This window comes from Spea bombifrons, chromosome 3 (genome assembly GCF_027358695.1).
Source record: "Spea bombifrons isolate aSpeBom1 chromosome 3, aSpeBom1.2.pri, whole genome shotgun sequence".
In the NCBI taxonomy this organism is placed as follows: domain Eukaryota; kingdom Metazoa; phylum Chordata; class Amphibia; order Anura; family Pelobatidae; genus Spea; species Spea bombifrons.
This window is the reverse complement of record NC_071089.1, coordinates 57,502,933-57,555,766: the sequence shown is the minus strand read 5'-3', so window position 1 is coordinate 57,555,766 and position 52,834 is coordinate 57,502,933. Positions and strand designations below refer to the sequence as shown.

The 52,834-nt window shown below is 39.7% G+C and overlaps 2 protein-coding genes across 2 annotated transcripts; one reads left to right on the top strand and one right to left on the bottom strand.

The window, feature by feature from the left end:
• Positions 1-23,400: 23,400 nt before the first annotated feature.
• MCM9 (minichromosome maintenance 9 homologous recombination repair factor) lies at positions 23,401-51,525 on the bottom strand. The gene is made up of 13 exons (XM_053458929.1): positions 51,458-51,525; positions 49,750-50,076; positions 48,052-48,365; positions 45,277-45,358; positions 44,726-44,926; positions 43,253-43,378; positions 42,245-42,364; positions 31,415-31,589; positions 27,781-27,983; positions 26,739-26,942; positions 26,165-26,247; positions 25,946-26,091; positions 23,401-25,461 (listed from the first exon to the last, which is right to left on the bottom strand). The coding sequence occupies exons 2-13, from the start codon at positions 50,057-50,059 to the stop codon at positions 23,973-23,975; spliced, it is 3,453 nt and encodes a 1,150-aa protein (XP_053314904.1). The 5' UTR covers positions 50,060-50,076; positions 51,458-51,525; the 3' UTR covers positions 23,401-23,972.
• On the top strand, positions 32,990-40,377 carry ASF1A (anti-silencing function 1A histone chaperone). The gene is made up of 4 exons (XM_053458936.1): positions 32,990-33,410; positions 36,509-36,624; positions 36,805-36,981; positions 39,591-40,377. The coding sequence occupies exons 1-4, from the start codon at positions 33,302-33,304 to the stop codon at positions 39,801-39,803; spliced, it is 615 nt and encodes a 204-aa protein (XP_053314911.1). The 5' UTR covers positions 32,990-33,301; the 3' UTR covers positions 39,804-40,377.
• Positions 51,526-52,834: the final 1,309 nt, after the last annotated feature.

The window sequence follows — 52,834 nt, the reverse complement described above, 5'->3', positions numbered from 1 at the left end:
ATAAGCTCCTGTGTTTCCCCAATAAAGTGTGTCATTTCCCTGGACATTAGTCTCGTCTAATGCTTCCAGGGGCTCGCTGGATCACTCATTGTCCTTTTCAGGACAATCACAGCACCGTATCCGGCTACGCCTCGGCGAGCTGCGGTGCCGCGAAGCTACAGACACCGGACCGGTTCCTGAGTTTTCCCCGCTAGTGTCGGCTAGCGCTGGAAGTGATTAACCATTTCGGTCCCGGCAGGAAGCGTCATAGAACCAACGGGTGTACCCAGTCTGGGTACAAGGCGTTCCCTTCACATTAACCAACACAGGTTAATGCGAGAACAAAAAGATTCCCAAAATTGGAAAATATGTGCTCTGTTATGTTGACAAAGCAGGGAATTAACAGGCTTTAAAAATGTATGAATGGAGTGATGCTTAGGTGTATGACTATGTAGGAATATATATTGGTACATTTGATTCATTGTAACGTGTTGCATTTAATTCATCTGGTACATATCTGAAAATGACCTACTCCAGTCAGTGAGGTCCAGGGATAGCTCGAGCATTGTAGGAGCCATCAGTAAAAGGAATTATAGGGGCCCTCACTGGGGGCTGCAAGCAGCTGCTTAATCTTCTTAATGTGGTGGCGCCACCTCTGGCAGGATCAGTTTATTACTATAAAATGAAATGTAATGTGATAATGTGGAAATAAATATTGCCTTCATTGTCTTACATGATGAAAGCAAAATAGCCCTGGATTTAATTAATACTTTATTGTTATTTATAGGTTTACTTCTTCCCTTTGCAACTGTATTAATCTAACACACCATCAAAATTTTAGTTAATTAAGATTATGCAAATAAGTTTAATTTGTTGCATGCCTTTCATTGTGTAATTAATTATCACGGGATCAACAAATTGTTTTAAAATCAAGCTTCATTCACAGCCTTGCAGAAATTCCCATGGTCTCTACAGAACTAACATTTTTGGTATATAAAATTAGTTAAAATGAATAATTCAGCTGCAGTATTAGAGGCTGAGAAAAGGTATCAATGCGTAAAACAAAATGGCTGATCCTTTTATGTGAACATTTTTTTAAATAAATAAATTAAAAAATATATAGCTGTGAAAGAAGTGGTAGTCCTGATGGCCATGTTGGGATGAGGCTTCCCATCATTGGCATCAGGCTAAAGACACCTGGTTCCCCTGACATTGGTGGCAGATGTGGATAACATGACAGGAACTAAGGGTCTTTGGCTGACATTCTTGGTCCCTGTGCTGATGTCCTTCTTAGGTCCTATGGGAATGGTTCTACAAAGCTCCCAGGCAGTAACACACAGTCTAAATAAGTAAAAAGCTGCATTCTGGGAAGTTTAAAGCAATTTAGCTCTCTGCAGAGACTTATTAACTTTGTCCCACCCAATAAAGCAGACAACGAATGGTACTGAAAAATCTGAGTCTCCTATACACAATGGGGAAGCGCAAAAAAGATTTGGGCAATGAATGCAATAGACCTGAAGTAAACCATTGCCCTCAAGGGTGACAACATTATGTTCTAGAAATCTAAACTTATACTTGTCTCAGTAACTCAGCCTTAAGGATTGAACGAGTGAATAGATATATTTTACTTGCTTTGACTGCGTTTTTGGATTTTTCTGCCTTTACTCCCACGTTGTAGCAGAAACAACTGCCTAGCAACCGTCTTATTCCCATGGCATATAGCTGTTTTTTCACATCCCACATTTGTCCTAGTTCTGGAGTTCACGTCACTTGCCATAATGCTCAGGGTAATACTATGGTTTCATGTGTATGCAATGAATCCAACATCCAAAATTTTTAGTGAGGAAGCTACAGAAACTATAGGGCATGTTACACAGTGACATAAATATTATTAGGGACACATTTTAAAGAGAAACCTTTTAGTTACCTGAATAATTTTTACAGCACATGTTGGTTTGGCGCTCAATACAATAACCTATGTGGTACCCACAATACCAGGTACAAGCAGGAAGCACAGGAAGGGTCAATAGCATTACTAAAACATCCGGATCAAGGGTTGACCAACAACATAGGCATCAGCTGACTTTTGCCCCATCCCATGTTTGCTCAGTCACTGTGAAGGAGGCAAATATAAGGAATTAAGCGGTGTAAATTGAAGGAAGCTTTTAAATGCAGAGAAAGAGGAGTGAAAACAATGGAAGCTATAGAAGGCTATAGAAAGATGTAACAGTTTGATTTTGGCTTTGTGATGTGCCCTGGTGAAGCCTAGTGCAGCAAGCCCCATACATATGTCACTATAGATGACTACTGAAGCTGAGTGCTGGGTTATGATGTCATATCTGGGGCTCAGCATGGAAGTGCTGAAGCAGAGGTCTGAAGAAACAGACCACACGCTCCCACCACAGCCTGTGGCACAACGACTTTAAGAAAAACAAAGCAGAGGAAGAAAGGTAAGTTTACTAGTGGGTGAAGCTATGTAATCATGCTTTTAAAATGTTATCTATATGTTGTTCTAGGTACCCTCTAAACCCATATGTGAAAGTAAAAGATAAAGAAATTGTTTACTGGCCAACTTATCCCTGACTGAGACTGAGGTAAATAATAAAAAAAATCTTTTTGCACTAGCACTGCGCTACTCCTACACCTTTGATGTCACAGACTAAAGTTACATTTCTTTAAATTTAAAGAAAACAAAAAAAAATAATACAGAGGTTATAACACATGATTTCGCTCTCTGTGAACTCATTTGTCAACACAACTGGTCTTTACACGGTAGAGCTTATTACTTAGCCCATTTAAATTAAATTATTGTTTGGCCGTAGAGTGAAACACAGCATTCTGTCTGCACAATCAGCACAAAATGTGTAAACCCTTTTACATAGCTACATTCTGTGGTTTCCTGTATGATTGTGAAAAGGAAATGCAAGAGTAGTAGTAGCTTCTTAAACACCTCAAACGCCACTCGCTGCTTCATAGCAATAAAAAAAAAATAGATCCATTACATGGTTGCAGAGGGTGCGCTAAAAAAATATAGATTGTTTATCAGAAAGCATAGGGTTGTAGTAACACCTTTTTTTAAACTATAAAATGGTTGCCGAGACTCCACCTACAACTGAGTCCCCAGTCACAAGGAGTCAGGAAGTGCACTTCACTTCCTATGATCCTTTTTCTGAGATGTAGTTATTATTAGTATTATTTTTTTTTTTTGCAGGTTGCTAGGGTTTTCAAGGAGTGCTGGGTTATGACAGTGCAGTGCTGTCTGCGGAGATGTATTTATCTTTTGCTCTGCCGTAGACCCGACCTAGGGCAGCTCCACCAGCCGACCACTGTGCGGTTTGCATCTTCTATTCATTGAAATGCGCAATGTGCTTATAAGACACGCCGGGATATGTCACCTCCTGGCACTGTGTCTTAAAGGCTGCAGACCTTTCACAAATGGAGCACCAGGAGATGATATACAGTCTATGTAGACTGTTCTGAGTCAAAGATCTCCCCTGTAAACAGCTCATTGAGCAGTGGGACACCAAGAGGGTGATTTGCCTCTTGTTTTGCAGCAGCAAGACTCCCACCCCTTGCACCTGCAGCCCTATGCCTGGGCCTAGTTAGCCTAGGCTAGGATATATCACTATGTCTGTGTCTCTTCAGAGGCTGACCAATGGAGGCATACACACTCTCTGCTACATTTATATAGATACTTAATCCCTAGATGCCATACCCAGCTAGGACAAGGGTGTAAATAATATTTTTTATAGGACAGGTGCTCAAGCCATTTTGTTAGAACCCTCCTTCTCTCAGGAAGTCATGTGAGATGCTACTGTACTTAGTGAACCCACCTGTATATTATTTGGCCACAAAAGGTCCAACACAAAACAATTTTTACTCATTTTTACTATCACAACCTTAAGGCGACTCCATGTCTGTTCAATGTTTTACTTAAGGTAGACATGTGAACAGAGAGGCTTACCAATTCCAATGGTTCCTTCAAGCCATTAGCTGTTACTCTAGGGTTCTTTTTTTACCTCATTGAGCATTCTGCGTTGTGCCCTTGAAATCATCTTTGCTGAGTGCCCACTTCTAAGGAAAATAGCCACAGTACCAAAGTGCAAACAGTTATTGTCTAACTGTGGAGTGATGTATATGTAAGCTCTTTGAGATTGCTTTGTAACCCTTTCCTTCTTCAGAGATTTATTTTTAGTGAGGCATGGTTCACACGAACAGATGCTTATTGAGCAAACCCAAAATGTTTGAGTGTTTTTTTTATGTTAAAGCAATTCTAAAACACACATCCCGTCTTGTTTTATTGATTGGACCAGATTGGACCAGATTTCGGGTGTCCTGTGCACGTAGGTGCACTCAGGTGTGAACTATGTTTTTTAATATTGAAGTAAAATAAAAGCTGGAAGTTTTTTTATTCAAGTGCTGGATCGACCCCTTCTTTTTCTTTGTATTTATTCCACGCATCAAGTCCGTGCGGATCCGTGCAGACGAATATATAGGGAGGTGAGCTGGCTTTTGCATTTATTTAATTATTGATTGGACTACAAGTTTAGCCTAAAGGTTCATATACATTTTCCAGTCTACACTGTGAATGATGTTTTTACTATGGACAAGAACAATACAATACTTTGTGTGTTATTGGTTGTGCTTGTTTATTATTGTAACTTAGATGAAGATGATATATTTTAAGAAAAAAATATATTTAAATGCTAGTCATTCCAGAGGGTTCACTTTTCAGGATAGAGTAAGTCTTGTCAAGGGGCAGGAAGCACAGGAACAGTAAAGTTTAAATTGATCTAGTGAAAAAGAGCAAAACAAAATCTCTAGTGGTGATTGTGATATGGGTAAAGTTGCTCTGAATCTGAATTTTTGATTCATTTAGAAATATGCTGTTTGATAACCGTGGGCACAGAGCTGACAATGGTCCCTTTCTTTGCTGCTCCTTATTGGCTCACAAAAACATTCCACAGTAGAGTTATTGTTGGTCTTCCCCAGTGACTCGGTGATGAAAGCTGGCGAGATATGACTCCAGACAAAACAAGTAGAGTGTATTGAAAGTGCTAAATGTAAAATTAATGTAGTATTAAGAACATGGGACTGATGTATACCTAAACCTTATACCGAAAATATTTTTTTCATCAAGTTTATTCACAGTTTTGCCAAGAATACTTAACTGTTATATGGCACAAAAGCAGGAATTTTATTAAAATGTATAAAATTAAATTACATAATCTTGCTAAAGAACCAAGATATGGGTAAAAAATACACATTTACAAGTATGCCAGCCCCAGCTGCACCTGTTTTGAGGGCTACAACTTCCATGACTCTAATCTTTCTGGTTGATAATAATGGAAGTTATAGTAAACAAAAACCCCTTTTTTAATTTAAAAAATATAAAAAAGACATTAATTGAAATTGAAACCACTTTTTTATTGAGTGGTTTTTATTTATTTTTTTGGAGTGTTGTGATGTCAAAGTTAACAATTGCTGCATGTTAGCACAATTGATCAAGGGGCAGCATACTGGCACTTTATTTTTGTACCTCAATGGGCTTCAATAGTAGCAAGCTGCATTTTGGAGTGAGCTTTCTATATGACAGAAGTACATGACATTATCTTGTCAATACATCATCAAGCCCACCAAAGAGTAGATGATCACTTTACTGCCAATACATATTACTGCCACTTGTTGCAAGGGCTAAATAATAAGGCAGTTTTAAAGGGGGGATATATGCCCACACATGAGCAGATAGCTTAGCCAATTAACATTTGGACCATGTGTAACACCTGTTTTAAGTTTGCAGGTGGATATTTCATAAAACACACATATCCAACTTTTTCAGCTTATCACACATAGGAAAACTTTCAAAACAGTTATACTAAAAATAACCTCTCAAACCTTGCTTCTACACCTGCTCAGAAATACATAGGCACTTTATATGACATCACTGTTAAAATCAGAACGGTGTATTTGCCTACACATGAAACAGACAAAATGTTTAGTGTCCATACGCACAAACACCCCATGGTAAAAGGGACCTTTGCTGGACAACCATAACACAAAATACCATGGAGAATCAGTGTGTAAATAAGTCTTAATGCTTACATTTTTGTAGGACTTTGAAACACAACCTTAACATTCAAATAATTTTGATCTTTGAAGTTACTCAACTAGTTTTCATACATCAGACAGTGTATCAGACATCAATCAAACTTGTGTGCTTGATCCATGATAAGGGTAGGAATTGCATTAAAAGAAAGGTCAGATCTCTTAACTTAGTACTTGGATATTAAATATGGATCGTACACTCAGATAAGCCAGTCTCTGCAAAGTCAATAAAGTTGGAATGGGCTCTATTTTTCAACCATGTTATGGGGTTGATCTATTAGGTAAATAAGCAAAAATATAAACGCAGAACTCTTATTATAATATATAATGCATATAAATTAGTAACATATATATATATATATATATATATATATATATATATAAAACATACAGAAACAGGGAGCAGAAATGATTGGAACTGCAGGTCTTCACTGTTTCATGCTACCTGTACATCAATTGGTTGATACAAGCAATAGATCTGCTTGTTTGTTGACGAAACATATAGCTGATGAAGTCACTGCACATAGCGTGTCTGCAGCCAAGACATCTGCCATATGTTAAACACAATGATTAAATACATAACATTTTCATGGCCAGAGGGGTGTAAGCCATGGTAAAGCCTTGCACACCTGTATATCAATGAAACGGCCAAAAGCCATCCCACACTGTGATCCATCACAACAGCATTGAAATATGTAAAATCTTACTTGAGTTCTTCATTCTTCTCATCAATGTTTGCTTTCTTAAAAGTGACCGTGGCAGGAAATGTTCATGGCAGAGGTAACGACTAAAGCTTTTAGAGAGGGAAACCCACACAGACTGAAAATAGTGTCAGCTTTTTTTCCCCCCCCTCTCAGTCCGCCTGACAGCTTCTGGGCTGCGCTGAAATGACTTTGAGAACAGATCCATGCTCTGACAACTGTTCTGCATGAAACTGCCAGCAGGGAAACCACACTGACATGTTACCGTCTATGCAAATTGTATTAGTATTCGTTACACTCTTCGCCCTTTTCGACTTTTGAAAGAGAAAAAAAGAAAAAGAAACAAAGAGAAAAGAGAAAATTCTAATTCTTCCTGGTTTTGTATTTGAAAATGATAAGCATTGTTTTCCCCAAATTGTATTTTAGCACATAAAGGTTGTAAATGTTTAGGACTTTGTTTGCATATCTCAGGACAGGTGATGAAAGTTGTAACCACCGTTTCTGGTGGCTTGTGTAAACTTCTTATTGGCCTATGAAGGACACTCACTACTGAATTCAGCAATTCTATGTGTTCAACCAGGACCTCCAAATACACTGAACCAATACAAAAGTATACTAAAGCATAACTTTTATTATGTTGCTAATAAAAACATGCATTTTATGGTAACTATTTGGTAATGAAGCTAAAAATTCAAATTAGACAGGTCAAATTATTCTAATTAGAAAATAAGATTCCTCAATTCAATTACAACTAACAATCTAAATCACATCTTGGGAAGTCATACACCCTAGATGAGAGCACTTAGTAGAGGGTGAATAAAGTTTATATTTGGCTTCCATTGCTCCCAAAAGAAAAGCAAACCCAACACCTTTCTGACATGCGTCAACTACGTACAGATTTAATGATACAAAGCCGATGCTCTGAGGTCCCAAAAGCTTTACATCGTTTTTTCCGTGTTGGCCCAATAACATGTATCATCTTCAAATAAAGACTCCATCCAGCGGAACATCTAACTACGAGCCAAGTAGCTTGCAGATTTGTAAATTTCAAAGAGGTGATAGTGGCAAGTGCTACATTCTTACACACTTTTGCATAAATGGCATGAAAACACGCAGCATAAATGGAGAAAGTTCTGGAATGTGTTGGCTGTCACAGAAGTCCTTTTCTGCCACAGTGGAAAAAGCCTGACTAGAATTGCAGAGGCGCTATTTTTACCTGATGTGTGTGAAGTAAAGCGAGGGTTGGACAAGGTGAAGATCTGTTTTCATCCTAGCTTAGTATGTAATTTTGTAACTTGATCATAGAGCAGGATTAATGGTACTTCAATATTCCAGAACAGCAATTTACAGAGCACTAGCCAGTACTAAATAATATTATAATTGAATATCTCTAGCATCAACATTAAGTGAAATATTTGAAAGCATATTAAAAGCATGGGTCTTGTATTACTGGGTCATGATCTTTTGCACCGGAGTGTTTAAATCCTATCATGTGACAATGATGTAGGTTATCATAGTGAATAATAAAATTATATATGTGAAACAATCAGCAAGGATTGTCAATTGGTTACCACTTTCAATATATACTGTTTGTGCCAATAACCTGGTCTCAACCACTCTAAATGAGCTCCCGGATGTAATATTTTTGCTTGTACACACACATTTTCTCTGCTGCCATTGTAGGTTATTGTTACATCACACTATGTGACCCCACTTGTGAAGAATTAGAAATGATGGGGATTGAATTCTATGGTCCTAAACGTGTTGTTCCTTATCCATTATGCTAAACGTTTACTAGGAGACTGCAGTCCAAATAGTGTCTCACCCTTTTGAGATCTAGAGTAGTATGGGGTCCTGCTTCCTGATGCAGGAAGGAGGGCTATGTGAAGTAAGGAATTAAAGCCTTTGCATGGAGAGTCATCCCTAGAAGTGTACCTGAAGATTCCAACATTAACACGTCCCATTAAAAGGATGCAAGAGCTTCAAGTCTGTACAAAATCGGAAACAGTCATAAAGATTTCAATATAGGGAATCGGGAAGGTGGGCAAATTCTATACAAGAACTATCCTAAAACAAGTACTTGTAACATAAGATACCATGATTGGCAAGGGATTTAAAACTATGGAGTCAAAATCCAGGGGCAAAAAGGTATTTTTGCTAGTAAAATGACAAGAGAGAGCAGGTGTTCTCAAGGAATGTTTTTTTAGGTAATAAACGGGCTATGGATTTCAATTTACAAGTTGGACTATATAAGAATTACCATGATGTCGGCTCACACTGTCTGCACACAACACATCCCTCACTCACACATTACACCCATGAGATCTATCACACAAAACATCTAACTCCCACATACCCATCACACACAAAACAACTAAATCACACATCGTAATCCTTCATAACCCATCATCATAACCTTTAATGTTTCATGTGCACGATCGTTAAATGGCAGGTAGGAGTGGTTGTAGGTGTTTAGACTGCTGTCATGCAATACATAGAGGAGGGCTTTTGAGGAATGACATGACTCTGTTTCTAGACAACTGTAGTTTTAAGTAATAGGGAGCATTAAGGGAACAAAACCTAAAAAATGTTTTAATCCCTTCTTCTTTGAAAACTATTTCTTTAAAGCATTGGAGGGAAATATATGCTGTCTGTTAACAGAGCTGTATGACTAGATAGTAGTCCCTCAGCTGCTGTGTAGCCTTTGCGAGGATGCATTTGCCTTTATGTGCAAGGAGGAATTTCAGGTAATTTGTGCTTTTTTAAAACAGATATTCATTACATCTTCACTCATTTTCTATTTCCTGGGCAATAGCAAGACATGAAGAGTAGCCAAATTTAAAAACAAAGAAGAACAAACTATCGGCACTCAAATCCAAACCTACAAGTTCAGGCTTTTAATAAACATGAGGCTTTATTACTGTATTTTGGCTGAAGCACATAAGCTCATAATCATTGGGTTATTCATATTCTGGCCCAAGTCTTTAAAGCACTTATCACCAGAAGGTCAAATTGTCCCTGCTCAGATCTCTCTGGGAGGAGCCCAAAGTACCGCAGTTCTATAGCTGAAGCTAAAGCATGAATGCATTTAAGCCATTCAGTAATGTACATCAGCCATGCCTCAAAATGTGCTGCAAACTGTGCTAGATGTATATTCTAAATCACTTCTGCTGATACCTAGGAACTTTGCAGGGTTGACTACACAGAGTCCTCCACGCTCAGAGATGTGACCTAAATCCTGGGACCAGGCGAGCCACAGATGTAGTTTCTGAGCAAGCCCCAGTTACACTTTAGAGGCGGGACTAAGAGTAGGTGGGAATGGGCAGGAAGTGGGTGTGATCAACACGGCACAACTGCTTTGAGATTGTCTTCTTTCACCCAGGGCTTTGGGTAAGAAATTTCAAACATATGATATAAAAAACTTCTGATCTCCTTTTGTTTGACAGGCCATATAAGACTTTGCGTCTTTCCTGAGCCTTTCATTTGGCACCAGTGTGTGTGGGGTGGTAGGTGGGTTGGTAATATGTAGTTCTTTCCAGTTCAAGTTTTTTGTACAGTATGTACAAGTTAAACATGGCAATCTGGGTCAGGTAAATGGCAACCTTTTGTACGACATTTTGGTTTTACCCAACACCAGGTATGGCTGTACACACGGATTGAAATGGTCTACTCCCCCCATGTTTCTATTGTAGTCAATGATACACTGCGGTTTTAGGACCAGTGCATCCCCTCTCCTCTCACATTGACAGGCACCACACATCCACCAGTATGGATTCTGTGACCACAGGCAAGGGTGCCAAAAGACATACAAATTAAATAATTCAGAGCTTGTATAGTAGCGCTCTACCCAGACGTAAAGGCAAAAGGAAGACCCACACTATTTTTCCACTTGTGCCAACTGAGTCTAGACAGCCAGGGGGATATAGGTGACTGTTATTTCCTTTGTTATATCTAGACCACTGTGTGGGGATATACTGCCTGAAATGCAGTGAGCCCTTGAACAAGGAACTCATCAATGCAGACATTCTGTTTGGGGGTTTAAATTTCAGGAAACGTATTACAAAATAAATTCATAATGGGCCTTAATTTTATACAGTCTGTCAACTTGTGGGTCACCTTGTGGGGGACATCGATTATTAAATCGGGGAATATCAGTCTCCAACATTTTTGGGGCTACCCAACAGGTCAGACACAGGATCCATACATCTCATTTTAAGACGTGGACCCTGGGCACCAGTAACATCTTACAACTCAGATGGAGGAGAGAGCATCTGGTTTATCAGTCATGGGATCGCTGTAATTGGTCATCACAGCAATCACAAGACTCTACTGGTCGCTGATTGGTTCTCACGGGACTGCCTCAGATGTGAGGCCGACCCCTGAAGCAAGAACTAGCCAGATATGGTAAGCATCAGAGCTCACTGCTGTAATTTCTTTTGGATAAACCAGTGTATCCATATGGACATCTTGTGTTGCCTTTTGTTGACTTACAGATATGTCCATACGCTAGCAAAGGGGTTAAATACTTGTTTGCATCATGTATAGTTCATCAGCGTAATCTGTCAAGAACCCATTTACAATACATTGTACAGGGCCAACCAAACTCTTCTTCTTGGAGGGATTTGGTGGAGCCGACCATTTGTAAGTCACAGGACTATCAGAGACTTGTTACAACACAATACAAATACAAACCCAATCAAGTATACTATGGGGTGGTTTTAAATATAGTATATTATATATATATATATATATATATATATATATTACGTTTTGATCACAGAGCTACACTTTACAAAACATTGCTCTGTAGTTTTCATATAAAGTGTAGCCCTGCGAGCACATTTCACATCAACCATGTACTCTGGCTGTATTTTGAAGGTTTTTGCTGCTGGTTTATGTTTGCAAAATTCCTTTTGCCTTGTGTAACTGAGCTGCTTGATTTTATAGATTGTCTGTATTGTCTTGCTTGTTTCCATATCCTGATTGTTCAAGGCTGCTCACAATCTTCTAATTCCAGAAATATTCTGAAATATAATTCACTGCTATTGGCTTATTTCATCAAACTTTACTAACCCTTTTGTTTGTTAACTCTTATATTCAGTGCCTCAGTGGAACTCAATTTCTTCTGTCTCTTTGTGGTACGTATCAGTATTAAGCATATGATAATTTGTACTTTCTTCGTTTTCATCTCCTGGGATCTTTGTCTAACCACTTACAGCCAAACCGGCACCGTGTTTGTGGGGAAATTGTCTTATTCATAAGGAACACAAGCCAAACTCCTGCTGTTAGATTTAAACCTTTAGTATTCCAGCATTATGACAATACCCAGTTACTTACACACAGATTGTACAGTATTACAGAGTAATGATGGTAAGGGCACTTGCTCACCTAATCCTGCTGCCTTCACTTGCAAAATATCTCTTAAATGTGCCCTTTTCTTATACTACTAAAGTATCACTTCACCTTACACTCACTGGCCACTTTATTAGGTACACCTTTCTAGTACCAGGTTGGACCCCCTTTTGCCTTCATAACTGCCTTAATTCTTTGTGGCATACTTTCTACAAGGTGCTGGAAACATTCCTCAGAGACTTTGGTCCATATGGACATGATGGCATCACGCAGTTGCTACAGATTTGTCAGCTGCACATCCATGATGTGAATCTCCTGTCATAAAGGGATGGACAAGGCCAGCGACAATACTTAGGTAGGCTGTCGTGTTTAAACAATGTTCAATTTGTACTAAGGGGCCCAAAGTGTGCCAAGTGAATGTCCCCCACACCATTACACCACCCTGAACTGTTGATACAAGGCAGGATCGATCCATACTTTCATGTTTTTTACACCAAAGTCTGACCCTGCCATCTGAATGACACACCTGGAATCGAGACTCATCAGACCAGGCAATGTTCTTTCAGTCTTCTATTGTACAATTTTGGTGAGCCTGTGCGAATTGTAGCCTCGGTTTCATGTACTTAGCTGACAGGAGTGGCACCTGGTGTGGTCTTCTGCTGCTGTAGCCCATCTGCTTCAAGGTTTGACATGTTGTGCGTTCAGAAATGGTATTCTGCTTACCTTGGTTGTAATGAGTAGTTATTTGAGTTACTGTTGGCTTTCTATCATCTTGAACCAGTCTGCCCATTCTCCTCTGACATCCTCAAAGCATTTTCGTCCACATACCTGCTGCTCACTGGATATTTTCTCTTTTTCAGACCATTCTCTGTAAACCCTAGAGATGGTTGTGCATGAAAATCCCAGTAGATCAGCAGTTTATAAAATTCTTAGACCAGCCCTTCTGGCACCAACAACCATGCCACGTTCAAAGTCTCTTAAATCACTTTCTTCCCCATTCTTCAGGAAGTTGTCTTGACCACGTCTATATGCCTAAATGCATTGAGTTGCTGCCATGTGATTGGCTGATTAGCTATTTGTGTTAACAAGCAATTAAACAGGTGTTCCTAATAAAGTGGCCAGTGATTGGATAATATCCCATTGCAACACCTTACTAATCATTCCCCCTCTCCCACCTTTCACCTTTAAAATTCCCTTGGAACACTGATGCCAAACTACGTTCTCAGCTATGCAAGTCCCTCTTTTGGCTCCCCATAATATCCGGAATTCAATCTAAACTTCAGATCTCGACCTACAGCATCCTAAGCAACCGTGCCCTCTATGCCCGCATTCTTATGCCCTTATACTCTCCTAACTGATCTCCTCGCCCCTCCCATGATTTGCATCTCTTTTTTTTTACCATTATCACATCTTCCTGCTTGTGTATCAAGGATTTTACTTGCACTGTACCTATATTTTGGAATTCCTTACCCAGTTCTGTAAGCTGATAAGAGCACGGGCCTCTTCAGTTTTAATGTAACCGTTAGTTTTCACTCTACCCTGTTTGCAAAAGCTAGCCAGAATCTATTGGTGCTCTGTAAATGTAACGCCCTTTGTCTGTGCTTCACAAGTGATTAGAATCCCAAACTTTCTTTTAATTCATACGTGTTGACCTAGCTTGTTGCATAAACATAAAATATTTGTCCCTTTTAAATGAAAATTTGCAAACTTTTATAATGAAATGTTAAATCAAAGGATTAATATTGAATAGCGTTGAACATTAGTGCAGGCTATAAAAACTGCAAAGCTTTCATGACCCTATTTGTTTATTTGTTGTAATGATCTATATTTTGGGCTGAATGCGTTTACAGACTGTTTCATCAAGAAACCTCTGAAAAACCAAGCCAAATATCTTCTGAAACTGCACCTTTTAATTGTGACTGATTGACTGATTTAAGTGGCCTAGATGTGTATCCTTGTTTGTATTATCAATAAACCTTGTTAGTAATCATCAATAAATACATATTCTTACTTGTTACTAATTCAGTAAATTCAGCAAACTTGTTTCCTAAACTAGTTTCTTCTATTACAGATTTTGATGTCTGCAGGTATCTAACATTCTTCATTCATACTGTAAACATTGTTTATTTGGCCAGGGGATAACAAAAAAGAGTGGTAATAAATTCGAATAGAACAACAGTTGTTTTTATTAGAACATGCTCTAATGCTAATCTGGGATTGTGTGAGAGAATCTAATTCCAGTATGAATACACCAACACACATAAACTTCTTTAAGTGCCAGATCCGTGGTCTAGTGGAAAGTAACTAATGTTAATCCGAACACGGCACAATATTTCACCATAAATGCCATTGTATGAGTAAAGCTGCTTGCAGCTAGATTGTTTGTGTATGTATTCAGTCTCCAAATATATTACTTATATGCAGGGCCGGCCTTAGGGGTGTGCGACCTGTGCGACCGCACAGGGCGCCGTGGTAGCAGGGGCGCCTGCCCGGGACTTAAATTAAAGCGTCGGGTTTTTTTTGTTTTGTTTTTTTTTAAAACTTTATTTAACATCATTCATGTTAAATAAAGTTTAAAAAAAAAAAACCCCGATGCTTTAATCTAAGTCCCGGGCAGGGGCGCCGAGTGGTTGCTCGTGAAGGTCTCAGCAACCGCTCGGCGCCCCTTACTCTCCGTGACTCCATCATGGTGCCGGCATCTCACGTTGAGCGCCGGACTATTCCGACGCTCAACATGAAGTGCCGGCAGAGCGAGAAGACTGATGCCTCCCGCTCTCACCACAGGACAACAAGGTAAGTGAGGGGGGGTGTAGTTTGAAGGGGCAGAGGGGGGGTGTAGTTTGAAGAGGCAGAGGGGGGGTAGTTTGAAGGGGCAGAGGGGGGGTAGTTTGAAGGGGCAGAGAGGGGGGTAGTTTGAAGGGGCAGAGGGGGGGAGTAGTTTGAAGGGGCAGGGGGGGTAGTTTAAAGGGGCAGAGGGGGGGTGTAGTTTGAAGGGGCAGAGGGGGGGTGTAGTTTGAAGGAGCAGAGGGGGGGTGTAGTTTGAAGGGGCAGAGGGGGGGTGTAGTTTGAAGGGGCGGGGGGGTGTAGTTTGAAGGGGCAGAGGGGAGGGGTAGTTTGAGGGGGGGTAGTTTGAAGGGGCAGACGGGGATAGTTTGAAGGGGCAGAGAGGGGGGTAGTGAGGGGGGCTCCAGAGGAGTATTCCGCACAGGGCGCCACAACGCCTAAGGCCGGCTCTGCTTATTTGAATTGTTCAACATGATGGCTCAGGGTGTATTGAATATTTTTCACGTGAGAGCTAGAGAACAAGGACTAATGTCCTCACGCCCATAATAACACAAAGCAGTAAGAGGGGAAAAAGTGGAACATATGATTCATGAACAATAGATAATGCTTGTGGCAGTTTAACATCTGGCATGTCACCGATGTAACAAAAGAAATTTTTTCCTTATAGATCTAGAGTAGAAAGAAACATTGCACAGCCTAAAGGCTATTATTTTCGTTTTACTGGTGTAATAATATACCGGAAACATTCACTGGTTTCTACAGCAGCCTTTGGTCTGAACTTCTCTAAACATAATATTTCATAGACATTGATCTAAAGTTACAAATACAAAAACGACAGATTACCAAAGGACAGGAAAAATACACTAAAACATGTCCTTATTTCCATTAGACAGCTAACAACTTTGAAACTGCCCTAAGACACTGAATACCTGTAGGTCGTCTAAGGGTAAGATCCATATCAGGAGAAAAACCCCTATGGTCCAACAGGATTAGAAGTTTGGATTAAGATTTTAAATCATCTTTGTTTAACTGATTTAAGTGGGCATTTATAATGTTGAACTTGAATCATCTCTTTAAACAACATCAATTCAACTTTAAGCGTCTAGCACTTTGTGACACAGTCCATAAACATAAGTATAGCATAGCTGAAAACCCAAACAGAAAATGAACATTAAGCCCTGACTTGCTCCTTTGGGTCCCATTATTTTTATTTGATATGGTCCAATCTAGTTTCGTTAGTTTTATATGGAATGCTAAGAAACCAAGAATAAGGGATCCTCTGAGAAAAATTTTAAAAAAAGTTTGGGATGCAAACAGTGATCGGCTCTAAGATCAAGATCTTAGAATACAATATTGATGGCATCTCTCTAAAGGAGTGGTATAATCAAAATACCTTGTATGTGAAAGATGTCATCATGGGGGGTAAAATGAAACCCTTTTTGCCCAAATCTCACAGAAAAGAACTGTTTCACTATCTGCACATTAACAATTTTATGATTAAACATGTATATAAAAGATAGAGAGGCATAAAAACTCTTGAAGCCATGTTTGGAAACAAAAAGAGTAAATAGTGTAATATTAAAATGTTTAGAACCGATTAAACTGGAGACAGGAGTATACGCTTTGCTGCATTAAGCAAATGGGAAGAAGAACCTTAAGATAAACTTATCTATATTGCATTGGGTAAATGCACACAGGAAGGTAAACCCTACATTGCTTGAATTTAATAGAAAATCAATTTAGTGCAGTGAATAGATGGTGTATGGTCACATCACAAAGAAACAAAATGTACTCACAATGCTCACCTGTTTGTTGATGATGTCATGCAGGCAAGGGATAATTTCTTCATAGTTGGTGGACCTGCATAGAAGTGAGACCACTCTGGATAATTGTGTATAATTTGTCAGGAGATTTCGACAATTTTGAACATGGTGTCATTGTTACATTTAAACTTCATTTAAACTTTCAACAGATTCCATTTAAAGAACAATACCTTGCTATACACTGTATGGTTGTGGCAAAAAGTGTAATTGTCCGAAACTGGAAACAATCCTCCAAATATAATTTTCTGCAACAGAAAAACCCGTTGATGTACCAAGTTGTTATGGTAAAGAGGTATTCACTGGGCTGTGTCGGACTCAAACCAAATTCGTACTGTTGGTGAGGAGTGGGTTAAGGCAATAGAGTATGTATAGCTGTTCATCTCCCTGCTCATAAGAAATCCATCAAGAAGTACAAAAAGCATAAAAAAGTATAATATCATACATAAGAACAGGTAATTGGTAACTTTTTGGTTTTTAATTTTCTATGTCTTGAAGATTCAACTTTATTAAATAGAGGGAGATATTTTGTTCATTTATTTGTATAATGCCCATGTCTAATTGTTAGAAATAAAAAGAAAAAAAGTAAATAAAAAAAAAATTTAAATATCTTTATGATACTTCAACTTCACGATCAGCAAACCGCTCACAGCATATTAAGCCAAATGTGTTAAGTCGACAAACATGCAAAACATTAATCCATATCTAGTCACCAAGTGCATACAGAAGGGGTCATTCTGATTCATGATACAGGTAACAGGAGAGTCCCCGAAGAAACGATGTAGTCGGCATACATTATTAATTATCTCTAAGGAGACTAGCAGGAAGCAGAAAGCACTTAATCTTCTGCTTACTTCATCCTTTCACTGAAAGAGAGTGTCATAAAATAGCTAACTATGTAAGGGAAGGAAATATAATTTAAGCTTTCATTTCCACAGCCTAATAATGATTTTGGATGCTATTACAGGTATTATTTTATCTTAAGTGTGAAGCAGAATTGCAACCACATATATTGTTTTCTCTAACATTTAATGGGGTTTATTTCTTTAAACTGTACTTCAGGTGAGTTTAAAAAGATTCAACAAATAATGGAAGAACCAGATTTTGTTATGAATGACAACTTCTTATTAATTAGAATCACACATTATATTAAGTCCCATTTAGACAATTGCACAGGTTTGGCTGAAATGATAGAAATAATTTTTGATTCTAAATCCAATTTCAGAATACTGGTTATACAGATTTTAATGGTGGTTAAACTAGTGATTGTCAGAAGGTGGAAAGGAAATGATGTAATCGAATCGACAACAGTAATGAATCAAACCCACCACCAATGCACCATCCAGCTCAGGAAGCAAAATCTCTGGGTCATGGGAGTGTTGTTTAGGCGCGCCCAGTTTCTCTCCAACCCCCATACAATTTAAGGTTTTTGGGGCTATCCAGGTCCATGTAAGCAGCTGACTCCATCCACACGTCAAATGTCCCCTCCACGTCATACGTTGCGCTCCAAAGAATGTTCTCAGGCAAGGTTACAGGTATGAGTAGTCAGTAGGGTACCTGGCATTGTGTGTTTAGTTAGCTAGTGTTAGGTGTTCTTTGCAGCTTTTTGGCAGAATGTGGCCTCCATATGTGACATCTGACACCATTTGTGGCTGATTATGTCAGACTTTTATGGCTACTGTAAGCGACAACATTTCTGCAGTATTCTACGTTCCAGAAGTCTTCAGGTTGGACGTGAAGATGCTAAAGAGTGCCATGTGTGTACCGTGTAGGTAGGTGTTCTACTCAAAGATACAGGTATGTAAAATAATATGTTTAAAATGACATGGTAAAACATTAAGTATACATGATTTACATACAAAAAAACTGAGCAGTGATGAGTTCCCGTTATGTAAAGGAGTGTGCGCTAGCTAACTCGATATTGTACTTTTTAGTTGTGATGTTAACATAGTTCATTAAAACACGCCATTTATATAATTTGTTTCCATATAAAAAGCAGGTTCAAATTATTTTTCCTGGAAGATAACCTAATACAAGAGTGAAAGAGGAGCCTCACACTTACATTTATTGTTCTGGCCACTCTTTCCGCAATCTTTTTTTTTGCACTGGGGCGTGTGGACAATCAGATGTACCCTACAGATCTGTTTTTCATGATGGTTGTAACATTACCTCCCTCTCCCTTTTTATTTTTATTATCTATATAAAGCCTGATATTGTATAAACAATCATTTACATAAACCTCCCCCAAACTAAAGAATCATGAAAGGGCCTTCCAGCTTGTGATCATGCATCCTAAAGCACCTGTATTAATAAACATACCTACTCAGACACAAAACTCAGCTAAAAATGACCACATCATTTACTTATAAAATGATACTTAAGAAGAGGACCGTCCCAACCCGATATATTGTATATTAAAAAAGTCCTCGAGGCAAACACTACTATGGGTGTTCATTCTCAATTGAATGTTGTACTGCTTGTCCCATCAAGTACTATGACATCACATCCTCTGAGTATTAAGCCTTTACCCATGAGCAGGCCCGGACTGGGACAAAAAACAGGCCCGGGCATTTCAGACTGAGTAGCGCATTTTTTATGAAAACACATATATGTACATACATATACATAATACTTGGTCATTCAACATAGGAAGCCTGAAGCCACAATTTAGTGCGACTAATCCTTGAAATAAATATTATAGAGTAAATAACACAATACCTTATCTTTTCCACTAAATAATTTCAGGGCCTTGAATGTTTTGTCCCCTGAAATCACTACAAATTCAGGAGGGCATTTTATCTCTGGATAAGTAAAAATGAAATAGTTCCCACTGTAAATTAAGGACACAGATAACCAAACACACACACCAGGACAGGCTCTGCCACGCCAACACCCAAACACACACCAGGACAGGCTCTGCCACACTGACATCCAAACACACACACACCAGGACAGGCTCTGCCACGCCAACACCCAAACATACACAAACACCAGGACAGTTAAAGAAAGTAGAAATGGTTCAGCACTCAACTCCCAGGAAGCTGGGAGCTAGCAGGAAAAAGGGCAAAACAAAAACAGAAAGCATAACAAAAATAGCAACGTTGCTTTTTTGTTTTGCTTTCTTTGAATAAAGTAACCTAAGGATTGGAAGCTGATTGGAGTGCTAGGGTTCTTTTCTGTGTTCGTACACACACCAGGACAGGCTCTGCCACACCAACACCCAAACACACACACACTAGGACAGGCTCTGCCACACCGACGCCCGAACACACACATCAGGACAGGCTCTGCCACACTGACACCCAGACACACACATCAGGACAGGCACTTCTACACTGACACTCAGACACGCACACCAGGACAGGCTCTGTCACACCGACACCCAAACACACACACACCAGGACAGGCTCTGTCACACCAACACCCACACACACACACACCAGGACAGGCTCTGCCACACCGACACCCAAACACACACACCAGGACAGGCTCTGTCACACCAACACCCATACACAAACACACACCAGGACAGGCTCTGCCACACCGACACCCAAACACACACACAACAGGACAGGCTCTGCCACACTGACACCCGCATCCGGAGGGTTTCCACGGACGGTTTCACTCAGCCTGTCTGTGGCATCTTTGCCACCAGAACAGCCTGCCTGTGGCAACTTTGCCACCAAAAAAGCCTGCCTGTGGCAACTTTGCCACCAAAACAGCCTGCCTGTGGCAACTTTGCCACCAAAACAGCCTGCCTGTGGCAACTTTGCCACCAAAACAGCCTGCCTGTGGCAACTTTGCCACCAAAACAGCCTGCCTGTGGCATCTTTGCCACCAAAACAGCCTGTCTGTGGCAACTTTGCCACCAAAACAGCCTGCCTGTGGCAACTTTGCCACCAAAACAGCCTGCCTGTGGCATCTTTGCCCCCCCCTTACACATACATGCTATCACACACACATATTCATTCACTCGTTCAAAAATATTTATTCACTAATTCTCAGATACTCATTCACAAACATTCATTCACTCACTCCTTCACAGATACTCATTAATTCTCTCTTTCATTCAATCTCACATACTCCATACAGCCTCCCTCACCCCCTTACCTGGACTGCTGATGTACGCGCCGCTCGCAGACTTCCGCGGATCTGCACAGGGGAAGCAGACGCACAGCAGGGTCATTTGACGTACGTGACGTACGTCACATGGCTCCGTTGGATTCCTGCGTCCCCCTGGCCGTGGAAGGGGCGCTACTGGCGTGTCTGCCAGGTAAGTAGCGGGCCCGGTCGCGGTGACCCAGAGGATTCTGGTGTTGCGGGGAGCTCTGATCTCTGACAGCCGGGGAAAGTATACGCGACGGACGCATACAAACCCCCGCTGCCAACTCCACCTCCTTCCGGCTGCAGCTGAAGGCGACGTCAACCCGCTGCCCCGGCTGGAAGCACCGGTAAGAGAGGGGTGAGAGGGGTGAGAGAGAGAGTGTGTGTGTTAGTTAAATGGGGTTATAGGGTGTGTGTGTGTGTGTGTTAAATGGGGGCATAGGGCATTTCTAGAGTGGCGTTAAGGGGGCATTTAATAGAGCACTCTGCCTCCTGAAATGCCTTATACCTCCCTATATGGCACTCTGCCCCATAATATGCCTTTTAACCCCCTAAATGCCAGAGTGGCATTTAGGGGTATAAGGCATTTCTGGAGGCAGAGTGCTCTATACAATGCCTTTTAACTCCCTTAATGCCACTCTGCCTCCTGAAATGCCTTATACCTCCCTATATGCCACTCTGCCCCATAATATGCATTTTAACCCCCTAAATGCCAGAATGGGATATAGGGGTATAAGGCATTTCTGGAGGCAGAGTGGCACAGTGTTTGTAATTTCTTAACATAACACTCATTTTCTATGGAATGTTACAACTGCTTATATTGGTGATGTAAGAATAATCTGAATGGCCTGATTATAGGTTGTTCAGATTCCTAGTCATACTGCCTTAGAGCTTATATATTTTAACTTGATATTTAATATTGATGTCCTTTTTCATGGCTAGTATACTCACACACATATTGTTGTTGTTGTTTTCAAGGATAGATAGGACTATCTTTTGATACTATTTTAATATGTTTATTGCATCAATAATATATTAAACCATAGGGAGAATAAATAAAAAAAATCATGTACCATAATACCCTACACACACATATTGTTTTAATTCAACTCATTTTTTGGTTGGGGCACTAAGGTTTGGCCTCCTTTTCCGTTTTTATTTTTAAACTTTGTCTAGAAATCCCTCTCAGGGATATATAGACCTTAAGGACCACTTGTAACCAGTCGTTACCCCTTAAGATGCTATGGTAACATCCCTGGGGTCTATTTATTTTTTATTTTGTTTTTATTGTTGAAAAATAATTTCCCTCTTTCTTTGCATTACTGATAGCTGTACCAATGAGGTCGGGGCATCAGAGATACCAGCACTCTCCCTCCCAAATACACATTTTTTGCACCTGCTCTTCTTTTTAAGGAACCAGGCCTGGGGCGCATTAGTGATTCATAACCAGTTCATAATTCACTACACATTATATATATATATATATATATATATATATATATATCTATATCTATATATATTAACATTGGGAAATTATTTTTTTAATTAGTTTGCACATTTTTTTATTCTTATAAATGATTGCACAAACAAGTCTCAGCAAATGTCAAATGAATGAACCTATGAATTGTTTTGGGGTATGGATTTGCTGTATTACTCACTCTTCATTCGAGTTCGTCTGACTTGATTGGAGACTGCTGGATGCTTTCTCAGGAAGCCAAGAAATTAAGATCTCAGACCCTCACACACAAGCATCCTGGGTCACGGGGCGATAAGCTTAAAGAACAGGCCAGTTCGTGGTTGACACCTATAGCTTTGTTGTCATAGGCGTGAGATGTGAAAGGCACGCAGTTGCACTACTCCTATTGAATTATTTCAGTTGGAAAGCAGTTGCATTTTTCAAACAGTTGCTGCAAACTTGTATTTTTAACCCTTTCATGACAAATGCATTGTTTTTAATGGGTTTAAGGACAACCCATTGTCCTTAAGGGGTTAACTGCTGTATTCACCGTTTTGTTGTGTCTATTTTGTCTCATAGTCAACCAAACATTTAACTTCAACATTATTTTATACAACTTGAATACAACTACAGAAACACAGCATCATTTTGGTCAGTTTTTACATTTCTTCTATCATTTGCATAACAACTTCACAACTGGTATTCTGAGTTTATAGATATAATTTGATTTCCTTATTTAATATAAAGTCATTTTGGCAAAAAGACAAAATACTTTTTCTCCTTGATGTAGGGCATGATACACATTCTGCTACAAGGGCAAGTGATCAGTAATCAGAGCTGTCTCTGTATAACTGAATCATTTTAAATGTAGGTAACAGAATATACGTTTACATTAGAATTACTAACCTTTATACGTTTAGCTGTCACAAATGTGGTGCCACCACTATCAGCAATACAAAAACACACTTATCCCAGACATGTGCACAAAGACACACTGTATGTATATATGTATATATGTATATATATATATATATATATATATATATATATATATATATATATATACACACATTTGCTATTACAAGCAATTTCCTCTTCGCGCAAATGTCATTGACAAAATAACCTTCTAGAAATTACAATCAGTCAGATGGAGATTAGATTTTACTGCTGAGGTTGCTCTTCAAACCTTAAGACACAGCATTTGATCAGATTCATGGCAGTAACTTCTTTAACACAGTCCCAAAATGCATAAAAAGGTTAGGAGAGCTCCCTGCTGGTATCCCATTGTGACATATACAGTGTAACTAGTTCCCTCTCCACATTTAACTGACTGTTAACATTATACACAATTACTGATCGCATACACGCAACCCATTTTTTTTTTCACATATATTTTGCTACGAGGAGTTATATTAAAACATTAAAAATAGAAGACAATTCCAAAATAATATGCAACAACAGAGCTCAATACATGATATATATATGAAAAATCACACATTTTTGGTCAAGTGCTCTCAGAAAGAAGTAATATAAAATGTAAATGAGCAATGTAGACCAGTACTGCCACCTAATGTTCTTGAGACAGTAATACATCTAATTTGCCAGCTAGCTGCTGATGCTGGAAATTTCTGGTTTGGAATGAATCACAAATACTTTACTGGAATGTAGCAGTCATGGGGGTAAGCGCTTGTTTCCTTTTATTTCAGCCTCCCAATCAAAGTCTAAGGTTTCATCATCCAGCTCTGAGGTTGAAAACAGGGATTTACTTGTTATTGGAGGTTTGGAAGGGACAGGGTCCAGTTCAAAACACTTCCTTTTGTGAACCGGACCACTGGATGACGATGGCAACTGAGTTTCCTTATTGCAGACAACAGAAGGTGGTTCTCGGGTTTCATTTTCCGCTAGTGCGGAGAAAGAAAATTTTGCCAAATTGGCAAGTGTACTAGAAGAGATTTTCCTTTGGTCGGGATGTTCAGTCACTTTCTTTTCCTCACATTTATTCACTTGAGGCGACTTTACAGTACTTGGGGAAATATTTCTATGCTGGTGTGATTCCAGCTTAAGCACAGTCTCTGGACACTCACTATGTCTTGCGCAGTTAAGACCAGCACTTGTTTTGCCCTCACTGCTTGGCCCATTAACTAACTTACTAAGATTTGTTGCTGGAGCTTCATTTTGTTTTAGATTACTACTTGCCTCACATAATCTGCTTCCATCAATATTATCGTGTGCAACAGCAGATATATGTTCAGATTCCTCTTCAGGAGAAAGCACAAGCTTTGACCTGTGTTTGAATGAAAACTTGGATAGCTGAGCAAGTCGAGCACTTGTCTCTGGGTCCAGCAAACCCTCACTGTCTTTGTTTTGCTCTGATTGCACCAAATGTCTTTTTCTTCCCCGGGAAGCAGCTGGAGTACTATGCATAGGGCCAATAGCTGAAGAACAGGCCTCCTCTGAAATACCTCCAGAATCATACTGGTTTAGATTATTACTTTTCAAAGCTGTCAATTTAGCATTTTCCACAGTCAATGAATATTTATTGAGTTTTTGCCACTTTTTAGAAACATGCTCTGTCACTACCACATCTGGCAAATCGTTTGCACTTGCTTTACTGGACCCTTTCCTTGAAACGTAACTTTTCACATTTTCTGTACCGTCTATAACCCCTCTGTTATTCACCTTTCCCAGTGTTGTTACACCTTCTAGCTGGGGAGGTGGTTGAGGTTTTGGAACTGAAAGGTCTTCGGCAGCTTTACTAATGGGAGACAGTTGAATGGTTTGCTGGGCAGACTGAAGGGAATCAAACCACCCCAAACTGTTACCATCATTGGAATATTTTGAACAGTTATCTGATGGGCTTCTACCAATTGTCTTTTCAATGTCAGCAGAGCATGGACTCTTTTGGAAGTCTTCTTCAATCAAAGGTTTTACATTTTTTCTAGGTGTCTGCTCAATACTTTCAGTGCTCCTGGGCATCTGGCACAACGTTGGGACTTCTACACTGGTTTTGTCTGAGGCAGGAAAAACATTCCCCCTTAAGTTTATGTTGTTGCTTGAAGTTTCTGGCTGTGCATTTTCATCATTTGATCTCTTATCCTCAAAGGAGTTGCTAGAGGAGTTTTCCAGAAGCTGAGCCTGACAGGAGTCTTGGTTTTGCTGCCTGTGGAGAAGAGATATATATTTTTTTAGCTCCTCAAAAAAACACCAAAAAAGTTCAGGTAAGTAAATTTTCAAAGTTCAGGGGCGTAAGGGGGGGAAAGATTAGAAGTAATGTGAATTGTTCAGCGTGCATTTGCAAGCCTACTTTTTTAATGTATTCTGCTGCTTATTGATTACATACGTAACCTTGAAGAGCAACTGTCATCACATTTGTATCTGAATTAAGCTTATTCTTTTTTAAATTAAGGCAACCTGATTGAATTAAGTTAAAGACAAAGCATATAGATGATACACAAGGTAGATTGCAATGCACACAACCATTGTCAGACTAACTAACCATATACAGACAAATAATTTGTGTACAGTCAATAATTGAACTAACACACCTGAGATGTGTAGGTGAAACGGAAGGTGAGAAAAGTCCAAGTGCTAAGGTGGCCAGGAGAAGAAGTGATATTTTACCACTCATTACCACATATATTTACCATTCCAGTCTCTGTAGCTCCTGTCTCAACAAGTTGTGGAGACCAAGCTTGTCCAGGAGAAGTTCACACTGCATCTGATACTGCTCCTGGGGGTTGTCTGGAAATGATGTATGCAGCGCATTCACCCCACCAAGTAAAGCTCCACCCTAGATTAGAAATACAGGAGCATTAAGTAGAGAAAACCTCAGCTATCAAGAGTTTCCACACACCACTACTTACCTGCATGGAGGACTCCATCACCGATACAACTGTTATTGCATCTTCCACGGTCACAGTATCTCTGTACATCAATCGTGCGTGAGCTGCGGAAAGGAGAGTGCCTTAAGATGTTAAAAATTAATTTGGTGCACAGGCTATAAAAACAAGTTTACATTTTATACTAAAATCATATAAAATTATTACAAGACACATAATTTCTGGTGGGTTCAAGAAACTTTCACTGGGTTTGTCATACAGCCATATAGTCAATAGCTGTAACAGTGCTAAAGTGAGCAGACCTATACAATAATAGGCTCATGAGCATAGGGGTTAAGTTTACACTGCTGGAGATGCGGATCAGGCTCTTATGTTCACCTTTGGTGGACATGTACAGCTATATGCCCACATTGGGATAAGGTTTCTCGTGTGGTTCGGGAGGTCGATTACTTTCTCTTACAGTACACCTCATGAATGCTGCCAAGGTGGTCATCCCACCTTGTGGTGACCAATGTGATTTATAGTTCTTGTCTTATAGCTTCCTCCATCCACCCACACAGAACTTTTAATTTGGACTACAGGTATAGTGAAATCTTACCTTCTGCAAGGCGTATCAAACTCTCTAGGAGGCGGATGGTAGTTCGTGCTGCATTCCGGCAGTCACTCTGTCTTTGAAGCTGATAGTAGCGCATCAGGATCATGTTGGCTCCATGCGACATTTTGGGTTGAAGGTTCTTCACAACACAAAAATAGGTTTTCATTTTTTCCATGCTCCAGAGCTTATCAGATTTGCGTGGGCAGCCTGAAAGGAGCTAAACCTGTTAGTCTTTCATTGTCTGACTAGCAGCACTAGTCAGCTGTAACCTGCCAAAAAACCATTTAAGCTATTCATAATTATTCACCATAGTGTTACTACGCACATAGCCAACTGGCCTTTGTACTGATATATAAAAATACTGTATTACAGGCAGCTTATGCTGAACCGGGAAACAAAGGAATATAGATATTACATTAACATGTTGATGTTTAAAATGGCTCTGTAAAGAAACATGTTTGTCAATTAAAAGCAAAATAAAATAGCATTTACAAAATGAGTTTAGTCTATGTGCAAGGTGTTTTACACTTCTTGTTATTAAACCCCTTAAGGACAATGAGCAGTCCTTAAACCCATTGAAAACAATGCATTTTGAGCCCGTACATGTACAGGCTTTGTCATTAAGGGGTTAAACCTTCTACATAATAGCTAATTGAATCACTATAGAATGGGCATTGCTTAATGACTTTTGTCATAGACATGCACTATATATACTCATACGGATGCATTTGAAATGAAATGGTAATTCTGGTGGATAAACCACAAAGGCCAATGTTGCTTTGACAAAGGGATGTGAGTAATCAAACGCTTCTTAACAGTTGTAGCAGTACAAAGCCAATGGGAAAGAGGTGTAACTCATGATTCCCCTGCTCCAAAATGAAGACACTGAAACAAGAGCTTTCATTTCCAAGGTTACTGAATCTTTCATTGTAAAAAGGCAAGAATCCAATTTCAAGAGTTACAGTAGGTGTTTTTTTCAGCTCAAAGCCTGCATTGCGTCATGGCAGAAAGGAAGGGGGGAAAAAGGAGGGAGGGGGCTTGTTACCTTTATTTTCCAATATGAAAGAAGAAATAATGCGGTCCCAGTCTTCATTTTTTGTGTCTAATAATACCAGAACTAGGTCAAACCGACTTAGGAGAGGACTGGCAAGAGCCACATTAACAGAGATGGATTCTTCAGGGTCATACTGTCCTTTGGGATTGGTTGCAGCCAGGATTGTTGTTCTGGTGTTCAGTTTACACACCAACCTAAAAATGAAAGAGATGAGTTAGGATTTTACTCTGTACTGCAGTAATAAGCTTGACACATGCCAATTGGAATGCTACGGCCAGCTAACAGCGAAGTTTGTTTGCAGACTTATGTGACAGCTTTCAGAAGACCAAAATATTGAGTACAATGAACTCACATACCTTTTCAGGACCTTTGTCTTTTTGTTTAGATTTATAGGACTGTGCTATTAGTAGAGGGCCATTACAGCCTATATTTCATCTAAAGTTAGGACACTGAATTAAAATATATACAACAGATAAAGCACCGTGTAAATGGCTGACTATACACGAATACATATGTCTAAATGTATTCTTTTATGCAGAATTGATATATATATATATATATATATATAAATATATGAAATTGCTCCTTCAAGTTCCCACCTGTTTCCCTTGGCTTTTGAAAAAAGGACAAAAGATGAAATAATTTTGTGATTATGTCAAAGTAAGCTCAGTAAAGCAATTTGAGGACAAATTGTTCTTTCCCAGAACTATGTTACAGCTAAGTTGATGGGCAGGCCTAAAGTGACTAGACTATGAAAAGACCAGTATGTCAAGCAAACATCAGGGTTGGCTGCTAACATCACCAAAGAGGAGTCATCAATAGGCAAGTTATGTCTAGTATGGATCTTAATAAAGGGGTTAATCTCTAAGGGAAAGCATTTTACTCTATGGTTAAACTGAGGGTCCGTTACTCTTCACTAGAAAACACAAAATTATATTTTTCTAGTGATAGGAATGCAGAATATATTGCTTCCCACAAAATAAGATGAGATCCAGCTAAGACCCTCATATAAACTACATTATTTGCCATGAGACTATAAACACTTTGTCTGAAGGAGAATCTCCTTTATGTACTTTAAAGAAGCATCTCTAGCATGTGCTCTCTCTCTCTCTAATTCCTCTTCCCCCCCCTGACCACCACTTCTTATCCTGCTCTCACCTGGTCTCCTACTCCTTCCATACGTCCCCAAAAACCTCACCTAATCAGGGACCTTAGCTCTTTCAATCCTAAAAATTCTCAACTGACTTACTCCCTCTCCTCTCTCCCATCTCAAACATATGTCCTAACCATACTGCGTCTCTCTAGAACTGCACCCTCGCCTATGCTCTTGACAATGTAGCCCTAAATATTCCACACGACCCTCACGTTTCCAACCATGGCACACGACAGTAACCAGACACCTAAAATGCTGTTCTCACATTGCTAAACCTAGCTGGAGGAAGTCTCATTCTACGTCTGACTTCCTGCACTACAAACTCATGCTAAACTCCTATTATTCTGCTATCACAACAACGCCTTCCGTTAACCTTACTCCCTCTGACTTTGCCAAATGCTTCAATAATAGAATTGAAACTCTCAGATATGAAATATCAGCACTACCCTGCCCTTTGACTCCTCATCCTATTCAGTGAACTAATTTTCACTACATTTAAAGTAGACCCAAATTCTCTCCTGTCACAGAAGATGAGGTTCATGCTATTCTTCTTTCCTTCTGTGCAACCACATGTCGCCTTTATTCGATCCCTTCTTGCCTTACCCAGTCTCTCTCATCTATGTTGTTCCCTACACTGGCTCATATCTCTAACCTTTCCCTCTCTACGGGATCTGTCCCATACTCCTTCAAGCATTCTACCATAACTCCTATCTAGAAAAAGCCTTCCACGGACCATAATGATCTGTTCAACTACCATCCCATTTCTCTACTTCTTCTTGCCACCTAGCTTCTTAGAATAATTGTCTATACCCAACTAGGTTTATTGACTCCAACTACTTAACTCAATCCTCTTCAATCTGGATTCCATTCTTAAAATTATACTGAGACCGCTCTTACTAGAGTTACTAATGACCTACTCACTGCTAAATCCAAGGGCCACTACTAATCCTACTTGATCTTTCTGCTACTTTTGACACCATGGACCACCCACTTCACGATCCTGGTCTGTGTGACACTGCTATGTTCTGGTTCACATCTTACCTTTCTGATCGTCCCTTCAACATCTCCCACTCAAGTAACACTTCCCCTTCCCTTCAGGCTCAGTTGTAGCAACTCTTCTGTCCTCTCTTTACACTACGCTGACAACACCAAGATCTACCTATCCTCTCCTGATCTCTTTCTTATGATCTCTGTCTTACACCATATAATTAACTGCCTTTGCTCTGTCTCTAACTAGATGTCTGAATGTTTGCTGAAAATGTAATCTTGCAAAAACTGAACTCCTCATATTCCTTCCCTCAATGTCTCCATCCCCTCAAGCTCATTGCTTTGACTCTGACCTATCATTCACTCCCCACATTTAATCTGTCTCAAAAAAACTGCGGCCTTCATTTTAAAAACATTGCCAAATTTCGTCCCTTCCTAACACAAGATGCCAGTAAGGCTCTTGTCCATGTCCTCTGTCTCAGCTGGTCTCTCTCATACCCGTCTTGCCCCTCTACAATCCACCATTAATTTTGCTGCCAGACCTATCTTCCTCTCACATTGTTTTACTAACACCCCTCCCTTCTGCCAGTCTCTTCATTGGCTGCCTGTGCGCTTCAGGATTCATTTAAAAATCTTGACTCTTATTTTCAAAACTCATCATAGCGATTGCCCTACTTACAGCTCCTCACTCATTCCTAAATACACTCCTAACCGGTCTTGCCGCTCATCAAATGATCTCCGTCTGTCCTCTCCTCCAGTTTCTAGTTCACATGCACACTTACATGGGCTGCCCCTATCCTCTGGAATGCCCTCCCCCTGTCTTTGGTCCTTCCAAAACTCCCTCAATACCCACTTTTTTTAGGGACACCTACGAACTTGCGCCTTAACACCCTCCCATCTTTTCTAGTCTCTTTCCTACAATACTTATACTAGAGTGGCTGTCCATCCCTAACAATGGTATGTTTACCTCTTGTATAATACACACTAACTTCCTGTAGATTGTAAGCTCATCTGAGCAGGGTCCTCCTTGTCTGTTGTTTCTTTATGTCATCTTGCTACGTTATTTACTACTTGTTATGGCCTGTCTACCTCTTGTACAGTGTTGTGGAATCTGATTCAGCTATATAAAACAATAATAAAACAAATAATAATAACGAAACCATGCATTCTCCTGAAGCTTTTAACTTATACATACATCCCATCAATACAGGCAGGCCATGATAAGCCTTCAGTCTTTACTTGGCTGCTGTGGGCTGGGTACACAGGGCCACCCACAGCAAAAGTGTAGGGTGCAGCCACACATCTAATTTATTGGCCACTGGCCTTAAAGCAACAGAGATAATATTAATCCCCAGTCCGGACTATAAACTCAAGCTATCCTAGTGCTGCACATGCATGATCACTGTACTGTTCTTGCTCATGCTCGAATTTGATGATTCCACTATGTTAAAAAATAAAATTGGACTTTTACCTTATTACACTTACCCAGCCTTTGCCACGCTGATTGTTTGCTGCTCCATCGCCTCATGGATACTGGTCCTGTCATGCTCCTTGATGCTGTTAAACTCATCAATGCAGCACAGGCCTCCATCTGCCAGCACCAGGGCACCGGCTTCTAAATTCCACTCTCCTGAGTCTTTCACTGCTGTCACAGTCAGGCCTAGAAGACATTTTCCAGTCATCTGCTTTGAGTAGCAGCATAATGGTCTGCAAATCAATGACCACATGGAACTTTGAACAAATGGTCACCATTTTCCAGAGAATGATTTTCCAAAGTGTAAAAATACACTAACAATAATTGGCGATAGCTATAAATGTTAATTCCCTATAACATTTCACCACAGTGCACTCATATTTGTGTTTGCTTCAGATTTTTCACATACGTGAAAGTCCAGAGGAGCACGTTTTGCTGTATACTTGTTCCTCTAAAAACATTAGGCTGAGTATGTTTCATAATGGACTGCAAGCACTGGACACACATACCCCTTGTCTTGCGCTCAACAAAAAAATTTGAGATTACTCATGTTACTTTAATAATATAGTTGATTCTTCCATTATATAAACAAGACTCCTTATTTAGCCGCAAAAATATCAATATTCTTCTCTAATTTTACTAGTACTAGTCCTAGTACCTTTATCATTTATGTTGCCAGAAATCAAACATTAACCCACCAGTCATTATCAAAAAAAGAGGACCCAAAAGTCAAAGCTTCTTCCCGACATCTTAAAGTCCATGAATAGTAATTTTGGCTGCTAGGTCGGCTGCTAGGTCGGTAATATTTTCAGTTAATGGAAGATGGGGTGTCTTTCTGATCTAGGACAAATACTTTTCTAGCGATACCCAACCGTATATATTTTAATAAATGTACAAAAAGGAAATCTTTTGCGTAACCTAAATGAGCAAATAAGGAATGTAATTACGTCTGGAAAAAAACAAACTAAAAACCAATATTGTTGAAAATTCTTCAAATGCAATGGAGAACCTTTTCACCCTACAGATGTTATTATGATCCAAAGACTACGTAAAGAAAAAATAGTTTTGTTAAAAAAAGTAGCAGTTCTTTACAATCAACAGTTAACAGCCAATAATATGCTAAAAAACCTCGTACCACTGACAGCTATAAATCTAAGGGGAATAGGGGCACAGGTGCATACTTAGTAATTGGGAGAATGGTGATAAACGAGTATAGGAGTTAAATTCAGCTTAACAGCTGATCTCAATTGTCCATGAATGAACAAAGAGGACTACAGCTACAGAATCCAGATGTGTGCAATTTGAACGTAAAAGGGCATATTATTGGATAGAAAGGAAATTGCCACGTCCAATATACGTATGCATGGTATACAGAAACGTAATTGCCTTGACAGTACACTGCGTACTGCCCTAATACACTATTGATGACTTTGGACTTCGTTACGGTGTCAAAAGGTGACACGTCCTCCCGGGCTGTAATTGTGCTGACAGCCAGAAGGTGGAGCAGCTGACAAATATTTCCAGCTCTTACAGTCATGAAGAGTCTGTCTTTTTTCTTTGGTGTAGCTTTTAGCATTAGGGGAGGGCCTGGGAGTAACCAATCCAGACACACACTGTTATAGCAACAGAGCAGAATGTGCTGTAGTGAAGTGAGACAGGAAAGCAAGGGAGGTGGACAACAACAATAATAATACAAAAAAAAACTAATACACGAGACAGAGTGGAGTAACCCCTTTAGAAATGAATCAATGGATTAAATAAAAGAGCCTTGCTGGAGGAAAGTTTCTCAGGACTGCTGTGAGGGGCTGCAGGAAGCAGTGACAAGGGCTCTGCACAGATAAACACTGCTGTCTTGTCTGCTCTCAAACATCATCCCCATTGTTTGTGCTTTCCAAAATATGGCAAAGGTCCAGGTGAACAATGTAGTGGTGCTGGATAACCCTTCTCCTTTCTACAACCCTTTCCAGTTTGAAATCACCTTTGAGTGCATAGAGGACCTATCTGAAGGTGAGTTGGAATGTGTGTTTTCCGACGGGCAAGCTGCAGCCAGGTTCACGTGGGGTTAAGTTCCAATTCCCACAGGCCTGCTGCTTGCTTTGGGAGGATAAGGAAAGGGAGCAGCTGAGCAGGCGGGGACTGGCAGTGGAAATGCAGGCATGTCAATAAGAAAAGCACAAACTTATCTAGGACAAGGTGTATGGGAATGCGAGGAAAGTAAGTTTGGGCTGCTCTGGTGGCAGTGACAGCAGCAGCCATGTTTTAGATGTGTGTTAGAGGAGGAGGAAGGTTAATGACTAAGAGAGACAGCTGCACAGGCAATGCTACAGACATGGAGCTAGAGTGCTGACCCCTGCACTTGTGATCTCCCCATGGGCTGTCAATAAAAACTAAATAGAAAAGACTTTGAGAACCTCTAGCATGGAAGAATCACTGCAGTAAAAACAGTTTGGCACGTGGTTTGAAACCAGCTGACGCCAATATTAATATATATATAGAAAAACTCTATTTTTAAAATAGAAAAAAAATACACATGCTATGCTGCTAAACTTCGATATACAATGACATATGAGTATGCGTTATATTTTTTTTATATGACCAGCCAACTTTATTATTTTATGAGCTACTTTATTTTACATTTTAAATGAAACTCTATTGTTGGTGGATGCAGCGAATGGTTGGAGATTATTCACATACCTTCGCCCAAGTGCATTTGTGAATAATAACTATTATTATTTAAATGTTTTTAAAAAAAGTATCCTTTTGAAAAAAATATTTTCTATGTGTTTTAATGTTACTACTACAGGCTAAGACTGAACTAAAGTAAAAATAACAATTATGTATTTTTTGTCTCTCAAGTAATCCCTCCATCATATTTATTTTGTCTCTCAAGTAATCCCTCCATAATAAAGTTCCCCTCATTATTACTTGTGCAAGTCACATCATGCGTGCATAAAAAAAACCCTACAAAAGTAAATACCCAGAGTAAGTGACAGAGTAATGAGTATATCAAACTCTGTGTAAACCACATCATCACACCCTACCCTAAAAAATGAAAGCAGCTAAATCTACTAAAATGCACAAGACTTTAATAAAATGAAAATAACTGAATATGTTTAAGCATGTAATAATAGCAAGGAATGTCACCTATTGGTCCTGTGGATTGAAGATCACTTATGGGCCGACACCTCACAGATGCTTACAAGACCCCAAGGTTAAACCATGTTGTCCTCTAGTAGACCAATGTACAAACAGTCTGTGTGGCCCCAGGCCCACAGGTGAGACTCCCACAATTATAATAGTATTCAACTAGTTTTTATTGTTGATCATTAGATGATATGAATCAATGCAATCATTCAATGGTTACGTTTGCATTGCATCTTTACATTAATAAGACATGAAACAGAAGTCTATCTCTAAGGATACATGCTTCCATGCCCCCCCCCCCCAAAAAAAGGCAAATTATTTTTTTCTTCATTTTCCTAACCCCCTTTGTGATAGGATTTTTTTTTTGCCATTTTTTGCACGTCTTTGTTCAACCATCACTTTTTCATGTTTAGTGTAACCACAGAAATTATATATTTTTTTTTCAAGGACATAATCTCCATTTACCACTTTTTGTACAGCCTGTCATTTATTAATGTGTCAAAAAAAACAGCAATTCTTTTTTTTTTTTTATTGCAATACCCCAACGTGGATATTTTTGTATAAGGGAGCAAAATGCTCCTTACGTACTTCTGAGCTTCAGATTGGGGCAATAAAGTTGTTTTTTTGGTTTTTTTAATTGCGTCCTGGAGCTCAGGGGGGATCTGAGACCCTATGAGAACCTTTTCACATGTAATACAGTTTTTAGCTGTGTCAGGACCGACACGGACTTCAGAGAATGCCCAGACTTCTTCATTATTCTGGTGTTACTAGTGTTGCTACACCAGATCAGTCAGCAGGAAGCTAGCGATGGGGAAATATTCCTGCTGGTGCAAAAACCATAGGATGTACTATTACTCCTCTGTCATCTAGGGCCTGTTTTGTAGGACATCATAGTACATTTTAAGGTTGTGCAGTGGTTAAAAAATGACTCATATTCCCATGTTGGCACTGGCCAACATCCTGGAGTATACAAAGTGCATCAATGCACTTCTTTCAAAATGAAATTAATAAAAATAGGACACTCTGTGGTCCGGCAATTCTTGCCATCTTGAAATAGACTCCCACACACAACGTTCACTGAGCCAGTGAAGTAGCTGACCAGCAGTAGGTGAAAGGACGATGAACGGAGATGTGTTCGCTGGGTAAAGGGGCATCTGCATATGAGAATTCTACAGAATCCCCTATGCATTTTCAAAAGGGAGACTATGGGAATTTATGCATTAAAGCACATAGCATGGCAGAAGAGTCACTTTAAGCAGGACAACTCCATATATATATCTCACACACAATTAAATGGTAGGCTTGTTCCCAAGGGATGCTCCGAAACCAACAATTCAGCATGCACTTGGCCGAAACTTACCCCCCCCGTAATCTTTTTTTAAAAATAAAATATATATATATATTTTTTTTTCCACACTGCTTTGTTGTTGACCCCTTCCTTGTGTATTGCCTCCAGCCAGCACTATGTGTATTTATGCCCCCAGCCTGCCCCTCACTTTGGTATTGATTTATGAAATGGCCCCAGCAAGCTGCCCCCCGTGTGTATTTATGCTGCCAGCATAGATAAAATGCTGCTCTGCAGGATGGAGTCTGCACATCCCTGCAGGGGCTGGACAAGAGATGTTGGTTGCACACACTGGGCAACGCACAGGTAAGCAGCAGGGCCCCTGCGGATGTCGTTGTTGCGGGATTTTGCCCCACATTACTTTCGGACTTTTTTTTTTATTTCCACATTTTGCAGATAATGTCATTTTTGGCTGATATGTTTCGGCCACTGATATTTCAGTGCATCCCTACTCAAAATGTCCTATTACAAACATGTTATCTTTTAGGTTAACCTTCTCAGGTTCTCCCCTGATTCTGAGAAAATCTACTAAGGTGACTTGCATGGTATATCGTAAAAACAGCAATAAACAAAGTAACCACAATCAAAAGCAATCGCCATTTCTTTTCTCATGCAGACTTGGAATGGAAAATAATTTACGTGGGCTCAGCAGAAAGTGAAGAATATGACCAAGTGCTAGACTCTGTGTTGGTGGGACCTGTACCTGCTGGCCGTCACATGTTTGTATTTCAGGTGAGGGGTTTGTTAGTAGGCAGAAAATATTTACTTGGAATTGAAACCAAAACTCTACCAACTCTAACGTTAGTGAATAAACTCTCAACTGGATTAAATACACGGTGCAAGAATAGAGGACTGCGGATGTTCTAAATTGCATTGGATTGCTGTTACTGCTATGTCTCCTCTCCTTCTCAGGCTGAGGCACCCAATCCAGGACTTATTCCAGATGCAGATGCAGTTGGCGTCACAGTAGTGTTAATCACATGCACGTACAGGGGTCAGGAATTTATTAGAGTGGGCTATTATGTCAATAATGAATACACCGAAACAGAACTGCGGGAAAACCCACCTGTGAAACCTGATTTTTCTAAGGTAAGGTAAGATAGGCAATATATGTGCTCCACTTTCATTTAAATCGTATTTAGTCAACAGCTTGCATTCGATGGGATGACCTACTAGTCCCAGGCTAGGGCTAAAACTTGGCCTAGGCTTGGTGTCTACAGCTGCCTCAGAAATCAGTTTAAGCCTGAAAAATAGTATGCTAAATCTCATCACAAATGATTTACAGTTATAAGGGAATCCAGTGTATAGCAAGGGTTAACCATCAAGAACATATTTTGGTAGCAGTTATAAAACCAGAGAGCAGGTAAGGCTCGTATTTGTAAATAAAGTGCCAAGTGTTGCAGCAGTACATCATGCATAATCAACAGATTCTATTATTGGGAGTGCTGTGAACAGCAGTGGGGAGGCAGTGACTAACAGCTAGGTTGACAATAGACTAAAAGCAGAGGCGTATCAAAAGGATACGTAATGATTATTGTGTAGTTATGACTTATAGCCCAAAATGTGAAATAAATCCTTTTAGGAAGGCAGATTAATGGAACAAACGTGAAACACATAGGTACAGTCTCTAGAGAATTATATAAGATGTACCTTAAAATACTGCACCAAAAAAGAAATGATATATATGTATATATATCTATATATATATATATAATCATGTTTATACATACACAAGGAGGAGTCACACAAATTTGGTGTATTTATCTAGTTAATATTATACAGCTTCAATTTTGTTAATTTTTCTTATTATGTATTTAATTGTAGAAGATATTTAAAAGTGCAGTACAAATGAGTTATAAAGAATATCATTCTGATTTATGATGCCTTTGCCAAGGCATTACACCAAGCAATCATACCTGTTCCAGCTTTGCTTTAAAAGCTTTCCCGCCTGCTACTCTAAAAACTCTATACAGTCAACAGAAACTATACAGTCAACAGAAGCTCAGGAAACTATTTTGGTAGATTATGGGTTTGTGAGGTTTAAGAAGACAGCATGCTTGATTCATTAAAATGCTAAAGCATCAGGCAGTGATTTTTATGCTTGTTATACATTGTAAATGCAATGTCCAACCAATGATATATATGTTGTACACTACTTTACAATGTCACGTTATGTTGTAGACTTCATATGAATTGCAAATTTACCGAATTTTGGCATATTCAGCGATTGGTACAAAACCATGAAAACAAGGCCAGACCCCCCACGAAGCAGACAAAAACAAAGCAACAAGCTCAGAATTTCCATCCAAAATTTGCTGGCCCTTTCACTCACACTCTCATCCTAATTCTCTCGCTATCTTAATGTTTCCCTACCTTCTCTGCTCATCACTTTCGCTTCTGCTGTCACATCTCGTTCTTCATCTTCTCTCTTTTACCTTTATCCGTACCTCCGTGGACAAAACCTGCCGTGAACTTCAGCCAAAATGGCAGGACTTCCAGTGTCATCCCCTCCCTCATCTTCCAATCAGGGAGAGGACGTCACCGAAAGCGCCAATAGTTTGCCTTAAGGTGAACTTCCGCCCAAATCACAATGCTTTCAGTGACGTCCTCTCCCTGGATTGGAGGATCGTGGGAGTGGAAGTCACTAGAAGCGTCACCATTTTGGCAGAATTTCACACTAGGTTATGTCCAATCCTCCAATCGAGGGAGAGGAGATCACTGGAAGCACCACCATTTATGTCCACAGAGATGCAGACGACGGCAGAGAAGCATTTGGAGAGTGTGAGAGAGTGAATATGGGGACCAGGCAACGACTTTTGTTCCCGAATCAAAAATGCCTCCGCCCCCGATTTTAGTCAGAACCAAATGGACAGGGAATGTAATTTGTTGCCTGAAAACAAATGGGCCAAAAATGAACCAAACAATTCAGTTCAGTTTGACTCATTTGCACATTTCTATTATTTTGCTCTGTGCTAGCAGATATGTTGATCTGCTTATTTAAAGTTGACACAGAACATTAGAATACTCATACAGCTATCTCATTGTGTTGGTTTGTACTTTGGGGTCTATTCACTAAAGGGAGAATTATGGGAGTTTTAGCATGTTCACGTCACTATACATTAAGAAGGCCGTTACCAGTGGAGTTAAAGCCACAAATCTCCTGCCAATTATCTATTCGATGAATAAACCACCTTGTGTGCATCTATGATTCTCGCTCACACAAGGTTTCTCTCTTTTGTATCCAGTCACTAAAGGCAGAGTTGGCCTAAATTTCATATAACTTTTGGATTTGTATGGCTGATTCCGGAATTAGTTAAACCTATTGTTTACATTTTAGAAAGTAAGAAAGCTCCCTGTTTCAGTCGGTGTTGTGTAGGCTTATCTTAAATGTAATGTTGTGTGTCAGAGTTCTGAACAACAGTGTACTGCAATGTGAACTTTCCTTGTTGTAATCACAACATATAGTCTTTTGATCAAGTAATACCTGGGAATGGTGATTGAATGACATCAGTAACCATGCTTTCTGGAGATTTTTGATGCAACTCATTACGTTTTAGATTCATTGTCTTGTAAATAAACACTGCTTAATGACAAATGCAAGGATTTTCATAGGGGAGCTGAACACCTAAGTTTGCAGTAACTAATAAATTCAGCCATTTGACAATTGTATTGTTTGTCCTTTTATCACACCTTTACAGCTTCAGAGGAATATACTGGCATCGAATCCTAGGGTAACCAGGTTCCACATAAACTGGGAAGACAATGCAGAGAAACTAGAGGAAATGGATAACAGCAACCAGAATCTACAGTCCATGCTTTGTACAGAAACCATGCCGTCAACCACTAAAGGCTGGTCCACCTCAGAGAACTCCCTGAACATAATGCTTGAATCCCACATGGATTGTATGTGACCTACTCTACCTTAACTCTACTGCCAACCTGTCTACGCAACCAGGGTCAACAGGCACTGGTTTTCTTGATCAGCACACTGTAGCAGGAAAAAAAAATATCATAGAAAGGGGAAAACATCATAAAAAAAACCCAAAACTTCATCCTAGAGAAACAAATTCTCACATGTAAAGAAGAAAAAAAACTTTTTTTTTTTTAACTAGGCTCGATAAAAAAAAACATTTGCTATTTCTCATCCACAACAAAATGTAAACAAACAAGCAAAATACTTGCTTTATTTAGATATTTTAGAGCCATAGCTGTCCAGGCATACAAAAGAAATCTACACTGGAATGATGTAGTGATATCACCTAACAATACAAGCCACAGTAAAGTTTTGCTTTTATATAAATGTTTGATCACTTATCTGCATGTTAAGAAGTGTCGGTTTCATCCATTCTTGGACATGGTAGGATTTATTCAAAAAGAGGGCAGATCAGTAACCAAAATGTATTGTGATTTTTTCCAACACACTCTTCCAATGTGATTCCATCCAAAGTAGAGACCTCTGAGCCCAATTAAAAGTATCATCTTTGACTACAGACTCCATTTCCAACACATTGGATACTAACTCATCCTTTAAGCTTAAATAGAACATCATTTGAAAAATCTGTTCTGAACGATCTGTACTTTAAAATAATAAGACCTTTGTAAGCTCCACGCAAAAGTAGTTCATAATGATGTCCAGAAGGGTTATCGAAGATGTGTGTAAACTTTGGAGCTGTCACGTGGAATTAACCTGCAGTCGCAATGTAAGATTTCCTTGAAACATGAATGCCGACAGTGCATGGTGAGCCCTTTTTTACCTTATCAAAAAAAAACTCCAAACCACCACTGTAAAGTCTCCAGTGACCCTGTGTTAAGGTTCATGTGAATAAGAGGTGGGCAAGCTGGTCTGGCACAGCAGAAGCCCAACTGGGAGAGTCCATGCGAGCAAAGGAGTAGGCCAGGCTTAGCTTTGGCTTGAGTCTGGCTCATTTAGCTTTAGTTTGAAGTTCTCAGGGATGAAAGTGCCAACTTACTTACTAGTAGGATTACTTTCTGTACAGTTTTGTCCTGTTGTGTTTCAAAATAGAATTTTTCAGTACTTGATTGCCTTTTGCACTTCAGAAGGTCATTTTAAGGTCAGGAATTTATTTTAGTTTCAAGTTTAGAAGTTTACTGGGAACAACTATTTTTGTTCCCATTAATGCCACTGTACTTGTAGATAGTCCATTAGTGTGACTAGGTATCCCACAAATCACCAGCTAATAAATTAACATACAATGGAATTTGTAAGCAAAATAACATGTTTAACAATGGAGACTATAACGAGAAGACAAACCTAACCATGCTTTTCAAAATGCAGACAGTGATTACGTAACAATAACTTTCTCATGTCTGGGCAACACTGCTATATATTTTGATGGGTTTTTGTTTGGTTCCTTCTGAATCAATAAAAGGGGTTATTTTGGAAAGGTTAAACTGGATGGGTTCTTTCTACAACACTACAATCTATGCAAGACAAAGTCACCAACAATAGTCACCAATACTAAAAAGTAAATAAAAGACTGGGCCGAGACACCCTTCTGACCACAGGTTTTTTTCCCTTTTTACAAGATTTGTTCAACCATAGTTCCTCTTTATCATATTTAATGTACACACCTTTTGTTTTTCAATTTTTAAACTGCGTGTTTACTAGTTTTCTTTGGGATCTCTTTTGCAACCTGGCAGTATCACAGGTGAGGACATCGCTGGAATTCGCATAATTATTTTTTATTAGTATGAAGTCATTTTTATGATTTTTTTTTTAAAATAACATCTGATGCTCTCCTTTGTGTTTCCTGTGGTACTGAGGTACTGGTACTCCATTACACAGAGCTAGCAATGCTGGCTCCTGCTCACAGGGGAGACACTAGGCCATTATTAGATTTGTGTATCATTACTATGTACCATGGTTGTTTGGATCACTCCTCTTGCGAGGTAGCTTTACGTCATTAAAGGCATTAATAGTATAATAATAAAAAAAACACTTTGTACTTACAAATCTCCACCCAATAAACCGTACAGGTCTTAAGCTAGAATCAGAACACATTGTAATTAATGTTAACTGTCAGACCATTTCCTCTCAACTTTTGCTCTCACGAAATACTATGGGAACCGAAATTGAGACGCACATGGTGACAACGTACAAAGCCATAAAACCAGTTCTTATTGAAATAAACACTACTTACCTCATGGCTGAATGACAGTACCATTAATATGCAATTTTTGTGGCTCTTTAGTGGACAAGCCAGTCTCCAACCATACAGGAGCTGGCTGTATGCAATAATATAATTAAGGCTTGCTTAATCGTTTACTTAGGACACAAAAAAGGTAGTAAAAAATTTTAAGGAGCCAAATTATTTGGCGTTTCTGCACATACCTGCACTAGTGGATCCAATGCCTGCAGTCAACACAGATCTTGGCGTAATTTTTACAGCGTACTTCAGAAATTGTGATTTTCCTGTACCTGGGTCTCCAACCAGAAGAAGGTGAGATTCTCCTATGGAAAAAGAAACCAATAACACATGTATAATTATCTACTCCAAACAACTTTTACAGACTACTTGTATGCAATAACAATTCTAGTGAGAAAGGGGGGTTATATACAGATGTGATGATCAAAGATGATCCCCATAGCAGCAGCGTTCCTAAGACACACAACTCTTTCAAATTGGATACCAGAGATTAAGACCACCACCAACCAATAAGCACTTCTCTACTCACATCCACTTTAATCGACAGATACAATGTATCAGATGCCTTACAGTCACAATTAAAAATGAGAAGCCCAGCAAAAAGTAAAACCAGCAACATCCAACAAGTTGGATTTAGATTTCGGGTGCACATAGATAAAAGCATCACATGATCTGTCCTGTGAATAGCTTGAAAATTTTTTGTATATTTTCAGTGCCCTGCATTGTAACAGCACCACAGAATTTGATGGTGCTATACAAATAAATGTTTGGTAATCAATAACGTAGTCTTAAGGTCCTGTTTCTACTGCGCAACAAGATGGACTTCTTTGGCTCTTCAACTTTCTAGTATAAGTTACCATGCTCCTACCACATGTCACTTTTCCATTGTCGAACTCTAAACTCTGCGAGTAAAGCAGCCTTTTTTCACCCAATAAAGATTAAAAATGTAAATAAAATACAATACAAATGAAAAGTAGGATATCAATTTCAATGTTTATGTGCCGGACCCTGCGGTATCTTTAAACAGGCTTATACTATGCTTGAATTCCTAATTCTGAATGATGATAATCCATTTGTAAAGTACAAAATACCATAAAATGTCCGGCTATAAAATAAGCACTACGATATTTTGTGAATTATGAATAACAGGACAAACCACATTTATTCTGTCAGAATGTTTAGCACACACATACCTCTTACTCTGGTTCCAGCTGGGTCAATCCTCTGCACTCCCCCTGCTAGTACCATTCCCACTGCCAGTTTCACCACAAACATGCCAAACACCTGTGGACACAGGCTGGCCAGGATCTCATTTCTTCCTGTTGGAAACAAAATGAGATTTATAAAAAAAAAAAAAAAGACCCATACTTAAAAACTAAACACACCATTAAATCAGGGCTCGACAAATCCCAGGCGCCAGGTCGCCATGGCGACAGAGAATTTTGTCCTGGCGCCTAGATGTTTGTCAGCCTCTTACACCCACAAAAAAATGTGGATGTAAGAGGCTGAGTCATCACACGGGGGCGCTGCTGCTGCTGTCTGCCCAGAAGTCTGGGCAGACCAGCATAGCCACTCCGAGCCCGAGATCACTCCCACAGAGTGATTCTGTAGGCTGAAAACACGGTTGCAGGAAAACCAGCAATCGTGCTTTCAGCTGCCACAGGCAGCTTCAGGGAAGGGGGTTGTGTGTTGACTGCATGACACAACACCCCCCTGCTGCCTGATCGCTCCATGAGAGCGACAGTACAATGTTAACCCCGTTCAATTCCACAATTGTGTATGACAATGGCATTGCAGGGGTTAACATTTGTCCCCACAAGCTTGTGGGCACTAAATATCAGTCAATGCTGTGCTCCAATGGAACATCAGCATTGAAAGGGTTAAAAATAATAATAATAAAAAAAAAATAATTAAAAAAACAGCACTGACCTGAAAGTCCAGAATGCTTCCAGGTCAAATGCTGTGAGTTTAGTAAGTGGGCTGATGATGATCAGATCACTCCTGACCAACTGTTAGTTTAAAAAAAAATCCTGGCTCCTAACTTTTTTAGCTGGCGCCTAGATTCACAGATTCATAGATTTAGAATATACAGACATAATCAACACTGATCAACCTTTGACACTAGAAATGAATGTTTTAATCCTAACAATGTTATAATAATAATAATAATAAAAAAGGTGATGTTCACCAAGGACAGATATCCTGTCTTAAAGTGCTTCCCTGCTTAAGCATCTCATACTCTTTTTGTATAGCATTTCACCCTTCGGCGGATCTCTTCGGGTTCACCCAAAGTGTTAAGGTGAGTTCGGATGTGGACCTCCTTGCTCTCTTGTGCCTAGAGCAGGGGTAGGCAACCTTCGGCATGCCAGGTGTTGTGGACTACATCTCCCATAATGCTCTTACAGTCATAATGCTGGCAAAGTGCCGAAGGTTGCCTACCCCTGGCCTAGAGGGATAACAACTGTACCTCTCTGACTAGGCCAATGAAGGCTGAAACGTACGTTTCCTCTGTAATTACGCAAGGGAGCTAAAATGCCAGATACTCCCAAGCGGGGACTCACCATGGGATCGGCTATGTCTGTTGTTAGTGAGCATCCCATACTCTTTTTGTACGCCAGTTTGTTTATTTAAACTATTTTTGCAGATCGGGACTTTTTATGACATACCTGCTAAAGGGTTGTGCTTAAATTTCTCCCAAAACTCATCAAATTCTTTGCGCACATCTTCGTTTATGACTACACCACAAGGTTGCTCATTATTAACTGTGATATAATTGGCCTTCAGCACAATCTCCAGGTCACAGCGAGTATCCAAGTAAAGGGGTTTCCATCTCTGCATCACCACACCATACACTGTGACATCATCTCCTTCAGAAACAAAGAGTAATTTTATGTTAAAAAACGTAAAAGATTATACTATATCATATATGTATATAACAATAACATTTTATAAAAAAAAAAGGCCCGTATAAGAATTTTTCTTTACTACATGCTTGGAAATATGTCAAGCCAAAGCTAAATTTCAAAAGAAAAAAAGTAATCAATTCGCAGAAGCATTTTCCCTACACAAATGAACAAATATTAAAGTTTAAAATATTTTAACTAAATGCAGCACTACAAACATCATTCCTAGTACTGAATGCCAAACCTTTTTTCAGAGATAATTTAATGTAACATTTTGCTCCATTTATAATGTTTTTGTGCGTGTGATGTCTTACCAGACTTACAGCTGTCGACCAGGTCATCTTCTAAAACCACAATCATAGATCGGGGAATACTTCCAACTGACAGTCTCTGGACCTAAAGAACACGCAATTTTAGTTTTTCCACACAATTTTTCAACAAGCATATACCACGAACCAACAAGACATACCAATGTTTACTAATATAACCAATTAAAAGTACATTCTACCCATAAAATAAAAAAAAAACAATGAATAATCAGTACTTTTGCTGCTCTTTAACCTCGTCTGTAAGCGAATAACAAAGCTATTCAAACTGCTATGACATAAAAAATGGCCACCTTTTTGTAATTTACTTTCAAAATATAAATGAACATAACATATTTTGCTAAAAAAACATGAAACAGAAATCATACATGACTTATATTTTTTTACAAGAGCATCTAAGCCAACAAACCTTTTTATATTAAATTGAAATATACTTCATGCAATTTCTATTACGTGATAAAACCTTTTCTCTTCACACTAGACAGATTTCAGTGTTCTAGGCAAACATCACAAGCTCAGAATACACTTGGTAACATCTGTCTCGAATGTATAAAAAGGTGTTATTCATAAGCAAATCTAAAGATGACAACTCTAGCCGCAGTTCACATGTATCAATCTCTACAAGCAAAACAGGTGAGAAAACAGAAGACAGAAATCCACTGCTCATCCCGGTAGCAGAAATCCTGTAAAACATTTCTTGCTTTACAAAAAAGAAAATGTAAAATGTCTATTTAAAATGATATGGTGTGCTAACATGAAATGGCTTGAATAGTAAAGCAATAAGTAATGTGTGGTGTACAAATTACCGTATTTGCGCGATTATAAGACGACGCAAATCTGAATATTAATTTAGGGAAAAAAGAAAAAGCCTGAATATAAGACGACCCTATAGGAAAAAAGTTTTACCAGTAAATGTTAATTCATGTAAACTCTTTTTTTTTTTTAATAAAAGCTATGATTGAGAAAAATATTTTGGTTTTATTTCCTTCTATTTTCCAACCTGCCCCCCCAGTTATGCACATCTGCCCCAGAAATGCCTTATACCCCCCTATATGCCACTGTGCCCCATGATATGCCTTTTAACCCTCTAAATGCCACTATGCCCCATGATATGCCCTTTAACCCTATATGCCACTGTGCCCCATGATATGCCTTTTGACCCCCTATGTGCCACTCTGCCTCCAGAAATGCCTTATACCCCTATATGCCACTCTGGCATTAAGGGGGTTAAAAGGCATAGTATGGGGCAGAGTGGCATATAGGGAGGTTTAAGGCATTTCAGGAGGCAGAGTGGCGTATAGAGAGTTAAAAAGGCATTTCTGGAGGCAGAGTGGCATTAAGGGAGTTAAAAGGCATTTCATAGAACACTCTGCCTCCAGAAATGCCTTATGCCCCCCATTTAACATTCCCTCCCCCTCCCTCCTCCAAACTTACCGGTGCTTCTGACTCCCCTGTCATGTAGCCGGGGCAGCATGTAGAGCTCTACGCGATTCGCGTAGACAACTTACGCTGCAGCCGGAAGGAGGCGTGGCTAGCAGCGGGAGTTGTTTGCGTGCATCGCGCAGACCTTCCCCGACTGTCAGAGAGAATTCCCCGCACCGGTGCGGGGAACTCTGATCTCTGACAGCCGGGGAAGGTCTGCGGGGATCTGGATCTTAGTCGTCTCATAGTCAGACCTATTTGAGGTCTGATTATAAGACGAGGGGTATTTTTCAGAGCATTTGCTCTGAAAAAAACCTCGTCTTATAATCGAGCAAATACGGTAAGTAAGGATGCTGTGCTCACGCTGGGTTTTGACATCCAGCTCTTGTGAGTGGAGCCTTAAGAATGAGACATAGACTACAGCAAAATGTTTCAATTTACACGCAGAAGCACTGCTGTTTTTGAGATGCACATCACCCACTTGATGCAAGTTTGCTGTTCTACTTAAAAAAAGCCATTAAAGTGACAGCATAGTCAGCAAAATCACACAGAGCTAGCGAAACAGCAGCGTTCCTACAGCATACATGTGATTGGCTACTGCTGCGTTGCAATAATCCAGACGGGATATGAATTAGTAGTGTCTTGTGTAAGGAAAGAATGAATTTCAGAGATCACAGGCAAAGGGATCAGGATTTGGTGACCAAGTGGTAAAAAAGAAAAAACAAAGTCAATTGTGCGACAATAAGGCAGCAATCCTGAATTGTTCGGTTGGGAGGAAATATTGATGTAAGGGCAAGGGATTAGGAGAGAAAAGTCAGGATGTGTTATCTACTTTTAGCAGAGGTAGCTATGAGTTCAATGAAGCAATTCTAACATACATAGCCTATGGTTTACATGTACTGGAAGTCCTAGCAAAATTGATTCCAATATGAATTCAACATGAACATGGGGCTGGATCCCTCCCTTCATCAGACCCACTAATATGTCACACAAATAACATTTCGTAGATCTTAAATGTTATTCTTTCCTTTGAACGTTTAATCACATGAAAACTACATAGAAACTTCCAAGAAGGCTTTGCAGTTTCTATGGCAACAACCTATCAATGCATGCTCGTATGTAACCCAATTAAGTGTTCCGGGCAAATTACGAATGAAGCATTCACTTGGTATGATTAAACAATTCTTTCTGGGAAATATTTAAGCATTCAACAGTACTAGGAATCACATTTCTAATGATGCATTTATCTACAAAAGTGTTACATTTTGCAGACTAAGTGGAACAGCCCTTTCAAGATAGATCACATAAGGATACAGATATAGACGTAAACAGTTCAATCACCTGTTCTTGGATCTTAATCTCCTGATAGTCCCTGCAGCTGGCCGGAGAGGATATATCAGACAGACACGTGAATTTTGTAGCGTTGCACCCGTCTTCATTGGTGCAGACAGTGGGAGGAGAAAACAGGTAATTCTGCTCAAAGTCAGCTTTGACGGTCATCACATTTTTACATTTGTTGCACATGAAGTCCTGCTCATACTCGAGCACCTTTGCCAAACTGGTACGAATCACGGTGCCCGTGACTGAGAGGAAGTGCCCGACATCTCTGGTCCTAGGGATGTGCTCCCTTGTAAGTTCAGGGCAAACTGGCAGACCTAGGGCATAAAGATGGCCGCAGTAGTGATTAAAACAAGAACAGACATTTTTATTTTCTGTGTATAAAGTGAGAATGTCAATTTATATATATTATTGTTTATAGGGCAAACGGGTAGCAAATAAATGTGAAGATATTAAAGTGAGTTTTGGAAAAGGTAAAGGTAATAAATGTACCGTATTTGCTCGATTATAAGATAAGGTATTTTTGAGAGCAAATGCTCTGAAAAAGACCCCTCGTCTTATAATCGGGGACGTCTTATAATCAGACCTCAAATAGGTCTGGCTATGAGACTAAGATCCAGATCCCCCGCAGCGCTGAAGGGGACTTAGAGCCTCCTGTCTTAAGCTATTATTTGCTTTTGAAGTTGTGAAGAACGGAAAGGAGTTCCAGAGATATGTGCAGCAAGGAGAAGAGCAGTAGCTGTTAAAACAGATAGATGACTGCTAAGATATGGCATGACAAGTACAAAGGAGGATTTTGAATATGATCCACTGTTTCATAGGAAGACAAGGCACTGATTTTAGTGTGAGGGTGAACGGAGTTCTGCAGGAGGGGAAGGGTATTCCGATGGTTGAGTTGAGAACCCATTGTAGAGGGGAAATACAGGAAAAAAAGATCAATGAGCAAGCAGGTACAATGGTCTACAAGGGTAATGATTAGTGCTTGTATAAGGTGCTGGGATGGGATGTGGGAAAATAAGCTTGGTGTCTGACAAAAGTGTTAATAGTTGATGAGATACTGCTTTAAGGCATGCTGTAAACGTATGTTACGTTTCTGATGTCATGATGATGACAGGGTGTGGACAGATATATTTGTATCTCATCTGCATAGAGGTGGTGCTTGAATACAAAGGAGGTTTTTTGTGCCTTTTTTTTTTTTATAAAGAGAGAAGAGATAGGGATCCAGGACAAAGCCCTGGGGTATTCCTACTGAGATGGAAATTCAGATAACGTTAACTGTGGCAAATAAGATTCAAATTTGTCTGTGTGATGGCTGTACTAGATGCAGCTAGTATCCCTGTCCAGCAATAATAATTGCTTAATGTCATCGTGATAATCTCAAAACCAGCACAACGGATCTGACAGCTGTCTGCACAAGTTACATATGATTTCAGACTTTGCAGCCCAACCTGAAAAAAAGCAAGGCAGGAAGACAGAGGGGCATTGGGAGGAACAAACAGATATATAGAATTTCCAGCCAAAACTTCTATGTACCAGAACATAAGACCAATGGTCACTGTATGGCCACTGATTTCACTACCTGTCACTACCTGAACTGCCTCAGAAGACCAAAAACCAGGAATATTTGGGGGTAAAACTGTTGACCACTGGTTAAGCAAAACGTGTCTATATAAGACACACACTTGAGATAAAGTGGCATACCTGTTATCCTAGCATGCAGATTCTGCTTCATGGTGAGATTTCCTTGTTGTGACGATGACTGTAGGAAGCTCATGGCTGCTCGCCGCAGCGCACTGTCAAACACTGGGAGAACCTCATTGGGAAAAGCATTGAAATAGTCTCCAATCTCCATGTTGGCTTCAAAAAGAGTCATTGCATTCACAACCACAGAAAAGTGTGCGTCCTCGTCATGTTCTGCGAGGATCTGCTCAATCTCTTTCTTGTGGTGCTCCAAGACGTACGACTCAAACACCTGACCCACCAGTGTTACTTGTTCTGAATTTAGATACATGTTTCACTTCGCTAGAACTAAGATTCGGAAGAGAAGGAAACAGTTAAAACGATCTCAGTTTCTGCACATGCTTTAGAAATAATGGTAAAACAAAGTACTCAGCACAATAAATAAATAATAGCTTTGTGGTTGTTACCCACTAGTTCTAATATATAAAATGAAATACTGCTATTAAGCAAACATACAAAGTATTAATATAATGAATAACACATATGCGCATGCGCACTTCTTAAAAGAGATATAATGATTTACTTCACAATCCAACACTCAGCACAACCGAAGATTAATGAATTTGATTTAGAAACACAACTGTGAATGGGGGGGGGCATATAAATCCAGGTGCTAATATAATGGTTTATATACAAATATAGTCTGAAAATCAACTTCAACTTCCAAATATTTTGTTTTACTGCATACTTATCTAGCCACATTAGCAATTCTGAACACAAATCTAACGTAGGTCATCGCAAACTTCTTCAGTGATCACCATCGTGATATCTCCACATTTAATTTTCTTTTATAAAATGTGGTCTATTTTTTCTTGTAGTTGCGTGTCACGCTGGGATCAAGGCAATATTGCCGTCTCATTTATAAAAAAGGATAGGCAGTTTTGATATCCTTGTTGCTATAGACAACTCTCATCACTCATCAATCAATTACAGCATTATAGTTATGAATAACCTTCATGCACCAGAAAAGCAACTTTTCTCCAAACGGATGTGGTCTTCAAATGGTTAAATAGGTTACGACTGGGGTGCAAAACTTTAGCAAGATTAAGAATAATATTTTATTTGTATAACTAAGGGATTTGGGCAAAGAATGATGTATTCTATTACAACAGTTTCATTAATTGCATTTATTTGTAAACAATATTTTCTGATGTTTATATAAAGGTTGCAACGTTAAGGGCTGTAGAACACTCATTCCCGGCAATCTTACGGGAAAAAAGGGACACCACGGGGGACACAGATATTTGGTTCCCAAAGAGGAACTGTTGCTTCTAAACAGCGACAACTTGAAGGTATGGACGGAGTAACATTAGTAGAATCTACACGTATATGGGTATGCTTGCCCCCTATGCAAAAATGCAGTTATGCAAAAAAAAAAAGTTTTTTTGTTTTCTACCAGAATAACCAGTCATTCCATGTTTTAAGTGTTATATTTTAAAGGGAAATGATGCTTTCCCTAAGCATGAATGTCCGTTAAGCCATGTGCATTATAAGCGTGTCTGTGACACTTTTAATAGCAAACTAACTTAAACGAGCTGTAATGCAATATATCTCAATTTAAGGGGAGGGGTTGCAAGATTTCATGCATTCTGCAATGGGCTCCTCGTGTGCTGTGGGTGACGCAAAAAATACCAATTCTCATACTACTGATTCCAATTCCAGCACTTACCCATTCCTGAGTGAAGTGCCACTGTTCCCTGATATCCACATACACTCGCACTGCCAGCAGCCGCAACGCAGGCGGGCAAGTGCACTGCGCATGCGCTATCCGTTATGCGTTCCAAGCCTCTTCGCAGGCTAACCATACACACAGCTAACCGCCATCTTTGAGACTGGCATCGAGAGAGATTTCCTAATGTTCTGTAGCACACAATATCTTCTGAAGGGCGCGACACAAAGCTGGCTGCCTTTTCAAGAAAATAATTATCGTTGCATTAGACATTTCGTCTACTGGTTTATTTCTGAATATATTCCGTGCGCTGCTGCCTGGGTCCAAAATGGCTGCGAATATGTCAGCGTGTTCCTAAATGAACAATCATATTTACACCAGCACGTGAGAGTCTTTTCCCCGCCCATGACTAGTTGCGGCACTCAACGTGATTGGCGGGTACAATTTGGAGCCAATGAGAATGCAAGTAATGCGCGGTCTGTGGGGGAGATACACTTGTTCATCACATTGTCTTTGTAAACATACGTTAGCGCTATGTGTGACAGGGCCGTTTTGGCTCATGGGAAGGTAACATTTATAAATAAATGCAGTGTTGTCAGAAGTAATTGTTCACTTGTGTTGTTTTTTTAACATACACATTCAACAGCCATTAGGAATTGTCTTATATTTTATGTTGTGGTTCTTCACAAAAGTCAGTGGTTCATATGTCACAGGTGTCCTTCGGTATCAGTGGGATTGATTATGCCATAAAGCATGTGAAATAAATGAAACAAAGGGAAAAGATTTGTCAGCAAAGTTCTGCATTTCTTTATAAACTGAATATAATGTATTTATAAATAATGGGCATGTAAGTCAGAGGGTTAAAAGACATTTCTGGAGGCAGAGTGGCATAAAGAGGGTTAAAACGTATATCTCTAGAGGCAGAGTGGCATTAAGGGGGTTGAAAGGCATATTATACAGCACTCTGCCTACAGAAATGCCTTATGCCCCCCCATTTAACACTCCCCCCCAAAAAACTTACTGGTGCTTCTTACTCCATGGTGTGAAGTCGGGGCAGCAGGTCGAAGTCTACGTCCATCGCGAGACCTTCCCTGGCTGTCAGAGAGTTCTCCGCATCGCTGCGGGGAATTCTCTCTGACAGTCGGAGGGTGTATGCGCGATGGACGCAGACAACCCCCGCCGCTAAGGGCACCTGCTTCCGGCTGCAGCAGAAGTAGCCTACGCGAATCACGAACACATCTACCCGCTGCCCCGACTTCACACCAGGAAGTCAGAAGCACCGGTAAGTTGGAGGGGGTACCAGACAGGAGAATCCTGGTCCCCTGCAGCGCTGCGGGGGATCTAGATCTTAGTCTCATAGTGAGACCTCTATTTGAG

Coding starts and splice junctions, on each gene's coding strand:
- ASF1A (XM_053458936.1), top strand. CDS start 33,302: ATGGCAAAGGTCCAGGTGAACAATGTAGTGGTGCTGGATAACCCTTCT. Junction 36,625..36,804: donor GTCACATGTTTGTATTTCAG/GTGAGGGGTTTG, acceptor TCTCCTTCTCAG/GCTGAGGCACCCAATCCAGG. Junction 36,982..39,590: donor TGAAACCTGATTTTTCTAAG/GTAAGGTAAGAT, acceptor ACACCTTTACAG/CTTCAGAGGAATATACTGGC.
- MCM9 (XM_053458929.1), bottom strand. CDS start 50,059: ATGTATCTAAATTCAGAACAAGTAACACTGGTGGGTCAGGTGTTTGAG. Junction 42,365..43,252: donor AGCTGGAACCAGAGTAAGAG/GTATGTGTGTGC, acceptor CTTTTTCCATAG/GAGAATCTCACCTTCTTCTG. Junction 25,462..25,945: donor GAGCTACAGAGACTGGAATG/GTAAATATATGT, acceptor TCTTCTCCACAG/GCAGCAAAACCAAGACTCCT.